Source organism: Andrographis paniculata, unplaced genomic scaffold (genome assembly GCF_009805555.1).
Source record: "Andrographis paniculata isolate CXL003 unplaced genomic scaffold, ASM980555v1 Contig66END, whole genome shotgun sequence".
NCBI lineage: Eukaryota > Viridiplantae > Streptophyta > Magnoliopsida > Lamiales > Acanthaceae > Andrographis > Andrographis paniculata.
The window spans coordinates 2,049,374-2,121,462 of record NW_026137602.1 but is presented as its reverse complement, the minus strand read 5'-3'; the positions used below and the strand labels follow the sequence as shown (position 1 = coordinate 2,121,462).

The window sequence follows — 72,089 nt, the reverse complement described above, 5'->3', positions numbered from 1 at the left end:
GTAATGCAAATATGAATATTTTGAAAAATATATGAATGAATTAATAAAGTGAATTTTTTTTAAAAGATTGAATTTATAAATAATTGTGACATTTTTGTAAATTAGTATAATATTAAAAAAATAAATTAAGGAGTGTGTAAAGTTAATTTTATAAATAGAAATGGTGTGTTTCTTAACGGGGGTTTGGAGAAATTTGAATTTGGGTTTGGTTTTAATTTGAATTTTGGGATGTGTTTAAATTTTGATTTTTTTTTTTTTTGTGTTTGGTTTTGGTTGGGGTTTTGGGAGTTTTGATGTGTATTGATTTGATGAATAATGAATAAAATAATATAAATGTGTATTAAATTTAATTGATAAAATTTATATTGTATAATTTGATTACAAATTTATATTATACCCAACATATATATATTTAAATTTTTATTTATTTTTATTATAGAAAATTTTATTCTCTATAAAATGACATATATATTGTATATATTTTTTTACTCTATAATTATAATAAATATTAAATTATATATTTTTTAAAAAAAAAAAAAAGATAAAAGCTGCACGTCAGAGACACTGGGGGACAGTGGACAACCCCAAAATTGGGGTTGAAGAAACAAGACCTTAATAATTCATTATAAAATATATATATATATATTATATTATCAAAAAATTATGCATAATATGAAAAATAATCACGTAAGGGATGGTCCGGTAGCGTTGAATTAGACTCATGACCGTGAGGTCATAGGTTCAAAACCCGACGCCTCTAAGTCTGCCGCACATGATTGAGTGCATTTAGTTTATATATAATACTCTCTCCATCCCAAATTAAAAGGACATTTTGAGGTCTTAGTAAATTAAGAAATAGTTAATGTGTAAAAGTTTTTAATAATTTTTTTTATTTGATTTTATGTATAAAGTAATTGTATATGTAATAGTATATTTGTAATTTAAGTAAAAGTTAATAGTATTTTAGTAAATTATTTTTTCTAAAATAGGAAATTGATATTTTGAAGTGGGACAAACGGACATAGTAAGATGATACTTTGAAATGGAACAGATAAAAATGATAAACATAATACTTTGAATTGAGACAAATGGAGTATTATACTTCATTCATCTGCTAAAATTATATCACTCCTTGTTGTTTGATCATCTGTTAAACTTATGCACAAATTATTTATAATAAATAATTTTTATCTGTCTATGCATAATTTTATTGGTAGTTGGTAAAAAGTATAGATAAAAGACTTTTTTGTCCTTGTAAGTGTATTAGTGTAAAAAGTAGTGGTAATTGTGTAATAAGAATGAAAAAATATGAGTAATTTTATGGTGATACAGTTATTTAAAAAATAAGACTATTGTTTTGAGACGAAAAAAAATGGTAAACAAGACTGTTGTATTGAGACGGAGGGAGTATCAATCTTTTTAATCTTCCTATTCAATCAAATCTACATAATTTTACTTAAAAAAGATAGAGTATTTAATAAGTGCATTATGTCGCCTTTTACCCTTAATAGTTTGAAAAGATCTAAAAAATAAATAAATAAATCATTTGTACGAAACATTAATGATATTTTTCTATATAATACTTTTTGTGAAATATTAGAGTTAAATATGATATTTTTAGAAAAATAACTTGAAAAAGTAATGAAAAATTGGTCTGGGTTTACATGAAAATAATATTTGATGGGATATTTTGCGAGAGGAAAAAATATAACTTTTTCAAAAAATACAGAATTCAAATAATAAAATCTGGGAAAACTCGATTAAAGAAACATACGCATGAAGTATGAGAATTCTTGGTTTTGAACGAAGTTCGTATAGGAGAATATTGGGTATGTTTTATACAAAATAACACACATTTTTCTAAAAAACCTAATATTATGATACATCTTTATTATTTTTATATTTTTTACACAATTCTATATACCTCAGCTCAAAAATGGTCATTCAAACAATTCACAAAACAAATATAGTACTATAATTTATAAAGATTGAATAGTCTATTAAAATTTATAAATATACGGTGTTTTTTTTATTTTGAATAATAAAATTTTAAATTAAAAAATTGTTTAATGTGATATAAATTAAAATTTTAATCTAATATATAAAAAACTTGAATATTCAATTTGATATTTTTAAATTAAAAAAAATTATGAATAATAATAATAATAAAAACTAAGCAAATAAATTAGGGTACGTAAACTGTTTTTTTCGTCCCGTAACTGAACCCCTTATCATTTTAGTACCGTAAGTGGAGCCTGTCGCAAACTAATCCATAAGTGGAAACTTTTTGTTGTTTTAGTCCTCTGCGCCAGGGACGCCCGCGTGGCTCGTCGGAAGCCACGTGTCCGCGAGGTGCCCGCCAGCAACACCTGACAGACACTTGAATTTTATTTTATTTTATTTTATTTTAATTTTTTTTCAATTGGAACAAATAAAAAATTTTAAAAAAATAAATTTAAAAAAAAATGAAAAAATTAAAATAAAATCCACGTATTCGCCGGGTGTTGCTGACTTGGCGGACACGTGGCCTCCGACGAGCCACGCGGACGTCTCCAACGTTGGAGAACTAAAACAGCAAAAAAATTCCACTTATAAAACTATATTGCGACAAACTCCACTTACAGAACTAAATATATAAGGTCTAATTAGGAACTAAAAAAATAATTTACCTAATAAATTAACATCTCAAAGTGGGACTGACAGCTTGCCAATGGTACCAATCATGGACAGATGTTAATGGGGCTTTGGAGGGGCAATTGCCCGGCCCCCAAAAATATATATATTTTATAGTTTAATATAAATAAAATTTATATAAATACATCATGTCCTTCTTAAAATTTAAGTTTATTATTTTATCCTCTCTAAAATTAAAATTAAAATATATATATATATTGTTATTATTTTTTATTATAATTTATATTAATATATAATAATTTTAATTATATGTTATATAAAGAAAATATAATTTGTTATAGTAAATATTATTACAAATGTCTTATTGAGCATTATTTTTTAGTTCTTTTATGTTTTTAATCATCCATTGTATCGAGAAAAATTGGAAAAAATATAATTAAAATAGTACATAAAAGAACTAAATCGACATATTTTTATAAATATTTAAAAAATTATAAAAAAAATGAATTGCCAATTTTAATAAAAAATATAAATAAATGATTCATAATTTAAAATATATTAAAATCAAAATTGAATCATAAAAATGAAAAGTATTGTAATATATAAATAGAATCATACTAATAAATTTGGTAATAAAATAAGTATCATAATTCATATCGAACAAGGAAAGAAATAGTATAAAAGTCTTGTCCATAAAAAGGCAAATAATCAATCTTTTTAAAAAGTACAATAATATCGAGCAAAAAAATATAAATTCTATTCAACCAACACGAGTGCGCTACATGGCATTATTCGACAAGGAGATCAGAATTACTTTTTTCCTATAAATAGATGTCTATGGCTAAACTATTCCACAACTAAAGTTATTTAGAAGAGTCAAGCAAATTAGTAAGTCTCAACTTTTTCTGTAATATTTTTCAAAATATTTTTTTCCAAAAGTCACTAATTTAAACAAATAATCCAACATATGAATTATATTAATATAATACAAATATAAAATATAAAACATAACATGATATAACCCACATATTACAATTAATTTTAGCATAAGATGCGCCTATATGCTTTTATAAAAGTATGTTGTTGTGAATTTGTACCACGAATCATTAAAATTTATCGAACAAATCTCGTACACAAAAATACGAAATGAATTTTTGAAGACAAATTCAATCAAACCTAAATCAATATTGAACTGAATCGAAATTAAAATAAACATATATTAATCAAAAGATACATCTGAAAATTAGAGAATCAAAACACAAACAAACTGAGTACTAGAGTAGAAGTAATCTTCCATGTTCACTACAAAAAAATAGCATATTTGTAACGGAATTCCGTTCCTAAAGTTCACGTAGCTAACGTAATTCCATCACTAATTCCGTCTCTAGTATCATTAGTAACGGAAAAAATGGATTTAAGAACGAAAAAATCTCGTTACAAAATTGATATTTTTTTGTTGTGGTTTGATATCTTTTCTCTTGGGGAGGACTAACTTAACAAACCTATTCTGCATTCAATTAACGACAAAATGACTTCCGTCGATGAAATCGGATGAGCGATTGACTCCAAACGAAGGCGGCTGTCGACGCCGGCTTCAGGCAGCACGAAAACAGTAGTATCAAAGTTTGACAATAAATTCTGTAATTGAAAGAATTCTTTTGTTTAGAGTTTGGTAAAACTCGATCTGTGGTAAAAAAATTAAATTTTTCCCTCTTTATTTTTTTCAGTATATTATTTTTTCTTGGCGAAAATGTGGTCGATAATATGCTAAAAGTTCTTGGTATTTAATTGGTTATGCATTTTCTAATGATTGATTAATAATCTTGGAATATGTTCTTATTTTTTGATTTTTTTTGGTGAATTTCTTGAAATTATGTCTTATTCCTTGATTGTTTGTCACTTGGTGTATTCTTTGGACTATTTTTAATAGCTATAGCTATTGTCGAGATGTATATTTAATCTTCTTTGTAAGTTAGATATGCATGATTTTTCGTTTGGAGTCAATCGCTCATAATTTCATCTACGGAAGTCATTTGGTCGTTAATAAAATGCAGAATTGTTTAGTTAATCCTCCCCGACTCCAAAGAAAGGACATCGAACCGGGAAGATTACTTTTACTCTAATGCTCTATTTTTATTTTTTATTTTTTTTAATGTTTTGATTCTCTAATTTTCAGATATATGCCTTTGATTAATATGTGTTTATTTTAATTTCGATTCTGTTTAATATTAATTTGAGTTTGTTCGAATTCGCTTTCGCCACTGCCAGGAAATTAGGCTAATGTTACGATTAAAAAAAAATCATAATTTTGATACAAATTAGTGATTTTTTATGGAAAAGTCATAAAATAATTTACGGAATCATTTCAGTAAAATTTTACTAGTGATTTTTTTCTAAATTTCTGACATTTATGTGACTCCGCGTGAATTTTTAAAAATTGTAATATTTTTATAACAATAAATTATAAAATAATATCATGAGATATTCGTCACTCTATATCAACTGAAGTTACAATAGTTTCATGACTTTATATTTTTGAAAAAAAAAATGATTATATTATAATTATTATTTAATGCAACCACATCATTATTTTTCGAATTACTTTGGAAGTTGTAAGCTAACCATTACTATACTGTTTTTTAATTTAATCTATAAGGTCACTACCAGTAACCTTATAGTTAGTAAAGATCTATCACGTCAACTTAGCTATCTTGTTAAAATATTAATTTTTGTTTGCAAACCCAAGTTCCACATCGGAAGTTGTGAAGAAAATTACACATTTTATAAGTCCCAAGTGAACTCCACTAGTACGAGGCCTTTTGGAGAATATCCAAAAACAAATCCGTGCGGACTCAGCCAAAAGCGGACAATATCATACTAGTATTGAGTTGACCCAGTCCCAACAGTGGTATCAGAGCTGTAGGGCTTGTTTTTCTATTCACTGGATTTTTGAAATCTTCGATATTTTGGGAACTCCTTGTTCTCGCCGTCCTGGTTCATGCCCTAGATTAGTGTTTGATCTAGTTGAAGAAGAAAACCTTCTTTTATTGGTTTCTCTCTTATACTAGATTGTGAGTAGCTCCTTGAAAAGAGCCAGAGTTGGTTTCGAAGGAGTTTTGATATTGAAATTCAACCATAGAGGCTGAATTTGTATAAGTTTCTTAATTGAAGCATCCAAACATTACTAATATGTGTTTTGAGTGTGCAGTGAACAAATTTTTACGGGAGGAGTTCTTTGGATTACAAAAAGAAAGCTAAAGAACTGTTGCGGAGCTTGGAGTTGGGTAAAATTTCGATCTATTATTCAAATCAGTGGGTTGTGCTTGCTTTGTGGGAGTTTCTGTGAATTGATTGTGGCTGTGAGTGATTTATAGTAACTGTAAATCTGTTTTGGGTTAAGTAACTGCCTGTAAGTTGGTTTTTCAAAGAAACTAACTCACTGTCAATTAGGCTTTGTGAAGTGTTTACTTAAAATTGCATTTGTTGGTGATTAATTGGGCTAGCAAACTACTACCTTGTTATTCCCAATTAAATCTGTCTGTGTTGGATGTTGGATTTTCTGGAAATTTTTCTGGTGGATAAGCTGAAAATCTGTTGTGTATAAATTGCACATTTGATTGGTGTCACTTTTGTGCTAGAAAGCAAAATCTTTTTCAATACACACCCGAACAACCAAAACATACCCGAATCAAGAAAGCAAACCGATGAAAAGCTTTAGAACTCGTCAAACGTCAAAGCGCACTATCGAAGCTCAAGATTCGCCAGACAGATCACCGGAAAACAGACCAGGAAGATCGATCGAAGAGCGCCGTCGCGAGGCTAGGGTTTTTAGAGAGAGAGACAGATCGCAATGAGAACAGAACGAACCCGGTTCAAGTGCAGAGCCAATTTATATATAAGGCTCAAGATCAGATCCAACGACCCAGATCAATTCCCTCAATCCAACAGCTGCCATCACATCTCAACATAGTCGGGTCGGGTCGCGGGTACTGGATCCAGGTTTCGGATGGGTGGGTCGGGTTGAGTGCTGTTGGGCCTCCAACAGTCATTGGCCCAAAACCATTACAAATCTCCACCTTTTTGGGCAGGAGAATGTATCAAAACTGGGCGTCATCACAGTCCGAGCATTCAATGATTTCAGTATTTTAACCTATGGACTTATTAACGTGATTAGTATCCATAAATTTTAATCACCAAAAAAAATTACAGCAGTAACAAAAAAAAAATTGAAAAACAGTGTGTTTGGCAACTTAAAACACATAATTTTAAGTTCTACAGTTTTTACAAAATTTTAGTCAAAATTATTGATATACACTGTTTTCTTACACAAATTGAATTTTGTTACGACAAAACCTTTGTTCCCATGTCTGCAGGGTTGTATTCGGAAGGAATTTTTTCAAGTTTTAAAAAACCTTTAGACACAACATCTCGAATAAAATGAAATCTAACATCTATGTGTTTGGTACGATAATGAAAAACTGGATTTTTACAAAATTGAATCCCCGATTGACTATCCGAAAATACTGTTACTTCATTGTTCAAGTATTTTAATTAATTTAAAAGTCCTTTTAGCCACGGTGCTTCTTTTAAAGCTTCGGTAATTGCAACATATTCCAACTCCATCGTAGAAAGAGCCACAATATGTTATAATTGCGACTTCCAACTAATGCAAGAACCACATAAAGTAAACAAGTAAGATGTAGTAGACTTCCTAATGTCCGTATCGTTCGCATAATTTGAACCAACATAGTCAATCAAGTTAATATCATGCACATGTCTACCAAACACCAAGCCTATGTCTAAAGTACCTGTTGAAATCGTGCTTTAATCTGCTGCGTCAATTTTATTTTATTTATTTTATTTATGTTCTAATTTTTTTTGAATTTGTGGACTATTTCAAATAACTTAGTTAGGGTTGTTCCTAGCTTTTAGGAAGTAGTTGGTAATTCAGTTTTTATTGCTATTTATATAGCCTCTCCTCAAGCGAATAAACAATAAGATCAAGTTTCAGTTTCTCAATTTTTTCTTCTTCTAATTCCTAAAATAAACCAACAATCTGGTTTCAGAGCTTACTTCTTAAGGACCTTTGATCGACTCGAAGTCACCATGGATTCAGAAGTTACCTTCACTGCGCTGGCACCGCCAGTGTTCAACGGGGAAGGATACCAAATTTGGGCTGCACGTATACAGGCTCATTTGGAGGCAAATGATTTATGAGAAGCAGTAGAAGAGGACTACGAAGTTCCTCAACTACCTGAAAATCCAACTATGGCGCAAATCCGGACTCACACCCAGAAGAAAACAAGAAAGTCAAAGGCAAAGGCAACACTCTTTTCCGCTGTCTCACAAGAAATTTTTGTCAAAATCATGATATTGAAATCAGCCTATGAAGTCTGGGAATTTTTTAAGAAGGAGTACAAATGAGATGAAAGGATCAAATGAATGAAAGTTATGAACCTTCTGAGAGAGTTTGAGCTTCAAAGGATGAAGGAATCTGAAACTGTGAAAGAGTACTCTGACCGATTGCTCGTAATTGCAAACAAAGTAAGACTTCTTGGTTCTCAACTTTCAAATTCCCGAATAGTTCAAAAAATTATAGTAACTGTTCCTGAAAGGTTTGAAGCCACTATATCTTCACTTGAAAATACTAAAGATATGTCAAGAATGAGCTTGACAGAATTGACGCAAGCATTGGAATCACAAGAGCAAAGAAGGTTGATGAGATCTGAAGAAACAGTTGAAGGGGCATTAGTTGCAAAAAATCAGAGTACTCAAGCTAAGAAAGGAAACTCAAATTTTGATTCTCACAATACACTAAAGGGTACAAAGCCTAATTTTCCTCCTTGCAAACATTGTGGAAGGAAGGGACATCCACCCTTCAAGTGTTGGAAACGGCCAGACCAGCTGTCTGAATTTCCTCCTTGCAATCATTGTGGAAAGAAAGGGCATCCACCTTTCAAGTGTTGGAAACGACCAGATCAAAAGTGTGAGAAGTGCAACAAAAAGGGTCATCATCAGAAAATCTGCAAAAGTGACACTCAACACATGAATGCCGCTCAAACTGCCGATCAAGAACAAGAGCAGCTCTTTGTTGCCTCTTGTTTCTAAACATGCCATTCGAGTGAGAAGTGGCTCATCGATAGTGGTTGTACCAACCACATGACATTTGATCGAGATCTCTTTAAGAAATTGGATACTACTGTAGTTTCGGTGGTGAAGGTTGGCAATGGAGAACATATTGCATCTGAAGGAAAAGGGACTGTGGCGATTGAAACCACCTCAGGTACAAGGTTTATACATGATGTATTGTATGTACCAAAGCTCAACCAAAATCTGTTGAGTGTTGCGCAGTTGATTCATAATGGTTTCAATGTGATATTTGAAAATAATTATTGCCTAATAAGGGATGCAAAAGGTAATGATGTCTTCAAAGTAAAAATGGATGGAAAAAGCTTTGCACTTGATCCTTTGGAGGAGGAGCAAAATGCCTTTTTTGCTAAAAAATCAAATGCAGAAGTTTGGCACAAAAGGCTTGGACATTTCAACCATAAAGCAGTGTTGAATTTGAAGGCAAAGGATTTGGCTCAAGGTCTTCCTAATCTTGAATCTGAAATTTCAGATTGCAAAACTTTTCAATTAGGAAAACAATCACGACTTCCTTTCAAGAAAGCCACTTGGAGAGCTACTAAGAAGCTAAAGTTGATACACACAAATTTAGCCGGACCTCACAGAAGTCCATCACTAAATGGAAGTAGGTATTTCTTGATCTTCATTGATGATTATTCTAGATTTTGTTGGATCTATTTCCTCAAATACAAGTCTGAAGTTGCTGGTGTGTTTCTAAAATTCAAACAATGGATTGAAACACAAAGTGGTTGCAAAATTCGGAGCTTGAGATCAGGTAATGGCAAAGAGTATACTTTCAATCAATTTAATATTTTCTGTGAAGAGACTGGAATTGAACACCAGCTCACTGCTCCATACACACCACAACAAAATGGAGTCAGTGAGAGAAAAAATCGTACCATAATGGAGATGGCTAGATGCTTAATGTTTGAGAAGAATTTGCCGAAGGAATATTGGCAGAAGCAGTCCATACTGCTGTATTTCTCCTTAACAGGCTGCCTGTCAAAGCTTTAGCCGACAAGACTCTACATGAAGTTTGGTATGGATTCAAACATTTCTTAAAAAATCTCAAAGTATTTGGTTGTCCCTATTTTGTTTATGTTCCACAAACAGAAGGGATAAGCTGGATAAAAGAGCAGAAGCAGGAATTTTCATCGGTTATAGCACAATCTCAAAGGCTTATAGAGTTTTCCAACCACATAGTAAGAAAATTCTAATAAGCAGAGATGTGCATTTCATGGAAGATGATTCATGGGATTGGAATGAAAAGCAACAAATTACCTTGGTTCTGATCCAGCTCCAACAATGGAACTCAAAGAAGATGAGTTAATTGATGACCCCCCTATTAGAGGTATGAGATCATTATCTACTATTTATGAAAGATGCAATGTAGCTGTTTTTGAACCTACAAATTTCTGAAAAGCAAAAAATGATCCAAAATGGACCTTTGCAATGGAAGATGAAATCATGATGATTAATAAAAACCAAACATGGATATTAGTGAAAAGGCCAGCTGATAGAAAAGTAATTGGAGTGAAATGGGTGTACCGTACAAAGTTGAATCCTGACGGCTCAATAAACAAGCATAAAGCTAGGCTTGTTGTGAAATGGTATGCTCAGATTGCTGGTGTTGATTTTTTTGACACTTTTGCTCATGTTGCAAGGCTGGACACTATCAGATTATTGCTTGCAATAGCTGCACATAAAGGCTGGAAAGTTTATCAACTCGATGTTAAATCAGCCTTCTTAAATGGTCTCTTGGAGGAGGAGATTTTTGTTGAACAACCCGAAGGGTTTATTGTGAAAGGGCAAGAAGATGATGTGTACTTGCTAAAGAAGGCTTTGTATGGCCTAAATCAGGCTCCAAGAGCTTGGTACAGCAGAATTGACGAGCACTTCTTGCAATTGGGGTTTAAGAAAAGTGTCAATGAAGCTACACTCTACATAAAAGGTGATGAAATCAATTTCATTATTGTTTCATTATATGTAGATGATCTGTTAGTAACAGGTAGCAATGAAGAACTTGTAAGGAAGTTCAAGGAAGATATGAATAAAGTATTTGAGATGACAGATTTTGGGAAAATGACTTACTTCCTAGGAATGGAAATAAAGCAAAACAATGGAGTGTTCATTTATCAAGAAAAATATGCAAAGGAGATTCTAAAGAAATTTAGAATGGATGAATGCAAAAGTGTATGCACTCCAATGCCTTAAAAGGAAAAGCTGAAGAAAGAAGAAGGAGCTGAAAAGGTTGATGAAACATTCTATAGAAGCTTGGTGGGTTGCTTGATGTATTTGACAGCTACAAGGCCTGATATTTTGTACACTGTGAGCCTTCTATCCAGATTTTTGAGCTATCCAACTGACACTCATCTTATGGTTGCTAAGCGTGTCCTTAGATATGTAAAAGGAACACTTAGTTATGGAATCAAGTTTTCTTGAAATCAAGAGTGTGTTCTACAGGGCTATTCTGATAGTGATTGGGGAGGTTCGCCGGATGATACGAAAAGTACTTCAGGCTATTGTTTTGAGCTTGGTTTAGGAGTATTCTCATGGTGCTCCAAAAAGCAGGATACGGTGGCTCAATCTACAGCAAAAGCAGAATTTATAGCCGCTAATGCAGCTGTAAATCAAGCACTTTGGCTAAAAAAGGTGTTGGAAGATCTGAATTTGAAACAAGACAAAAGCATCAACATTTTTATGGATAATCAGGTTGCAATTGCAATTTCTCATAATCCTATCTTTCATGGAAAAACCAAGCATTTCCAGATCAATTATTCTTTCTTAGGGAAGTTCAGAAAGAAGGCTTGGTTGGCTTAAAGTATTGCAAAACTGATCTGCAGTTAGCTGACATACTAACAAAGCCTTTATCAAGAAGCAAATTTGAGTTTCTTAGAGAGAGACTTAGAGTTTGCAGCATTCAAAGCAAGGAGGAGTGTTGAAATCGTACTTAATCTGGTGCGTCAACTTTATTTTATTTATGTTTCAGTTTTTTTGAATTTGTGGACTATTTCAAATAACTTAGTTAGGGTTGTTCCTAGCTTTTAGGAAGTAGTTGGTGATTCAGTTTTTATTGCTATTTATATAGTCTCTCCTCAAGCGAATAAACAATAAGATCAAGTTTCAGTTTCTCAATTTTTTCTCCTTCTAATTCCTAAAATAAACCAACAGTACCCACTAAATACCTAAAAGTACACTTAAGAGTATTTCAATGTTCTATACCCGGATTAGCCATGCATCAACTCAAACAACTAATAGCATATGCTAAATCAGGGCTAGTACAATGACTTCTTGACTTTCATCTATTGTCCGTTCCAAAATAAACCCGTAATCACACGTAAACACGCCGTAAATTCAAACCACTCCAAAAACACAAAAAATCAGCAGCCATTGCACTACATTAATTTAGCACAATTACACCAATTTTCTTTCAATAATAAATTAAATAAAACCGTAGAAAAAAAAAAAAAAAAACACAGAGAAATAAGATAGCTCCAAACTCCAGGCATTAATGGAGGCTTTACACACACCACAATAAACACCACCAACACTTTTAAATGCTCCAGTCCAGAACAGTCCAGATCCGACGGCTGAGATTCCTCCATCCATCAATCACGACGACTCCACCTTCCTGCTCAGCAAATAACGGAACGGCGGGCTGCAGTAGCTCCCGTTCAAAAACGACGTCGTCATCACTCTGTACGCCGCCTCCGTAAAATGCGCTCCGTCCCAGTTTATATACTCCGCCGGATTCGCGCACGCCGTCGCCGCCGCCGGCGACCCGCACGTGTTGAACACGTCGAAGTTGTACTCGCCGCCGCCGTAGCCGCAGCAGACTCTGTACGGTTCCTTGAATCCGTACCGGCCTGCGTTCTTCAGCACCGTTAAATGGGCGTTGTAGTAGTCGGCGTAGACGATCATCGCCGCCGGATTCTTCCGCCGGAGGGCCTCCAAGCTGGCCTGCAGGGCGGCGTTGTGGCGGTAGGTCTGGTAGTTCATGCTCGCCACGCAACCGGCGGCGTCGCGGTCCTCCGGCGCCGCCAGGGAGAAGGAGTACGGCGAGCACCCCGTCGGCGGGAGGCCTTGAACAACGATGTACTTTGCACCCTTGTCCACTATTGCCTAACAATGTATCACACAAATACATAATTTAATTCAATTATTAATAATATTAATAATAATAATATTATTACACTCTCCGTAGCCTAACAAGGTATGTATCTGTCCTATTTGTCTTTTGCGTTGTACTTAACATTAAAAATTGTATAATTTTTTGTACAAATATCATTATATTAGTATTATAAGACACTAATAGAAATATTTTTGTTATTTTCCCTTAATTTGTAATATATTTTGATATAATAATTAATATTCAAATATCAACGAACAAAAAGTAAATGGATATCTTGTTATGGAACGGAGGAAGTATTATTATTAAGCGTCTACTTTAGGGTGTGTTTGTTTGGAGGTTTGGATTTTTAGTTGAGATTTGAATAGTAAAAATTTTGAATTAGAATAGTTGTATGATATGATATAAATAGATGTTGACCAGATGTTTTAATTGTAAAATTGATTTTTAGAATAATATAGAAAATAAAAAATAAGTGTTTAATGTGATGTTTTTTGGGAAAAAAATTTGAATGAATAGTGGACTTTTTGGCAAAATCCCTCAAACAAACACACCCTTAAAACAATTTTAAAAGTTTTACACTCCCCCGGTCCCACTTATCTTGTCCACCTTTTTATTTTCTTTTGTCTCACTTATTTTGTCTTTTTTTCTTTTTTTTTTAAAAAAAACAATTATATACTTTAATTACACATTAAATTTTTTTAATTTTAATTTGACTAATTGGTTATCTTAATTTTAATCTAAAATTATTTTTATTATATAATAATTATTTTTACTAATACATTTTTAATTATTTTTGAATTAAATTCCTCCTAAATTCTCATATCTACAGTAAACATGACACGATAGCCGGGACAGATGGAGTATTATTTATCAATATTACTTTCTCCGTCCCATATCTATCTATCAATTTGCTTTTTGCATGAAGTTTTAGAAATATTAGTATTATATTGGAATGTAGTAGAAATAAAAGTAAAAAAAAAAAAACTAAATAACCTTATTAGTATTGTATGATATAAATGTAATGACAATTGTGTAATATATTGTAAATTGAAATGATATTTGTAATATTAGATAGACAGTACAATTACTAAAAAAGAAATTAGATAGATTGTTAAGATACCGACCAAAATAAAAAAAAAAAATTGATAGATGGTTAAGGGACGAGAGAGTAATATCTTTTAAAAATAGGTTTGTTTAGTTATTGTTTGAGTTTGATTATTTTTTATTTTAAATTTTAGTTTAAACAATACGTATTTTTTAGAAAAAAATAATACTCTTTCTGTTCCAAATATAATATTACATTTTTCATTTTCGTTCGTCCACATATTACGCCATTTTTTTTCTTAGAAAAAATTTATATTTTAATCATATTTTAAATTTTATAATTTTTTTAAATTTTTATTAGATTAATTAGTTATCTTAATTTTAATTTATAATTATTTGTATTATATTATAATTAATTTCATTCATATATTTTTAATTATTTACTAATCATACAGTAAGACTCGTAGTACCTACAAAGAAAGTATATTTTATTAAAAATTCTGTTAAGTTTTTATTTGAAACCAAAACTAAAGGACTTTGTATTAGATGTTTAATTATTTTTATCATTTTTAAAATAAAATTTAAAAATTTAAAATAAATGTCACCCTCAATATTATAAATTTCGAAATCATAAATCTTAAACCTGAATAAAGCCGGCGGAAGATCGGACCGCGATGTTCTGAATAGTACTTTTCGGGATGGAAGATCCGAGGGTGGATGTGTAGTCGTTGGCGCCGATTTCCCCGAGCCAAATAAGTGAATTACCGAAAATACCCCCGCACTCTTTTGGGGTACGTCTCAAGTCGATGCACCCATGGCTCGCCAAAATCTTGTTAAACCAAACAAGTTGAGTTTGCAAAGATTGTGGTACGAGATTAAAAGTCACATTATTTTTTAAAAAAAATCCGTGCCGGATCGCGGTGGCACCCCCGACGGCGAAGCTAATGCCGTGCGACCGATCGGCCGTCGCATCACGGTAGGGCGGGAGCAACGGTAGGGAAAGCGCCTCCGCGACGAAGTCTATGACGATGCGGCCGTCAGAGTATCGGTTGGTCGGGCGGTGGAAAAATGTGATGCCGTAAGGCGGGTTCGAGACATAGTTGAAGGCGGTGGGGCCGGTGGAGGTTTTGGTGTTTCCGGTGTCGGTGTAGGAGTCGCCGAAGGCGTAGATTTTGTCGAACGGCGGCGGCGGCGCGGCGGAGTGAAGAGAGAGGAGAGAGAAAATGAGAGTGAGAGTGAGAGTAAGGGCCATATGAGGAAGTGAGAGTAAGAATTGAGAAAAATGTGCGTGTAAGTTTGTGTAGATGAAGCTTATATATATATATATATATATATGTAGTGATCCTTGGTGGGACGTGGGTGTTAGCAATTAAGTTCGTTAGGTAAATAGTAAATTTATAAAATGAAACATAATATTTTTTTTTTTTTAGCAGCTAATTTATCTCGTGGATACAGAATTTTAGATATTGTGTAATTAGTAACTAATTAAAAAATATAGTAGTAAAAGTAATTATGATTTAATAAAAATAGTTATATATTAAAATTAAGACGACTAAATAGCTTAATTTAAATAAAAAAAATATTACTACCTCTGTCCGGCTCTGAGAGTCTCATTTACTTTTTTGCATGTTGAGATTTGAATATTAATTATTATATCAAAACGTAGTACAAATTAAAAAAATTTACAAAAATATTTTCATTAGTGTTTTATAATACTAATAGAATGATATTTGTACAAAAAAAAAATTATATATATGTAAGGATATTTTTATTGTAAAGTATAATGACTGCAAAATATAAATATGACCCTTAGAAGCGGACAAAGAGAGTATAAATTATGAATTTTAAAATGTAATTAAAATGTATAATTATATTTTCATAAAAAGAAATGACAAATTATGTGGGACGGACGAAAATAGAAAGAGTGGACAAATTAAGTGGGACAGAGGAGTAATATATTATTGGTTAGTAGGAATGCGTAAGAGATTTTGACATTTTAGTCCTTTTTCGTTTTTTTTTGTAAAGTAATTGTATGTGTAATAGTATGTTTGTAATTTAAGTAAAAAGTTAATGGTATTTTGGTATTAGCGTATGATTACTGTTTCTAAAATAGAAAACGATATTTTGAAATGAGACAGACGAAAATGGTACAAAGAATACTTTGAATTAGAAAAGGAGAAGTATATTGATAATCTGGGAATTTGGAATTGTTATTTTTTATTTTTGATAAATTTTCGATCGAATCTAATATAAATAAAACTTTTGCGGGTTTTTCTATTACATATGGTCTACTTAATGTGACTTATTTTACTGATCTAATCTGCCAAAAGTTTATATAAAATATACTCGAAGAATTGCGGCAACATGTTCTTTTATCGTAATTTTTTTTTTTATGTATATACTATATTTTTTATTAATATTATCAAAAAAATACAATAGGTACATATTTTTACAATATATATGGAATAAATATACTTTGTCTATTCACATACTTAATTCAATAAAAAAATATTATATTATTTTTATATTAGCAAAACATTTTTTCATATTTGAAATAAAAAGTATGTAACAAAAGATTCAAAGGAACATGATTTCATGTATTTTTTAATAAAAATATTAACATGATATTTTTAATAAAAATATATTTTGAAAGTTCTATTTATTTCCTCCATCCGATAAGAAATTATCTATTTTCTATTTTAGTCCTAGGGTTGTCAACGGGGCGGGTTCAGGACAGGTTCTGCAGGCCCCGAGACCCGCCCCGCTAGAAAATATTAGGCTCCGAAACCCGCCCCGTTCGGGGCCAATCCGACAAATCCGTTTTTTTTTTAAATATATAATAATAAATATTTTTTTAACAATCGAATACTAAAACAAATAGCATTAAAAGCACAAAAAAAAAATCTAAAAACAATCAAATATTGATCCATAAAAATAAGATAAATAAATAAATAATATATTTTTATTATATAAATATACATATATTAGGTATAATAATTTTAAAAAATTATTTGGAGCACACGACCAATTGAATTTTATATTTAAAATTATTTAAGTAAATAAATAATATATTTTTATTATATAATTGTACATATATATTAGTTATAATAATTTTAAAAAATATCCGGGTTCGGGTCCGGGTCCGGGTTGGGGCGGATTTTTAGTAAAACCCATAACCCGCCCCGAACCCGGCCAGGTTTAAAAATATACCTAATATTACAAATACTCTTACAATTTACAATATATTACACAAATATCAACGTACAAAAAACAAACGAATACTTAGTTATGGGACGGATGAAGTACTAAATTTGTGTCTTAAAATTTTATTTAAGTTTGTCCATCAAATTATTCTTATACTATACTATCGAGCAACAAATTTTTCTATCTGTTTAAATATTACATACTCCTTCCTGTACGAAACACATATAAGTTTGCTTGGACCATATAATTTAAAAAATAATACTCCCTCCGTCCCACATAATTTGTCCTTATTTTTTATTTTCGATCGTGCTACATAATTTGTCCTTTCTTTTTCTGGAAAATTAATTATACACTTTAATCATATTTTAAAATTTAAATTTTAAATTTTTTTTAATCTTAATTAAACTATTTAGTTATCTTAATCTTAATCTATAATTATTTTTACTAATACATTTCTTAATTACTTACTAATTATACTTTACCTAAATTTCCGTGTCTACAGTAATACACCCATATTATATGGGACGGAGGGAGTAATACTTTAATATATCTATCATCTTCTATCAATTATTTAATAAAGTTTTTATTATACCCTATTTTATTAAAATGAAATAGATTAAAAAGTAAAGTGAGATATTATAGAAAATTTATTAAATATAATTGATAAAAAATGATACATTAAATAAAAAAAAAATATTGACAAATTAATTATTATTCGATAAAATAGGAGTAATAAAATTTTAAATAAATAAAATTATTTATTATAAATAAATTTTATATAAATTTAAGTGTAAAACAAAAAATAGTAATTTTTTTTTTTTTTTAATTTTACCATTCACGAAAACAAACACATAACTGTAGACATTTATTTTTCGTTACAAATATCATATCTAATTTTCATAATTTTTGTGATTAATATTTATTGTGTCACATATAATTTTTAAAAAATAAAAAATGAATATAATACTCCCTCCGTCCCAGATACCATGTCCACGTTGCCGTTTCAGTCCGTCCCATGTACCATCTCATTTTCCTTTTTTTGAAAATGATTACACACTTTAATCTTATTTTAAATTTTTAAATTTTATTTTTTTAAATTTTAATTAAACTAATTAGTTATCTTAATCTTAATTTATAATTATTTATATTATAGAATAATTATATCACTAATACATTCTTAATTATTTATTAATTATATCCCTCCTAAAATACGGTGTCTACAGTGTAACAGACACGATATCTGGGACAGAGGAAGTAATAAGTTAAACAGAGCGAAAATAAAATTTCTTTAAAAAAATATCTAATCACCTATAGATGATGAATGTTTGGACAATATAAATTATTGTGAAAATAACAAGTCGAACCCTATGATATATTTGTCCGAATTTAAGGATAGTTGGTTAGATGAATGGTAGAAAAATATACATATTTATCAAAAAGTGTGTTCTTTTATCAAATTTTACAGAAGTTTTATTGTTTATCAAAAAAAAAAGAAAATGTAAAAAATATTAAATTAAACTTTTATTTTTTATTGTTTATATTACGCTAAAAACCAATTTTATATTCAAAATATCGCATCATATAATTTTCAAAATCAAAATTTTTGCTATTCAAATCTGAAACAAAAATTCAAATTCCCAAACAAACACACCTTAAGTAATTCCTAAAACAGTTTGATCATTGATGTCACTTTAGGGGATAACTTGTTTCGTCGTCCATTTTTCGATCCAAATTTTACTATTTATTAACTTTTTATAAAAAGGAAATATCAAATTAATTTTTTATTTTTAAAATTACAATATTGATATTATATTATATTATTTTTTTAAAAAAATAAATATTGAATACGGCATTGTTTAATTTTAGAGAAATAATCTTAAGTTTGATTGTGATTTCAATTTCAAAAAATTACTATTGACTCGGCACAATTCTTAATAATTTTTTTTTTTTTATGAAATATTATATCAAAATAATATTTATGTTGAATATTGCATTTTATAATATAAAAAATAATATTGTATATTGAAAAAATAATATTTATATTAAAAATAATATTTGTATTAAATATTGTATTTTGTAAGAAGATAAAATATATATTTGGAATTGTGTGTTGAAAAAAAAAAGAAAGTTGGACAAACAAACCTATTGTACTTTTAAAAATATTTTATACTTCTTCCGTTCCAATACAATAGTCATTCTTACCATTTTTATCTGTTTCAAAACAATAGTCTCATTTTCATAAATAATCATATCACTATAAAACTATTCTTATTTTTTTATTATTATTACACAATTGCCACTACTTTTTACACTGATACACTCACAAAGGGCAAAAAAGTCTTTTATCCGTACTTTTTATCCACTACTTATATAATATCAATATTCCTTAAATTTCGTGTCAAATACAATCCAAACTATAGTTTTGGGACAGAGAAAGTAGTGTATTTATTTGGAGGATAGGATTTTGAATATAGTGAAATTCTGAATTTTAATAATTATTTGATATGATATAATTATATAAATATTAAATAAATATTTGATTTAATATTTTTGAAAAAAAATATTTAATTAATACTAGAAAATCTAAAAACATATACAAACTAACACAGCTTTAATCAATATACTCCTATACAATATATTACATAATATTCTTTGATCTATGTGAAGGAAGCAAACAAAAATTAAAATACTCCCTCCGTCCCATCGGAATTGAATCATTTTATTAGAGACACGGTATTTAAGGTGAGAATATTTAATTAATAAATAATAATTAGTTATTATATTATTTTTTTGTATAATTAATAATATTTATAGTTTTAAAGTAAATTTAATATATAATTAAAAAAATTAAAAAATATATTTAAGTATTTAAAAAATTATATAGCAATTAAAAAATATATGCAATATGAATATCATTTTGTAGAGAATAAAATCTTCTATCATACAAGTGAATAAAAAAATATTTTTGTTTATTTATAATTAATATAAATCAATTTTATAAAAGATGTGTAGTTTTAAATATAGATAAAAAAATATTTATTTTTTGAGTAGAGAGGTAGAAATAAAAGAATTTTGAGTGGGTCATACGTCATTTATAATGTTGTATGTTATGTAGTTAATTAAGTTGATTTATGTTTGTTAAATATGTTTTGGTTTAATAATTTTTACCAGAAATACAAAAGTATCGATTGTTACAAAACAGATAAATAAAAATAGTGTTAATTGTGGAGGAACGGAGGGAGTACTATGATATTTCAAAAATTCTATCAAAATTACAAAATTTTATATGATATTTTTTAGATGTGTATTTAAATATGATATTTAATAAAAAAATATATGAAACTAAGGCCACGTTTATATTATATATCTAAAAACTATAAAAAATTGACATTATCTACTGTAATATTCTTAAAAAATATATATAATATTAAATCCATATTTTTTATAAAATATTAATCAAATATTTCAATTTTTTTTATTTTACATGTTCACTTTGTCTATTTTTGAATGTGTATTTTTTATATTAGGTGCCAAAAAAATATTAATAATATAAAAATAATAATATTTTATACCATCTCCGTCCGACTCCAATGGTCTCATTTACGTTTTGTTTGTTGATGTTTGAATATTAATTATTATATAAAAATATAGTACAAATCAAGGAAATATGGCAAAAATATTTCTATTAGTGTCTTATCATACTATTATAATGACATTTATGCAAAAAATTATATAAATATTTTTAATGATAAGTACAATGACAAATGAGACCCTTAGAATGAGACGAATATTAAATATTAATTTTTTGACAGAATAAAAAATATATATTATATTGTTGATAATATTTATGGGAACCAAAAAATGACTAGGTGATCACACTCATTAAAGACTCCCTCCGTCCATTTACAATATTTACATATTTCTATTTTGGGATGTCCAATTACAAAGTTAACATTTCATTAAATACCTTACTTTTTTCCACAAATACCCTTACTTTACATCACATTATTACTTTTAAACAAAAAAAAAAAAAAAAGTAAGGGCAAAAATGTCATTATATTACTTTTAATTACTCACTATAATTAAAATATTATTATTTCTTAAACACCGCGCCAAAAGTAAATGTAAACTTTGTAAGTGGACGGAGGGAGTATTATCTAAATTTAAAAAAATAAAATAAAATAAACTTTAAAATTATAGTCATATCTAAATGGATTTTAGATTGAACCTTACATGTGCAATATCGTGTGTACATTTATAATTAAGAATAAATTGATGAAAAATTGGACCTACGAAGAAGACTAATTTAGGGCATTGTATAATTGATTGTAATTAATTATTATTTATTTATTATTATAGGAATTAGTTCGATGTCTCGTCACACTATTAATTGAATTTGCAAGTTGGTCCTCTAGGTGGGTTAGGGTTTTCAGCTGCATTTTTGACCTTTCATGCATTCTGCATTAATTACATATAGTATATTATTTAACATATCTGCGGGCTGTCTTTCATGCATTCTGCATTAATTAAATACTCATTCCGGCCCACCTATCGTGTTCATGTTGGCGCTTCTCTCCGTCCTACATATCATATTATTTTTTTTTGAAAATAATTACACACTTTAATCTTATTTTAAACTTTTTAATTTTATTTTTTTTAAATTTTAATTAAACTAATTAGTTATTTTAATCTTAATTTATAATTATTTATAGTATAAGATAATTATTTTCACTAATAAATTCTTAATTATCTATTAATTATACCCCTCCTAAAATACAGTGTCTACAGTGTAGCACGGTATGTGGGACGGAGGTAGTATAATATATTTTCTCAATTAAATAATACTTTTGTGTCATTATTTATGTAGGCATTAAAAAATAATGTTTAAAGTAAATTAAATATTATATATTTTGGAAGAAAATAAAATTTTAATAAAATAAATATATGATATTTAATTATGCACATATGTTAATTTTTGTACAATAAATATCAACTATTAATGCAAAAATTCGCTTAAAATGGAAGATATCGTACAAATATTACGTGCATGAATAAAGTCATAATACATTTGGCAGCAAAATAAATAAATCTTGTCAATAAAAGAAGTATTATAATTAATATCTTCCAAAAAAAACAATAATATAAAGATTTTGGCGAAAAAGGAAGGCGCGCAATCAAATTCTTCAAAAATAGAAAACAACATCCGATGAAAAAGGAAAGATAATAAAATCTCTTTGTTGACCAATCAAGACGCGCCACGTGGAACCATCTGAAAAGGAAGCCAAGGCCAACCCTCCCCTATAAATAGGAGCCATGGCCAGTTCATTTGAAATGCCGAAGTTACATCGATGATTCAAACAAAGGGGTAAGTCTCTAAATTCTCTCTGTATTGTTTTTCGTGTCCTTCGAAGCGTTCTTCGTCGAAAGTCATTTGATTTGGACAAATGATCCAATATTAGTTGACAAATCAATGGAGTTAACGTTCTTCGTCGTATGTCCAAGCCGGAGGAAGGCTCAAAGCCCCCAAAGCCGTTGATGAATTCGTCAAAACCAATGGAAGGTCTTCAAAGTTTCTCTCAAAAGCTTCAAGATGTTCATCGCGTTAGATAGTTAGAGATCGCATGCGTTAAATGTTCATATTATATGCGAAATTGATTAATTTTGATTTGATTCTACCTAATTTATATGTGTACTGTTTATTTGCTGTATGCAGAGGACAAATATCAAATTTGGCGTAATTAGTAGAAAAAGTAAAGAAAAATTCAGATTTGCATAATGTAGTTAGTCATGGCCATGGATTAGGTGGAATATTTGATGAGTGTACCTTGATTTTCTAACAGTGATTGGAAATTTTGGACAGGTGCACTGTAATCGATTGATTTAAAAGAAAATAAAATATCACCTAGAGAGAAATGGGATAGTTTTCGTGAATATGATGGGAGTGAATGAAAGAGTTTAGAGATTTCAAAACCCTTCAGTGGTGATTTTGTAATATTAGAAAGTATAAGAGTTGAAGTGAAATTTTCAAAAAATTATAGCCTATTTGTTCGTGATCGCAAAAATAACCTTGCAAAATGCATCATTTGTGCTCAATAAGTCTAACCTAGAAACGTTTAATCTATCTAGAATGTTAATGCTAATGCGATTACAAAATAAAAGCAGTAGAAACAAAGTAAAAGATACTATAAATGATACAAATGTGTTTGGTTCTGTGTTCCCCTTCATTCCTCACACTGAATCCTTGTTTGTCCTCGAACAATCAACATTGGAATTTGAAAACTCATTGCTCGAATTAATGGATGTAAGTCTCTGAGAAATGTGAAGTATAGAGAATCCTTTAATATATTTCTTTAAATACATCCTACTAACAAAAAAAATTATCATGATCACCTGAGGAGTTCGGATATTATATTCGTATAGCACCAGTAGAATTAACGACTAGTGCATGTCAAAATGTACAAAGTCTGTGATAGGAATTTTTCAGAATTCCACAATTTTTGCTATTAATGTATTCCAAACCCAGTGAATCCAGGTAAATCAGTCTGTGTCAATTAATGGCACAAAAGATAAACTGAAATAAAGTTGATCTCAATTAGTCAAAATCAACACCTTAGGTAGAAATAAAAGCTGCGTTGCTTGGGCTATAGCATTCATGGTTGAGTCTTCACAGTCGGATATTGCCTTAGATCTCACTGTTTTGATACCATGAAGAATCAAATAGAGAGCAAGAGAAACGGATAGGCAAAACCTTAGAATTCTCATAGACCATTATGCGTATGTGCAAGTATGCAATTTTGTATTGAGTTTTACACTTGTATTGATAGCTATATTATTACTATTATATGCCGATGGTAGGGTTTTGACACCTGAATTACCTATTTTTTCTTTTGTCCAAATTTCCTTTCAACCACTCATTAGTTCCTCCTCCATTGACACGTGTTTGAATTACCTATTTTGCCATTTGTCCAAATTTCCTTTCAACCGCCCACTAATTCCTCCTCCATTGACACGGGTTTTAACTGTTTTACCAACCGCCCCCACCAGTTAGAGAACCCAACTGGCTCGACCAACCGCCTCCTGGCACCTTACCTCCTTAAATGGACTTACCGAGTAACCCAACGATTGACCAACCGACCAATCCAGATACTAACTGGTCGCTAGACCAAACGGCTAATCAGTCGCCCACTCGAGCCACCACCATTCAGTCCCTTCAAACAGCTGAACAACCATTCGTCCAGATGATTCATCGATCGCCCAATCAAGCGACCACCATCCAATCCCTTCAACCCGCTGAAAAATCATCCGTCCAGACGATTTAATTGATCGCCCAATCAAGCGAACAACTGACTGCCCAATCAAGCGACCACCATCCAATCCCTTCAAACGGTTGAACACCCGTCCGTCCAAACGACCGACCAATCAGTCGACCAAACGATTCATTTAATCGCCCCATCAAACGACCAACCAACCGATCTTTCAAACGATTGAATCACTGTCTGACCGAACGACCGACCATTCACTCACATGATTAACATGTCGCCTAATCAGGCGACCGATTACCTGGCCTTTCCTTCAAATGAGCCTTTAGAAATCCACTTCCTTTTTGACCAACCTCCGTATCGGCCGTTTCATCTTTTTACCTCCGACTTCCTTTTGTCCGCCCTCCGTGTCTGCCATCTTATCTTTCTTCCCCCGACTTCCTTTTGTCCGACCTCCGTAGCGGTCATCTCATCTTTCTTCGTCCGACTTTCTTTTGCCCGAATCCGTATCGGTCCTCATCTTTCTTCACCCGTCTTCATTTTGACCGACCTCCGTATCGGCCGTCTCATCTTAATCACAAGTTTCTCCTGAAAAAACCCATTTCTTAATAACACTTGGACCGTTTGGCTTATATTCATACCCATTTAGGATCTCACTGCCATTAACAGGCCATTGAACCATACACCAGTCCACAGCCCTAGGCCCTTTCTCGAAAACCCTGCACATTAATTTAATAAAAATAAACTATAAAATATATCAAAATCAAGAGTTATCACTAACCGACTTTCCCCTGGACGGTTGTCTTCAATCCTTCCCATGTCAGGCCAACCGACTCCCTAGTGTTGGCTCTCTAAAATATATTTTTATAATTCATTCTATTTATTTCTCTTATCATTTTATCCGATCAATTCGGTCTCCCACTTTTTTCATTATTTTACTGTTGAGTAAAAAAAAATCATTGTATAGGGTTTCTTGAGAATAGGCTTATAAATTGGATTAATGTATAGTCCAATAGGCCTGATAATGGTAGTAGGGTCTTAAATAAAATCGGGCGAAGAAGGATGAGACGGCCGATCACCCCATTCGTCCAGACGATTCACTGGTCGCACAATCAAGCGACCACCATCCAGTCCCTTCAAAAGATTCATTGGTCGCCCAATCAAGCGACCACCATCTGGTCCCTTCAAACGGCCGAACAACTATTCGTCCAGACGATTCATTAGTCACTCAATCAAGTGACCAACTGACCTCCCTTTTAAGCGACTGAACTATTGTTTGATCAAGTGACCGGCCAATCGATTAGGCGACTAACAGGTCGCTTAATTAAGCGACCAATTAACAGACCTTTCTTTCAAATAGGCCCCTAGAGGCCCACTTTTCTCTTGTCCGACCTCCGTATCTGCCATCTCAACTTTCTTCGCCCGACCTTATCTTGTCCAACCTTCTTATCGGCCGTCTCATCCTTCTTCGCCCGACTTCTTTTTTTTGGACCTCTGTATCACCCATCAGTTACAGAACCCAACTGTTTTGACCGACCGCCTCCTGGCAACTTACCTCCTTAAATGGACGGCTGGTCCCGAACGACCACTCAACCGCCCAGCAAACTTTAGACGGACTGCAGACCGACCGACCAATCCAGATACTAATTGGTCGCTACACCAAACGACTAATCAATTGCCAAATCAAGCGACCACCATCCAGTCCATTCAAACGGTTGAATAACCATTCGTCCAGACGATTCATTGGTTGCCCAATCAAGCGACCAACTGACCGCCCTTTTAAGCGACTGAACTACTGTCTGACCAACTAACCGGCCAATCGATCAGGCGATTAACAGGTCGCTTAATTAAGCGACCAATTAACAGACCTTTCCTTTAAATGGGCCCCTAGAAGCCCACTTTCCTCTTGCCCAACCTCCGTATCGGTTCTCTCACCCTTCTTCGCCCGACTTCATTTTGTCCGACCTTCATATCGGCCGTCTAATCCTTCTGTGCCCAACTTTTTTCGTCCGACCTCCTTAATCGGCTGTCTCATCCTTCTTCGCCTGACTTTATTTTGTCCGACCTCCGTATAGGCCGTCTCATCCTCCTTTGCCCGACTTCATCTTGTCCGACCTCCTTATCGGCCGTCTCATCCTTCTTCGCCCGACTTCATTTTGTCCGACCTCCGTATCGGCCGTCTCATCCTCCTTTGCCCGACTTCATCTTGTCCGACCTCCTTATCGGTCGTCTCATCCTTCTTCGACTGACTTCGTCTTTTGACCGACCTCCGTATCGGCCGTCTCATCCTTCTTCGACCGACTTCGTCTTTTGACCGACCTCCGTATCGGCCGTCTCATCCTTCTTCGCCCAACTTCCTCTTTCGACCGACCTCCGTATCGGCTGTCTCATCCTTCTTCGCCCGACTTCCTCTTTCGATCGACCTCCGTATCGGCCGTCTCATCCTTTTTCGCCCGACTTCCTCTTTTGACCGACCTCCGTTATCAGACCCATTGGACGATACATCAATCCAATTTATAAGCCCTATACATTATTATTATTTTTTACTCAACAATATCATAGATTTAAAATATTATAACTAAATTATTGTATTAAAGTAAATTTGACGATCTACAAAATGATATCCATATCAATATATTTTATACAACTAAATCACTACAAATTAACTAATGAAATTGTAAAAACACAAACCTCAACAACACCCAATATCCCCAGTATAACTTACAACAGTGGGGTTAATTGACGAATTTACACATACTCCACTACAATATTACCAGTAAGTAGAACCGCCTAAAATAACAAATATTACAGTAATAAGGACATTTACGTAATAACAGGTAGTCATCTGTACCACTTCTCATATATATGTGACCATCCACCGACTGAACCTACCGAATAATCCAACGATTGACCAACCGACCAATCCAGATACTAACTGGTTGCTAGACCAAACGACTAATCAGTCGCCCACTCGAGCGACCACCATTTAGTCCCTTAAAACGGCTGAACAACCATTCGTCAAGACGATTCATCGATCGCCCAATCAAGTGACCACCATCCAGTCCCTTTAAACGGCTGAATAACCATTCGTCCAGACGATTCATTGGTCACCCAATCAAGCGACACTTCGACACTTCAATTTTGCATATACAACCTCATTATATTATATCGCACCTGCGCGGCGTAGCGCGCTGCTGGTGCTAGTATATATATATATATATAAGGAACTTAACATTTGGGTGTGTTTCTTCAACCCTGTTTGGATAGTAAAAACCCCAAATTGGGATTGTCCACCGTCCCGCCGGCAACCCGCATGTTTTACCTTTTTTTTTTAATTAGAAAATAATTTAATATTTATTATAATTATAGGGTAAAATATATATATACAATATATATGTTATTTTGTAGAGAATAAAATGTGTTATAATACAAATAAATAAAAATGTAAATATATATACATAGATGATGGGTATAATATAAATTCATAATCAAATCATACAATATAAATTTTAACAATTAAATTTAATACACATTTATGCTATTTTATTCATTATCCATCAAATCAATACACATTAAAACTCCCCAAATTCCAACCAAACCTAAACACAAAAGAAACAATAAAATTCAAACTCATCACAAAATTTAAATAAAAATCAAACCCAAACTCAAATTTTTCCAAAGCCCCCTGATACACCTTTTCCAAACTTAGACACCATTAATACAACACAATAATATGATTTAATTTAAAATAATATGTTGTTATGACTCATTATATTTTATTATAGGTTCCAAGTCATCAAATGAGATGACTAATGACATTTCAAATATCTATAAATATGTTGCTTATTGTATTAATTTGAAATAGAATATATAATATAAGACTATCATTCCCCCCTCTCTCTATCTCTCTCTCCCTCTCTCATTATATATCACTATTATCTCTCTCAATCTTCCATCCTCTCTCTAAAATTTAATACTCACAACACACTATACACATATACTTTATTACATGTCCTTATATATATATATATATCTATTTATATTATATATTCTATATCATATATATTGTATTAAATAAAATTATGTTTTATTTGATTGTTTTATATAAGTTGATTCAGTCAATATTATAATCGTGGTGTAATATTTGAATTTGATCTTTGATTACTCAACTTCTTTTTTTTTTTTTTCTCAAAATATTAAATTAAATACTTATTTTTTATTTAATATATTACCAAAGCTAATTTTTAATTCAATATACCAAATTCTAATTTTTACTATTTTTGAATTAAAAAATTAAATATAGATCCCAAATTTTCCTTGCACATATATTGGGTGGTGAGATAATTAAATAATGCCCATCCTTTTCATTTTTGGGATATCACAATAATATATATATATATATATATTAAGTAATTTGCCAGTTGTGATTGTTGTGGTATTCAAATCAAAATTCATTCACTTATTTGATCTAAAACAATATATATATATATATATATATGTATATTTATTTTTTATAATATACTACAAATTATTTATATATATAAAATATGATATCAATACTTATTTATATCATATTAAATAAATATTTTTATTTAAAAATTTATTTCTCAGAACTCTAAAATAATAAAAGATATACTCCCTTCGTTCCTTATCTATGTATCCGTTTGCTTTTTCATGTAGTTTTATATATATTAGTTTATATTGAAGTGTGGTATGAATAAAGTAGAAAAAACTAAAATAACTTTATTACTATTATGTGATATAAATGTAATGACATTTGTGTAATATATTGTAAGTTGTAAGGGTATTATTACAAAAAAATGGATTTTTTTTATAGGACATACAAAAAAAAAATATAGATTGTTAAGAGACGGAGGGAGTATCATTTATAAAACTATATGTTACAATAAAATAGTAAAAGATATACTATCTCCAGTCACCGCTAATCTATCAATTTACTTTTTGAATGTTACTATTTCAATATTAATTATTATATCAAAACATAGTACAAATCAAGAAAAAATGACAAAAATACTTTTATCAGTGTCTTATAATACTAATATAATAATATTTGTATAAAAAATTATATAAATTGAATAATAGTTTTAATATTAAAAACCATCACGTCAAATATAAGTGGATAAATTGGCGGTGGAATGAGATAATATCAAAATTATTTTATTTAAGTACCGCAGTGAAAGTAAAAGTTGCAATGAAAATGAGGCTGACCGAGTTGTTAATTATGACCGGTCAACATTTATTAGCATTTTTTTCAATCACCAAATAAAGGGACAGAGCATTAAATCACATTTTGGCAAGTGTTGTGTATATATGTATATATATATATATATATAACTAGAGTTGACAAATGGGTCGATTCGTGTCGAGTTTGTGTCGGGTTGAATATTTTAAACGGGTTAAATTACTCAACTCTAACTCAATCCGTTTATTATTATGTTGGGTTCGTATTAATTCGTTTATTATTGTGTCGGGTTCGGGTTGACTCGTATTGACCCGTATACATAATTAAGTCGAATTTCTTAATTCAAATTAAATAATTTTTTGTTATGTTGTCGTGTTAGGTTAGTTTTTATTGATTTGAGTGTAAATTAGGTTGAATTTTTTAAAATTGAACTTAGTTTAAATTAATTTATAAGAAAATTATCAAATTATGATTATTTTATATATATAATAAATATATTAATCAATACTAATATATTATAATCGGGTTATCGTGTCGGGTTTGAGTTGAGAGCCTCAACCCAAACCCGATTCGTTTACTATCGTGTCAGGTTCGTGTCAACTCGTATACATAATCGAGCTGAAATTTTTGACTTAAATCCAATTATTTTATGTCTAGTTGTGTCGAATTGTCGTGTCGGATAAGTTTTTATCCGCTCTACCTGTGACTGGGGATAAACCCCAAATGACAAACAAGCCTCTAATTATTTTTTGTATTTTGCTGGTTACTATATTTTGAAAATAAATATTGATGTAATTTTTAAATAAAAATAAAATTTTAAATATAATATATTAAATAAAAATAAATATATGATCTGATATTGTTTGTGAAAAGAAAGTATTTATTCATCAATTTTAAAAATAATATTTACTTTTAACGTAAAATTTAATTATAATTTAATATTTATTGATAATACTTTATATATATATATAAAGACAATTTTAGTTTCTTTTGACGTGATATTAAATATAAAATTGAACATATTTATAATATATTCTCACCGTACAGTGGAATTAGTTCACTTTTTTTTTGTTACTCAGTTTAAAAAATATTGTGTTACGTAGTTAATTAGTTTGATTGGGTAATGAAATAAAATTTATTTTAAATATTTTTTATTTAATGAATATATTAAATTAAAAGTTTAAATACTTTTTATTTTAATTTTTAAATATTGGATTTTTTATTTACTTAACTTATTTAACAATAATAATAATAATTGTATCTATTGTAAATCAATACATGCAATTAGATAAAAAAATAAAAAAAAAATAATTTAAATGTAGTTAATAAAATAAAAAATGTAGTAATAAAAAATAAATAAAATTTTTCGAAATTGATTGTTGTTAGAAACCATTTGTTATGACACATAAAATTTAATGCCACATTGTATACGGTATCAAAAATTTTTGTATGATATTTTACCGTACTAATTCCATACAAATATGTTGGTATACCGAATTTACAAATAAAAAAATATTGAATTTATAGAAATAACATGCATATTCATACAAAAAAAAATATCGAAAAAATTTTAAATTTTTGGCACAATATGTTTTTTTTTTTGTATAACAACAATATACCAGATATTTTCAATATATATAGATGATAAAAAAAAATCAATATTTTTGTTTATACCGAGTATTCGATACAATATCGATATTTTTTAAAATAAACTATAAAATTTGGTACAATGTATAATATAGTTCGATATTTTCGATATATTTTTCAAATCATCTCTAACTGAATTGTATACATGGTATTATAATATAATATTTTTACGTTTAAAATATCGAAATTTAAAATAATTTTATAATTTTGCATAATAAATAAGTTTTTTTTTTAATAAAGAAAAAAATTAAAATAAAATCATATTTTTAATTAATTTTTCGGTCATAAATTTTCACATCAAACATCAATGTTTTTATATTACATTAAAAATTAATTTAAAAAAAAAATAAAATTAGATAAATACATATTTATATAATATTAAATATTTATTTTATTTTTATTATTCAAAATTTTAGCACAACTTCTAAGTTTACAACTAAACAAATAGTAAAACTAAATACTCCCTCCGTCCCATTGAAATATTATTATTTTTCATTTTCGTCTATCACAAAACAAAGTTACCATTTTCTAATTTAATAATTGTATTACCTATCTACCATAATAAATATTCTTCTAACTTACACTGTATTACACAAAGGTCATTACTTTCCTATTACACAGTACTGATAAGGATATTTTTGTCTTTTTCTGTACAATATAATATAATACTAACATTCAAAATTCTACGTGTAAAAAATAAACGACAATTTTTCTACGGGACGAAGGGAGTATATTAGTAAGTTAATAGAATATAGTTTAATTTTTTTAATTATAAGTACTAGTGATTAATTATTACTATAATAGGAGAGAGGGAATATATAAAAATTCACATCGATTTAAAAGAAAATAAATTTTGTATCTAAATGATCAAAAATAGCAAAATAATTATATTTTGAATGGACAAGTGAAATGGATTATTGAAGAAAATAATTACCTTTAATTATATTATTTTTAATGTTTGAAAACATGTTTTTTTTTTTTTAAGCTGATGTGTATGTACATGCTTATGTACATGAGGTCATGATGCTGAAGTTTAAAAATTAGAGAAGCCAAATAAAAAATAAAAGATATGAACGTGAGGATTAATTTTATTTTTTTTTTTATGACGTGGGAATTCGCATGCGTTACTTGGATTGAACTCGACGAATTGCATTTTGCCAGAGATACAAATCAGGCCCGACGGAAAAACGTGAGGATCAATTCAGTTGAGAACGAATTGGTATTGTTATATTAGCAAATAATTACAAAGAAAGTTATATATTTTAGTTGTCAGCTTTTACATTTAATTTTATTATTTCAACTTTTTTTTTCCTCCAAAAATATCAAATTGAACACCCAAATTTTATTTATTTTATTACACTAAAATCTAATTTTACATTCAAAACATCACATCAACGCATATTTATATCACATTAAACAATTATTTCAATTTAAAATTTTACTATTCAAAATCAAAATCCAAAACTAAAACCTCATAAGTAAACACAGACAAACAATTAAAGTTGTTAAGCTAAACAACTAGTTTGTAGTTATTATCGTCACTTTCAAATATATAGGGTAAACTGTTTTCTTAGTCTCGTAACTGGACCCCTTTATCATTTTAGTCCTGTAAGTGGAGCCTATCGCAAACTAGTCCCATAAGTAAAAATTTTTCGCTGTTTTAGTCCTCCGGCGCCGGAGACGCCCGCGTGGCTCGTCGGATGTGACGTATCCGCCAGGTGTCCCGCACCTGAAGAAGAATTGAGGAAGAAAAAAAATTGAAAAAAAGAAATAGAAAAAACGTGGTGGACCTGAAGAAGAATTGAGGAAGAACAAGAAGGAAAAAAAAATTGCACAAAAAAAAAAAGAAAAAGAACCTGTGAGACTGAACAAGAATTGGAGAAGAAGAAGAAAAAAAAAAGGGCAAAAAACATATTGGAAAAAATAAAACAAATAAAAAATAATCTTGTTCGCCTGAAGAAAAATTTGGCAAGAAGAAGGAAAAAGAAAAATATTGGGAAAAGAAAAGAAAAATATAACGTGTTCTCTTGAAGAAAAATTAGGGAAGAAGAAGAATGAAGAAAAAAATTGAGGAAAAAAAAGAAAATAACATGTTCGTCTGAAGAAGAATTGAGGAATAAGAAGGAATAAAAAAAATTGGAAAAAATAAAGAAAAGAAAAAACCATTCGCCCTGAAAAAGAATTGGGAAAGAAGAAGAAGTAAGAAAAAAAAATGGGAAAAAAAATAAAAAAATAACATATTCCTCTGAAGCAGAATTGGGAAAGAAGAAGAAAGAAGAAAAAAAAAAAGGGGGAATAGAAGAAAAGAAAGACCGGTGAACAACTCAAGCCCATTCCGACTACCAGCAATGGTGGCTGTTCTCAGCGGCTGCTCCTTCCGGCGCATCGGCGGCTTTGACTCCGAACAACAACTGTATCTAGTGCTACGATTTTTTCACCGATCTTCTAAAAAAAAAATGGAAAAGAACAAGAGAAAAGAAGAAGATGATGATGGAAGTGAATGCCTCAGAGAATAAGGAAGAAGAAGAAGGTGAGAGTTTATGTCTAGGAGAATAGGGAAGAAAGAACAAGAGAGAAAACTAAATTAGAAAAAATATAAATAAGGGCATAACGATCAAATATGATAAAATTTAATGTATGTTAGTATAATTTAGAGGGGAGGGGCGAGTGTGCAACATTTTGGAACCAGAAGTAGGTTTTTTAGAATTTTAGAACCGCGAAGGGTTTTCAGCGAATTCGGGAAATCACAAGGATTTTTTTTGCTATTTTGCCTATTTTGAAATAAGAATCGCCCTAAATCATGAAAATCTGATATATTAAATTTTAATCGTAATATTTACGTCCACAATAATATAATATTGACAATACAAACATATGCTCCCTGCAAGCATTAAGATGGTGTATAATTTAAAATTACACATGAACGATTTAATGTGAAAAATATCAAAAAATGATGTAACTAGTGCGACACAATTACCCGATATCTGAGGAGTTTCAACCTGCGCAACAACAGCCCGAGGTGGCCGGCCATGCAATTTAAAACATTTATCACGAGTATGACCCCACCTGTTGCAATAAGTGCACCGTGGACGAGAGGTCCCACGAGAGCTCCCATGAGGACTAGGATCACCTCGCATATGTGAAGAAGGTGAAGCTAGTAGAACAGACTTGTCTCCAGAAATCAATAATCGGATGTGCCACAGAGGAGACACGTAATAAGCGAGAATAAACATCATCAAGAGTCGGAACTGTTGTGTTGGAAATGAGTTGATCACGAACCGGACTCAAATCTGGACCAAGACCAACTAGTGCACACACTATATAGAATGTATCACGCTGAACAAGCTCCTCTGCAGCCGTTTTCCCTGGAGGTAAAATTGAATTGAGTTCAGCTTTGATGGATGAATGTTTACCGAGATACTCTGGAATTGTCAATCCGGGTTGACGAAGATTGACCAAATTAGATACCACACTGTAGAGGCTCTGAATATCATTGGTATATAAATTCTTCACATGTCTCCAGAGATCATAACAGTTTGTAAAATTGGTAAAAATTGGATGAAGGCTTGGATCAATAGATTACCAAAACAAACTTCATAATAAAGCATAAGCCATAAGCCATGCAGCTTTCTCACTGTCAGCAATCTGAGCGGACGAAATAACAAGGTGATTTGCCAAACCTCACTGTCAGCAATCTGAGCGGACGAAATAACAAGGTGATTTGCCAAACCTTAACCATACACCACATTTAGACAGCTTTAGACCAAGAGCCATAGTTAGAACCCCCAACCAATCGTTCTGTAGCAATAGCCAGGGTTGGAGAAAGAATACCCGTAAAAGAAGCAGACATGGTTGGGCAATATTTGAATTGAAGAGAAATCTAAGCCACAACTTAATAACAATCCAACTTAAGAGGAGAAATTAGAACAACCTTGACAGACAACAGACGGAAGGAAAGAAGAGAAGACAGCGCATCAGGTGGTGCGGCGGTCAGCGGTCAGCGTGGCGGTGGGCGGCACGGCAGCGGGCGGCGCGGCAGGATTAGGGTGGATGACGGGATCACGGTGGCTCTGATACCATGAAGAATATCGCTGTATATTTTTATTATATTCATCAAAAGAAAAAATGATTTTACAATATATAAAATCCTAATATATTAAAACTATACAAAATACCTAAACCGCCCTCATACTATTATAAATACAAAAATACCCCTATACATAATATATCTAACAAGTTTTAGTAAAATAAATCATAATTATTTACAAAAATATTTGTTATATAATACATATAATATAATATTTCTTACCACATTTTGTTAAAATATTCTATATTATATTTTATTCTTTTTATATAACACAATTAATTTACAAAATTGAGTACCTTCAATAATTAAAAAAATAAAAAAATCAAAATAAGAAAAATCAAACAATAATTAACGGCGGCGACTACAATGCCGAATGTAATATTCAGCACTGTGCTGAATAACACACCATGTGACAGCACATGGGGTTACTATAAACAACACACAGTATATTTTAATATAATACAAATACAACACATGACCTAATAACACATAATATAGTATCACACAGTACATACAATACTTGATTTAGCATATAACATACTCTCATACAACACACGTTATATTATAAACTAACAACACATATTTTAATTACAAACAGTATATGTTGTATATAATAAATGTGTGTGTTGTTTCTATATCTTACGTGTGCTGATTTTTCCAAATTCAGCATCGTAATCTTCCCCATAATTAACATAATTTAATTTTCCCTCCTTCCCCACCGACTTATAGCCCCAAAATCCTATCGCTTGTCTCGCGCCCAAAAAACCTTCAGTCGTCCCGTCGCAAAAAAATCGCCGAAGTTCAACCACCCCCACCTCTCATATCCTTCGACACCGCGAATCGAGATCCCTCACCTTCTGATTCCGTCGCTATCAGTATCGTCTATGATGTTATCCACCGCCGCTGTGTTTCCTCACCATCCGGATTCAATTTTCCACTACGTGCAAATTTTCAATTTCTTTGTCTTAATCGATCTCTTAGACAATTTCAATGGCTGAAATATAGAGAGATATTGAAAATTCGATGAAGTCCACGATCACGAGAACCGTATTCACAGAATTTCCATGTGTGTCCAATAAGGTGATCGACATAAACAATCAGGAGATTTTTCATTCAAATGGTGATTTCTTGAAGTAATTCATTAGGAAAACATGTTTTAAGGGGTTATTGTTTGTGGATCCAATGAGTATGAGTGTAGAACATATTTTTAAAATATCGAGTTACTAAGATGTCAATCGAGATGGTTTTATATTTTTTAATGGGAAAGATTAATTGGTACTGACCAACAACAAATTTGCTACGGTGTATGGACTGTCACATGTGTATAAAAAATTATGCTAAGAATTTATCTATATTTAACGAGATGATGTCTTTATTTGTCCAAAATTATGTACAACGTGTGGTACCATAAACGACACACAATATACTTTAATATAATACAAATACAACACATGACATAACAACACAGCACATACAATATTTGATTTAACACATGACATACTTTAATACCTTATTGAACTAATAACATATGTTTTTATTACAAACAACACATACTACATATAATAAAGATCTGTACCGATTTGGAGAGATTTTCCAAATTTAGCACCCTAATCTTCCCCCATATTAATATATATGCCGCATATTTTTCATGTTTTAATATAATAAATTAATACATACTTTTATCTATAATTAAAATAATTATTTTAAAAAAATAAATTGTGAGAATATATATATTGATCATAGAATATATAGTATATATTTTTATATAATTTTTTAATAAAATATAGTATTATATTTTTAATGCTTTTGACAATATATGCATATCATATATCAAATTAATTTATACTATCTTCGTCCGCCTCCGAGGGTCACGTTTACAGTTTGTGTTATTGTATTTAATATTAAAAATATCCTTATATTTGTATAATTTTGTGTACAAATGTCCTTCTATTAGTATTATAAGACACTAATGGAAGTATTTTTGCAATTTTTTCTTAGTTTGTACTACGTTTTGATATAATAATTAATATTCAAATATTAACACGTAAAAAGTAAATGAAACCATTAGAGTCGGACGGAGGTAGTATATCATTACAATTTAATAATAGGCTACAAAATACATAAATACAAAAAAATATTAATACTAACTTTTCTATTATAACAATTATGACCATTAATTTATGTAATTATAATTTAGCTAATTAGGACCCATAATTCATGATATTTAATTTATATAATATTATTTAACTTTTTATATAAGACATATTATATTATGCTAATTGAAAGATAAAAAGATGACAATAAATATTTGGATATATTGTACATCGAATTATAAAATGTTGAATTATAAAATCATACACAAATATTGCAGTATATCACGTACATGTCTTGTACATTTTTTTTATCATTTTATCATATAATGGAGCATCAATGTTCTCCGAACAATGCATTGTATTATTATGTTAAATTTACTATTTTTTCCTCCTTATTATAGCAACACTGGATATATTGCAAACATTCAGGATTATTTTTCGATCTTTTCTGCATTTGATTCGAACATAAAACCCCCGCATATGAGCATATTCAGTGGCGTAATTACATGGGGCAAGGGGCTCCAAACCCCCTTCCTCATCCCACCCCTTAATTATTTATATGATTTTTAAATTATATATAATAAAAAAAATATAAAATTTCTTGTATATAAGAATTTTTTGAACCAAAAATTTTTATTACTTGTTTATTATAAAAAAATACCTAATTTTAGTATATCAAAATTTTCGGTATGATTTAATGTCATGTTGAATTTTTTTTAGTACAAGCAACAAATATAATTTGATATTTTCAGTATATATTAAAATAATTTTGATATTTTAATATTCGGTATATACAAATAATTCAATATATTGATACCAAAATTATTATTTTAAATTTAGTATTTGGGTATGAAATAGTATATATCGATATTGTATTAAAATTTTGATACGATATCAATATATATTATCATACCGATTTTTCGATATATCGAATTTTCTAAAAAAAAAATTATCCCCCTCTTTATTCGAGTTCTGGTTTCGCCGCTAAGCATACTCACAATATAATTTGTATACTACGTCGGGACTTGAAAAAGTTGCGGTTGTCTAATCATAGTAGTCTACAGGAGTAGATGATAATTGTTATACAATATGATGTATTCAACAATGTAAAATACTTTTAGAAATATCGAAATATATTATATTACCAGTATGAAAATAATGTTATTCCCTAAGACTATATTACAATTTATCAATTTTATTTACAAACAATATTTATAATAATAAGCTTATTCGAGTTTCCGGGCAAAATTTTTTTCTGAAAATATATATTTATATATATTAGTTTCTTCAATTAATATAAATAAAATAAACTATAATTCTAAACCATAGGCGTCTATAGTATATTAATTAATAAGTTTAATATTTTTCTAACTTATGATGATAAATTGATTGATTTATTTATTTATGATGATCATAGATTTTCAAAGAATTTTTGTGAAATTCCATTTGAAGGTCAAGTTTTATGAAAATTTTGAAAATAAAAAATATAAAAAAGTTTTAAAAATGCTAATAAATGATTTTTTAAAATATTTTTTAATATGATAGTTGTGAAGTTTGTAAGAATGACAAACAAAGATAGTATAGAATCTCGGTAATTTTTTTTATGTGTTTTGAAAATTATTATAACTGACAAACTAACATATTTGCTAATATCTCAAAATAAAATAGATGATAAGCTGAACATCTATTACCGAAATGATCGCTTATGTTGTTTAAGATGATATTTTTATAATACACAAAAAACAATTTTTAAAAATTTATTTTCGAAATCAAAATTTATAGGGATTCAATGTTCTCTGAATGTAATATTCATTCATATCATTTTGAAATATGTCGGTTTTTTTTTTTTTTTTTTCAATTCAATCTACAGTGTTGAACAATGCTGATTTGTTTGGACGATTATATACTTCGATTAAACGAAATCAAGAGAAAAAAACAAATTTTTATTATTTATAATGATTTATCCTACAAAATAAAAGATGATCTATATATTTATATATTTTCCTTAATTATAGTAGTTTAATTTTATGTCTTTTTAAATTTGGTGACAAAATAATAATTTTATCCAGTAAATTAATAGGAATAGTTATCTATTTATAATTAAATTGTCATAATTAATTTAACATTATGCTGAATTTATAGTTCAGCACCGTATTGGAGCCGTATAGGAACGCATATATAATATATATATATATATATATATAATAAAACAAACGTTCACATTATTCTTAATTTGGAATGGGTTTATTAATTAATGCTTAAGTTACAATTCCTTAGCCCACCCTATAATGTGTTTGTTTGGGGGAATTTTTCCCAAATTTTATTATTCATTCAATTTCTTTTTATTATATTTTTTTTTAAATATCAAATCAAATACTTATTTTTTATTTTTTATATTATACTAAAAAAAATTATTTTACATTCATAACACATCAAACACCTGTTTATATCAGTATTATATGCTTCAAAATTTTTATTATTTATATTTCAATCCGAACACCCAAACAAACACATGATTTATTCAAATTGTGGAGTTGAAAAGTTAAAATACACACACGGCAGCGAAGAATTTGGACTCCGTTTCGGTTCAGCAAGGAATCTTGCCGCTTTTTCTTCCTTTTGTGGGCGCCACTATAAAAAGTCCTACTCTTATCTGCCCGCATAAGCACACACCCAGACCCAGACCCAGACCCAGACCCAGCTCCAATCTAAGCAGCAAGAATTCGAATTCTGCATCTTCGTTCCAGCTAGCGCGTTGGACTCACTCCACGACGCGTCTGACGAGAAAAATCTCAGATGCGGAGCTTGCACGCACTGCTTTGCTTCAAGTTCGGTTGAGCCTGCCCACTTCGGTTTCCAGTTAGTTGGGTGCACTGCAGAAGAATCATGGCTAGGGTTTCCAGCAATTGGGAGAGGTTGGTGCGCGCGGTGCTGCGGGGGGGACATGGCCGGACCGGCAGCGGGATCGCCGGCGCTGTTCCGGATTCGCTCCAGCGGAGCACCAATATTAATGCGATTCTGCAGGCGGCGGATGAGATTCAGCTGGAGGATCCGAATGTTGCTAGGATATGTAAGTGAAATGATGTTTGTGTGCTTGTTTCCTTTTTATTTTTTGTTTCATGGATTTACTTCTGATTGAAGAATCATGGTACTTTGGTTGTATTTAGGCATATGATATTTCGTTAGTATTTTGGAGCTTTGGAGAAGTATGTGACTGTAAAAAGTTATAAAAAATGGGGTATATGATGTCGAAAATATTGTTGTATATGATTTTCTTTTTAATATAGAAAATAGGTTTTGATGTAACATTTTAAATAAATAAAAAAAATTGAGATTTGAAAATGTGTTGAAACAAGCTTTTGTTTTTGAATATCCTTTGCCTTTTCCTGTGAGGTGGATAGGGCTGATTATTGAGTTTAATGTTATGTAGTGGCACTTTCCTTATATGCTTACTTGGATTTTGTTTAAGTTGTGGTGTTTTGGAAAAATTGAAATTTGGAACTAATAATTTGGTTTGAATTAAAAACATGTGTAGGGGTGGCCAAATGTTATGAGTTGAATGAAAAAAATAGCTTTGCTGTAGAAAATTTGTTACTAGATAAGAATAGTGATGAAAATGAACTAATCGTAGAACCAAACAGGCCTAATTTATTATTTTTGTTGTTGTGTGTAATTTGGGTAATTACTCTGGTTCAAGGAAGCATTTGGAATATTATTTGTGGTAAATTCGCCGGTAGAGGTCTAGTCTAGTTGTTTCAATGAGGTGAAGGTGTGATGCAAGATGGTTGGATCGATAAAATTTGATCTTGTTGTCGTTGATCGATCTGGAACTGGAATTGCATCATCCATGTAGCTATTTTTAGAATCTGCGAGGCAAATTGCCTATAGTCATTAATGTAGCATGCTGTGTCATGGGACATAGGATTTCTCGGAGTTATGGTGCTTGACGTAAAGTTTCATTATGAAATATGCTTTTGTGTCCAGATAGTTTATATGAAAATATAATATATAAACAAATTTTACATGATAATAGTCAGTACAATTTATTTTAAACTTATATTCAAGAACACTTACATTGGTGTTGAAGTTGCAATTTGCTAGCGCGAGTTAGTAAAGTTAAGAATAATAGTATAAGAGAAGCGGTAGACACATTTTAAGATTCTAAACTAGCTTGCTCTATGCACAAGGGTGCATGCCATAGACAATGGGGATGTTTTGGTAAAATGTATGGTTATCTGGATCTGTGGTGTGATTTTGACTGGAAATTCTGCACCATTAGCAGTTGAACTTAAGTTGAAACTAACAAGCATATGGATGGACTTTCTTGAAGCAAAAGTCACATGAGATCTCAAAGTGCAGAAATCTTCGACTGAGCAAGTCTAAACTGTTTGAAGAATAAAGGATTCGACTGCAAACCTCTGACTAGCAGTTAGCGGGGAGCATGGTTTCTTCCAAAAGTGCTCTATTTTAGGTTGACATTTGCAGTAGTATTCTTATACACTCCACATAGGACTAGACAAACATGTAGCGTACATTTGGGAAGCCGTAGAAACTGCAGTTCTAACTGTCAGAAGAAAATTCTTATATGAGGAAATTTAAATGGGGATGTGAGATGGCGTAAGTAAAGGATTAGGCCACATTTCATTTCTCAAGTGGTGAGTGGGGAGCATGAGCCTCTTAAGAAAACACTCAATATTTTGGTTGAAAGTTGCTAAACTAGATATACACCAAATAGAACTACACAAATATGCAAAAAGCAAAATTTGGGAAGCTGTAGAATAGTTGTCCAAACCATTGAATTAAGAAAATTATTATATGAGGAGATTAAATGGACATGTGGGTAGGGTAACGAAAGCATAATAAGGTTGGTTGATTTCGCGTTGCAGCATAATGTAGTAGATGGATCTTATATTTTGTTTAACTATTAAACAAAGTTGCCAACATACCTAAGTTCAAGCTGGGAACATAAAAATTGAAGCCAATATAATTTTATAAAACTTTTGTTAGAAACTGTTAGTTGGAAAATGGAAAAAGCAATATAGATCACCTGAAATCCTGTAACTAATCATTTAAATAATCCATAAAAGGGTTTTGGGAGATAGAAAGGGCGATAAATAGATCAAAGAGCTGTCATTGTAAAACCAAAAAACTTTAAGAAAATATAAAATCAAAATGCTTAAAGTAAATAGAACTGTCATGGAGGTAAAGCTAAATAATTAAAATCTAAGTCTTTTCAAATATCTTTATTAAGGGCTGAGTACTAAAAAACTTCAAATAGCTATATATTAAATAAAATAGTTACTTACGAGAAATAGAATTATTAGAGATTTAACACATTATGAATGTACATGATAAAAATGAAATGGTTTAGTTGATGTCAAAGGACTGAAAACCAGCAGAACTGATTCTTTTATGACCTCTTTAAGGGTTTCAGTTTAATCAAGTCATGTAAGTGAGATGCAAAATTGTATAGATTTGCAAAACACTAATAAAGTTCATCTAATTTTGTTAATAGTTGATTTAGTCTATACCTGTTTGTTTTAATCATTGACGATACTAAACATTTGCGAAAACACTATCCCATAATTTATGTTGTTTGCAGAAGTATAATTTTGATCAATAATATGAGGAAGAGAAGATTGTAGTTTTAGAACTTTGTAAGAAGGTATTTGACTCAAAAGTTAAGTAGGCGAAGTGCCACTATATTGAATACAGGGGTGATGCTGGGATAAATGTGTGAATTGTCGAGTGGGACCCAGATATTAAAAAGTTTGTTATAATAAGATCAATCAAAGAAGACTGGGGCAACTAATCAATATATACACATACATATATGCGCGCACACACACATATATATATAACAATGTTTTATTAGTTAAGGTGTATGTGTAGATTTGGAGGTCCTAAATTGAACTGAAAATTTCATACAATATCTATAAGATTGGAATATTGGGAAATGAGGTGTGAACACAAACAAAAATAAGGGTAGTTGAAAGGAGGATGAGCATGTTGCTATGAATGTGTGGGGATGTTAAATTAAATATAAGGAAAGAAGTGTTACTCCTCCGTATGTAATGAAAATGAAAGAAGTGCGGTCAGAATGATGTGAATGTGTGCCTAGGAGATCACTAGCTGCTGCGCGAACTATTTGTGATGAAAATGAAAGAAGTGCGGTCTGAATGATGTGAATGTGGGCCTAGGAGATCACGAGCTGCTGGGCTAACTATTTGGGTGTGTTAGAAGTGGAAAGCAAACACCTAGAGTACATCAGGAGAAAACTAGTAAAAGAGATGTTATATTTTTATCTAGACAAGAATATGATCCTTGATCAAATTTAATGGTAACTGTCTATGTTGTTGGATACACTCAGACTATGATGATGATGATGATGGTATTGGCAGTTTCTTTCTTGCCTCCGGACATATAGATTATCATCCTCATGATAATTAGATGTACCGTTATACCCTCAAAGTTTCTTTGCCAGTTCCTTACAATCGACTGAATCAGTGAAGCTGCTGCTTTTAAAAACTTATTCTTCGAGATCCTTGTGATCTGACCCTGGTGTAGGTGAATGAGGTTTGTATTAATGTTTGCATCAATTCCACCCCAAAGATATTGAAAACTGGCATAGAGTGGAACGTACTTTCTGATACTAATTTGATAAGAAAGAGCAAAGTAAGTAGATTAACTTTAACAATGTAGAAGCTAAAACATGAGAGGTCGAAGTGGGGATGAATGATAATAGGTGCTGTTAATTTTGTGGAAGGTTTATATCTTTTACTTATAAAATTCTTATGGCTGTCCACCTTTGTTGTAAAAGGTTGAACTGCCAAGATGGAAGAAATAGTCTTGAACCATTTCTTATAAGAAGTCAAAACTGTGAAATGTTTTTATCCTTAAACAGTGAAACCAGTTATTTAAGGAAGCAAACCCCTCTTTTTGTTATTTGAAGAGTGTAACTATGTATTCATGCCAGAATATAAGTTTATGTAGTTCTTTTACATATGTTTCTTTTCTCTCCTTTAAGTGTGTGAGCAGGCATATGGAATGGCTCAGAATTTGGACCCCAACAGCGATGGAAGAGGTGTTCTGCAGTTTAAGACTGGGTTAATGTCTGTGATCAAGGTACAGTGGTTTAGAATTTGGTTGATTATTTAAATCCTGCTCCAAAGAACCTCCAAAACCCTGGAAAGTCTCACAAGAGAGATTGAATTCCAAAATTTAAGTTGGGCATAAAGTAATTGTCAATATGGCTGTATATTTCCTGTTGCAAAACTGAAGGTTAGTGATGTTGAACATTAAGTATGTGTTTGTTTGAGGGTTTAGATTTTAAGTTGGGATTTAAATGGTAAAAATTTTGAATTTGAATAGTTGTATGACGTGATATAAACAGGAATTGATGTGATGTTTTGAATATAAAATCGAGTTCTAATATAATATAGAAAATAAAAAATAGGTGTTTAATTTAATGTTTTGGGGGATATTTTTTTGGTGAATTGTAGAAATCCGGTATAATTTTATAAACGAACACACCATAACTGAAACACAACTAGAACAATAATGATTCTACATTTCTTTCCTACACCGGATGCTTGCTGCCAAATTGGTCGTTTTCCACCAGTTACCAGTTTATTTGATTTATTGCCTTGGCATTTTGATTTGAAACCTTTTTTAGGCTGTTCTAATATGTAATCCCATTTTAATGATCTATCATTTTCACTGTCTGCTGCAGCAAAAGCTTGCAAAGAAGGGTGGTGCTGAAATAGACCGTAGTCGTGATATTGAGCGGTTGTGGGAATTTTATCTGCAATATAAAAGACAACATAGAGTGGATGATATCCAGAGAGAGGAGCGTAAATGGCGTGAATCTGGTCCTCTCAGTGCCAATATGGGAGAGTGCGTTATTTTTAGCTTAATCTTTTATTTATAATTATTATTTATTTGTTCTTGCTGATGCCACTAGTGATTTCATAATGATTTTAAACCATGCGTAGTAATGATTAGAAATAAAACCAAGGATGCAAATTAAACCAATTTAGCATAACAAGGCTTTTCATATGGAGATGAACAACCTGTCACATTAAGTAATAATTATTAGTTATTATTATTAGCTGTAATCTATTAAGCTGTCCTCTCATTATGTGCCCTGGCATGATTCAATCTTGCTGTTACTCTCTCTTCAGCCACAGCTTAGTTTCCTAGGAAACGAAAGAAAAAAGAAAAAACTGTGTGCCGAGGTTCTGTATGCTCTCCTTCTATCTGGTCATTCCTTTCTAAAGAGTGTATACTACCTTCCTTTATTTTTCACTTATTTAATAGCATACTTGAATGGCCTTTACGTTATCCATATCATTTCTTCTGACATCATTTTCTTAAGTCTTAATATTTTGTAATTGTACTTGTACACCAATGGTTCCTTCTTATTTCTGATCCAGCTGATATTAGTTATCCTACCAATACAAAATGGCTACCTTACTAGTTTTGCTTTTGCACCTGTTTCAGCTTTCAACATAGGATTGGAGAAATGAAGAAAGTATTTGCCACATTGAGGGCATTGGTTGAGGTGATGGAGGCACTTAGCAAAGATGCACCTCCAGATGGGGTTGGGAGGCTAATTAAGGAAGAGGTATCCTCTCTGCCTTCTTCCTAATTGTGTTCTTAGTTATTTTCTGACTTTTCTCTTACGTGGGATTGTCAGTGCTGCTCATTTTTTTCTTTTGTGAACCATTAGTGAGAATATGTCCCTTAATGATTGATACTGTTGTTGGTTTTTCCAGTTAAGGAGGATAAAAAAGTCTGATGCAACTCTATCGGCTGAGCTCATGCCGTACAACATTGTCCCTCTAGAAGCACCATCTTTTACCAATGCTATTGGATACTTTCCAGAAGTAAGTGGATGTTAATCATATTATAGATGCTTATTCCTTTTTTTTAGGTTTAACTATCTATGAATCCTTTATAGGGTTTTGTTTGCTCATCAGAGAAGTGCGTTTTATATGTATTCTTTTGTTTCTTTTATTGTTTTCTTTTTTTGTATATATTTTCTATTTTTTTTTTACTATTTAATATTTATTCTTCATTGAAAAAATCACATCCAACACCCATTTTTCATGCAAAACACCAATCACAATCACAAAGGCTCTCTGTGTTTGTGGTATTCCGACCTGCCTTTACTATTCACTAATTCGCCCCTCTCCCTCCCAAAAAAATCAAATCAAGCTCTTTTATTTTTATTTTTTTTATTTTTAAATATATTACATTAAAAATTAATTCTACATTCAAATAATCACATCAACATCTATTTATATCAAATCGGAAAACTATTTCAATTTAAAATTTTACTATTAAAAACCTCAAACCCAAATCTAGAACTCCCAAACAAACACACTTAGTGATATTTTCTAAAGAAAGAAAATGGTGCTTTATATCATGATGAAAGTAGGCATATCAAATGTGAGATAACCAATATGTAGTAATTATTAGTTGACGATAACAATGACTATTAAGATTTTTTATTTTATTATATGTATTATTGTACCTTTAAATGACAACTGTTATTTACTTCTAAGTTTACCATACTCAATAACTTGTGCAGATCAGGGCTGCAGTGTCATCAATAAGATACTCTGAACAGTTTCCACGTCTTCCAGCTGATTTTGAAAAGCCTGAACGTCGGGATATGGACATGTTTGACCTTTTGGAATATGTGTTTGGCTTTCAGGTTATTATTCATTCTCGTGATCCTTTATTTTTGTTGATTATAGAAACCTACTTCATTCTTCTAGGTTCAGTGAAGTTGGAGTTTGGTTATCAGTTCTAGTAAATTTTTTATTTTCCCATTAGTAGTACAAAATGATAGAACTTGGAGACCAGGCCATTGGTTATTTTTAAAATTATTTTCTATTAGATTTAGCAAATGGAAAGTGTTCAGTAGAAATGCAGCTTGTGTTGGTGGTTAATATGGTTTGCAATAATAGTTTGTTTCTGTCCCTTTCAATTTTTCTGATGTAATTTTCTATTTTTACTTGTTACAGAAAGATAATGTAAGGAACCAACGTGAGCATGTTATTCTGGCCTTGGCCAATGCACAATCACGACTTGGCACCCTAGAAGAGGCTAATCCAGTGAGTGGCACATTTAGGTTTACTTGGATGATGCGAGTCATAGCTATTGGACTTCAATAGCATATGAATCTTAATGGGTTTTAATATACTTTTTCACAGAAACTAGATGAAAAGGCTGTACGAGAGGTCTTCTTGAAGGTCTTGGATAATTATATAAAATGGTGTAGATACTTGAGGAAACGCGTTGTGTGGAATAGGTTCTCTCTACAACTCCTGCTATCTGTTAAATACAACTAAATGACTAACTCTGTTTCAATTTGTCCAATTAGCCTGGAAGCTATTAACAGGGACAGGAAGCTTTTCCTTGTTTCACTGTACTTATGCATATGGGGCGAAGCGGCGAACGTTCGGTTTCTTCCTGAATGTATCTGCTACATATTTCACCATGTATGTTTTTGATGTATGTGTATATGTTTCTTTGTTTGTCAACTACTAGGTCATCTTTGAATCTTGTGTTCAGAATTTCTTCTGTCATTTGGAGGCATCTTTCTGATACTTACCATTTTCTGTTAGTAAATAGTTCATTAGTCTTTCTTTTGGTTTGGTCTGAATTTCAATAATCTTTAACTTATTCAGTATTTTTTGGATACCAGTTAATCCATTCCTCTCCACTAACCTGATTTGCATATCTACTTTTCAGTTTTGTTGGCGATATTTAATTGCTTTTCACATAAAATGAACAATTGTTTCTTAATGGATAAAAATCTTCTGTAGTTTTAAGTTATCTACACACCCACTGCATGATCAGTTTCTATTTAGATTTCCTTGGTCTTTGTTTGTTGCTTTGTCCCTTCAACTCTTTTGGTATTCTTTCTATCCCAGTTGACCCATTCCTCTCCTCTGACCTGATTGCCTACCTATCTTTCGGTGTTATAGGTGAAATATGATTGATTTTTGGATACAGTGAAAAAGTATATTACTTTAGATAAAATCTTATGAAGTAATTTAGGTCCTCTACACACCCCATGCACAATATTTTCTTTACTTAGATAAAACATATTATATAGTCTAGTAGATAACTTCTACGCTGTTTATTTTCATCTTCATTTTTTGTTTGTTTAAATGTATACTTAGATGGCGAGAGATTTAGATGCTATCCTGGATCGTGGTGAGGCAACTCATGCTGCCAGTTGTACAAGTGAAAATGGTTCCGTGTCATTCTTAGACGAAATCATAAGCCCCATATATAAGGCCATGGCAGCGGTGAGTGCATTTTTTTGGTTTTTCAGTGTTTCCCATTTATAATTTTCTCTCTTCTGGTTGCAATATGAAATGAACGATATTAAATTACCTACAGTTTGCTTGACAGTTGACCGTGTTTCTACTTTCAAATTGAACTGCAAATTTAATTTTCAAATCCTGAATTTTCTTGACCATGTTTGGGTGTCTGTCCTTTTTTTCTGCATCTTAAGGAAGCTGCAAATAACAACAATGGGAAAGCTGCACACTCAAAATGGCGGAATTATGATGACTTCAATGAATATTTCTGGTTTGTTTTCCATTAGAAATTACCCTACTATTTTCATATTTCTTTATCTAGGATTTATTTTCAATTCACTTGTAGGACACCATCTTGCTTTGAGTTGAGTTGGCCCATGAAAAAGAATTCGCCATTTCTATTGATTCCTAAAGGGGGAAAACGGGTTTGTTTTGATTTATCACTATTGCTTTTATTTCTCATATTTGGATTTAAATTAAAATGACTGTGCTTTCTATACTTGTTTGGTGCATGTATTTTACTTTGTCCTTTGGTTCCAAACACAGACCGGTAAAAGCTCATTTGTTGAGCATCGAACTTTCCTTCATCTATATCGAAGTTTTCATAGGCTGTGGATCTTTTTGATTGTAATGTTTCAGGTATTTGATTACACACTTTCAAATGTCTTGTGCTCTCTTTAAAGTCCGCTGTGTAATATGACTTTCATGAACTATTACTTCTACAGGCTCTTACTATTATTGCTTTCAAAGATGGACATCTTAATCTTGACACCTTTAAATTACTTATCAGCATTGGACCAACAGTTGCTATTATGAATTTTTTAGAGAGTAAGCATTTATATCATGTGGCATTATTCTCTTTCATCCGCTAATTATTGTTTCTCTACTCCTGTGGTTTAAGTTGTCATCTTATTTTCTTAATTGGCGCCTTTATGAAGGTTTTATGGATGTTGTACTGATGTTTGGGGCCTATACTACTGCTCGAGGGATGGCTGTATCCAGGCTTGTTATTAGGTTCTTTTGGTGGGGCTTGAGCTCTGTGTTTGTAGTTTATGTCTACATGTGAGTATGCGGCTACATCTCACTTAAGTTCTTTGATTATTTTTCATCCTTATGTTAGTCTCTCACTTAAAAGTGCTACTGGTTTAGTAAGCTTATGGAAGAAAGGAGCGATCCCACCTCAAATTCATTTTATTTCCGGATTTATATCATAGTAGTTGGTGTATACGCTGCTCTTCGCATCCTCTTCGCTTTGCTCGTCAAATTCCCCGCATGTCACAGACTTTCAGAAATGTCCGACCAATCATTTTTTCAATTTTTCAAGTGGATTTATCAGGTATTCAATCTTAGGCATTATTAGCATGTGCTTTCTTTGTTGGGCATAACTAGCTGAATAATATGTTCTATAATCATGCAATAGATGGAATTCAAAAATTCTTTTGATAGCATTATATGCTTTGCTTTTTTTCATAGAATAAATCTACCGTGCTATATTTTCACCATCAGTCTGGGTGGGTTTATGATGAAACACTATACTTTCTTTTGGAGATTTGTTCAAAATGATGTCTTTTATGCTTTTCTACTTGGAATGGATTTTCACTTTGGGATTAGGGAATCTAAAACAAGTACATTGGAGCTGCCTCTTATGGCATATTTATATATGTAACTTTGAATTTTGTTTGCTTTCAGGAACGGTATTTTGTTGGTAGAGGACTTGTTGAAAAGCCTACAGACTACATGAGGTCTGTCTTATTTTTTTGACACTGTTACAACTCACAATAACTTTATACTATAGGCTTTTATCATCCATAACCTTTAATTTTAATTATTTATATGGTCATGTTTGAAGTATAGGGGTGGATTGCGAACATGTAACAGGCACTCTGTTTAAAATAACGTATTATAGGATCCTTAGTTATATTATGCAAGAAGAATTGATAGCTGTTGAAAAACAATTCATTTCATAGTTATGAAATTAGGGCGTGTTTGTTTGGGGGATTCTTTTCCAAATACACTGTTCATTCCCATTTTTTCCCCCCAAAATCATCAAATCAAACACATTTTTTATTTTTTATATTATACTAAAAATCAAATTTACATTCAAAACATCACATCAACACCTATTTATATCACATCATACAATTATTCAAATTTAAAATTTTTACTATTCAAATCTCAACTCAAAATCCAAGCCTCCAAAGTCAGCTTATTGTGCCCATTGGGTTGTCTTCAACGCCCATAGATGCCCCGAGATTTTAACCCTGAAAACTTTTCTGATTCAATGACACATTTATACCTTCAGTAACCAATACACCATATGCCTAACATTTATACCTTCAGAAATCAGTACCATATGCTTCACATCCAACACTCATAATAACATTGAATCAAATACTTATTTTCTATTAAAATCCATCACGCGAACACCTATTGTCCATTCGAAGTTTTACTATTCCTAAAACAATCCGAAACACTTTAAAACATAAGTAAACAAACCCAAAATAATATTTTAAGATGCCCCACAAGTTTTGAAATGCATGTTGCATGTAGGTGCACTAACTGTTGAATATTGTCCCATGTTGCTAAATATGTGAAACTCCCCTACTATATAAGGGTGAAGGACCACTCCACCTATCACCAATTGATTTTAGGTTGGAAGCCCGGATCCCTTTTTAACATGGTATCAGAGCCATGTTGCCCGTATTGGGTTTGGATCCTGTATGGATTTTCGAGATTACCATGTCGAGGGGGAGTGTTGAATATTGTCCCACATTGCTAAATATGTGGGAACTCCCCTGCTATATAAAGGTGAAGGGCCACTCCACCTATCACCAATTGGTTTTAGGTTGGAAGCCCAGATCCCTTCTTAATTCTAACCAATGGAACAAGTGATTGGATGCAGTGGAGTTGTTGAAAATTTTAATAATGCAGTTAGCATGATTGCTGCTACCCTGTTAGTTCAATGGTTCATGTTTTATTTATATGTACTGGATGATACAGTTTTGAAGTAGGATTCACCATGCTACCAAGGTGTAACAGTTTTATCATGGCGCTCTCAACTGTGGTGTTGTTACTATATATATATATAATATAAAGTAAAAGTTGATTTATTTAATATAAGGATTTACTATATTATTGTAGATTTTTGTTGTTTGTTATACTGAATGCATATTGATTGATGCAGCTATGTTTTTTACTGGTTGGTGATCTTTGGTGGCAAATTCACATTTGCTTACTTTCTTCAGGTAAGTCATAGTATTTTCCTGGACTTATTATTATTATTATTATATTTTAAACTAATATGTATACTGTTTTTCTTTATGTATCTAATTAAAGTATTTGTCATGTCAGATTAAACCACTTGTCTCTCCGACTAGAATTATTGTACGTCTACGGCAACTTCAGTACTCATGGCATGATTTGGTATCAAAGGGTATGTTTCACCTCTTCATGCTGCTTACTGTTGGCCCAGCCATTTTATTTTCTCATTTGTTTTGATGGTATAAATGATAGATATTTTAAAGTTTTCCTTACTATGTATTATTGGGAGGGTATGTTTTCGAAAAATAATATGTGCAATCTTGGTAGTGAAGAAGAGAACATTGACGGATTAATTGCAACTTAGATTGGGTGATTTTGTTCTCTTAGCATAGTTTTAGGTTCTCTTTTTTGACGAACCGGAGTTGCGTTTTGGTCTTGATGGCCCCTGTGAAGATTACTTGCATAGGAAATTTGAGATGATTTGATATGTAGGAAAGTCAGGCCAAGCCAGCCGTTGCTCTTTGTTCCGCTGATGATATTATTAAACTTTGTTCCTCTCTCTCTTTCATGGATAATAAAGGATTTATACTGTGATGAAATGAGGAGCACAACTGAAAGGAGATGAGCCTCTTAGCAACAAGCAAAAACCAGAAATATAACTGTTAAAATATTTTGCGGAAACTCTAAAGCTTTCATTCTTGATAATCAAAATAAGGAGCCTATATATAGGCAACTTAAAACAAACTCGATAGACTCAAATCTAAATAATGTAATCTAATGGATATGACCAAATTTAAATCTAAATCTAACAAATCTAAAACTAAATATTTAAAATATCTAAAATATCTCAATAACATTATAGTTTGGATCTATTGGAGTAGAAATCGGCTTACACTCAATCTTTCCTGTTTCTGCCAATAAATCAAGCACGTACTTTTGTTGAAATATGAAGATCCCCTTGTCTGGAATATGCCACCTCAATACCGAGGAAATACTTCAATTTCCGTAGTTCTTTTATTTCAAATTCTTTCATTAGTTTCAGCTTTAATTCGTGCTTCTCTTTCTCATCATTTCCAGTCATTATGATGTCGTCCACATAGACTAAAAGAGCAGTCACTCCCCCTACAGCTGAATGCTTAATGAAAAGCGTGTGGTCACCTTGGCTTTGTTTGTACCCAAATTCCTTCATGACTTTTGCAAACCTGCCAAACCATGCTCTAGGAGATTGTTTTAACCCATAAAGGGCTTTTTTCAGTTTGCATACCTTATTACCAGTGTCCCCTTCAAATCCTGGTGGAATGTTCATGTAGATTTCCTCATTTAAGTCACCATGGAGGAATGCGTTCTTAACATCATATTGTAGCAGTTGCCAATTAAAGTGAGCAGCCAATGATAACAAAATTCTTACTGTGTTCATTTTTGCAACTGGAGCAAATGTTTCTTGATAATCCACCCCATAAGTTTGAGTGTATCCTTTGGCTACTAACCTTGCTTTATATCTTTCAAGGGATCCATCAGCCTTGTACTTCAATGTAAATATCCATTTGCAATCAACAATGTTTTTCCCCTTTGGTTTATCAACGATCTCCCATGTTTTATTCTTCTCTAATGCATTCATCTCTTCTCTCGTAGCATCCCTCCATTCCCTTTTTGACAATGCCTCAAGACACGTTGTGAGGGATGGCAATGGTGTTCAAACTCATAATGAATCCCTTTTGGGCTGACGATAGACGTTTAAAAGAGACATAGTGAGATATAGGATAGAGTGGTCGTTTAGTGCATTCTCTGGTTTCTTTTTTAACAGCAATGGGAAGATCTAGAACAGTAGTTGAATCAATGGACTGTTCAACAGATTGTGTGTGTAAAGGTGGATCTGATCTTACCGTGATTTCTTTCTCAGAATTTGGATTGGATTCTTGGACTTGTGTCAGTTCAGGAACGGTCTTTCTCCTTGAATACACCTGAGGAAACTTTGGAAAATTGTGAGTGATGCTGGTTGGAGAAGGAGATGATACGGGTTCAGTGACAGGATTGGGTGACTCATATGTGACTGGTTCAGAGGACTCAGGTTCAACCGGAACATGAGGAGGGTTTTGTTCTGAGTGACTGCGGGGTGGCACATGCGGAAGGTCAAGGGTTTTAAGTGGTTCGAAAGACTCACAAGTACTATCTTCCATCATTGAAATCTCCCTCTGAAGAGAGGACTTGAAAAAAGGTCTATTTTCTGGGAAAGTGACATCCGCAGAGATGTAAATTTTTTTGGTCAAGGGGTTGTGACATTTGTATCCCTTTTGAGTGGATGAGTAACCGAGGAACACACATTTGATGGCTCTAGGGTCTAGCTTCCCTCTATGTTGTTTGTGGACATGAACAAAGACGGTACACCCAAATACCCTAGGAGTGAGGCCATTTGAGGTTCTGAAGTGAGGGTAAAAGCTATGAAGGGCCTCTATGGGGCTTTTGTTTTCTAACACATGGGAGGGAAGTCTATTTATCATATATGTGGCAGTAAGAACGGCTTCTCCCCAATAGGACTTAGGAACATTTCCTTGAAACAGTAAGGCTCGGGTGGTGTTGAGTAAATGCATATTCTTTCTTTCAGCTACCCCATTTTGTTGGGGTGTCTCAACACATGATGAATCATGGATAATCCCTGTGATTGAAAGTAAGGTGACAGAATATGATTGAAATAATCTCTAGCATTGTCTGTCCTAAAGCTTTTTATTTTGACCCCAAATTGATTTTGAACCATTGAATGAAAATTAGGTATAACAATGCTAACATCAGATTTTTGTTTAAGAAGAAAGAGCCATGTAACCTGAGTGCAATCATCAATTAAGGACATAAACCAACGAGCCCCAGAAACATTAGGTATAGTGGAAGGACCCCATATGTCATTATGAGATGAGAACTTCTCTTATTGCTAATAGGAAAAGGTGCACAGATATGTTTTGCCAATTCACAGATGTCACAATGAAATTCAGAAATATCTAATCCTTGGAACAAATGAGGAAACATTATTTTAAAATCCTAAACGAAGGATGACATATAGCCAAATGGCATCTTTATTTGAGGAACTAAGGAAAGAAGAAGGCAAGTTACTCTTAGGTTTTTTAATGGTTCAAGGTGGTAAAGACCGTTCTTTTCCTTAGCAAGTCCAATCTTCTTCCTCGAGTCCTGGTCTTGAAAAACACAATAAGAAGAGCAAAAAACAGCATAGCATTTAAGATCATGAGTCAACTTTTGAATGGAAACAAGGCTTGTTGACAGTTTGGGCACATAGAGGACATTTTTAAGGATAAGGCTAGGTGTGATATGTATATCTCCAATCCCTGCAACAGTGGCTAAGGAACCATTGGCCACAACAATTTTTCTATTACTTGGACATGGGGTATAGGTGTGGAAGAGTTGAGATGTGGGGGTCATATGGTCTGTAGCACCAGAGTCCATGATCCAAGAGTTGGTACATAATTTGTCTAAGACATTCGTGCACACAGATTTACCTGAAAGAGCCATTGAACATGTTCCAAAAGGCTTCTCAAGAGACCCCAACAAACTTCTCAATCTCTCAAATTCTTCACTATTGAACCCCCCTATTGCTGGATTTTCCTCAATATTGGGCTGCTCTGCCATATGTGCTTGAGGCCTTTGCTGCTGCCCCTCACGGTAACCCCACTCTCGGCTTGGAGGTTTACCATTCAGCTTCCAACACTTATTCCTTGTATGCCTAGGTTTCTTGCAATAAGTACACCAAAGATTGTCTTTATTTTCTTTCCCATGGTTATCTCTACCAAAGTGTTTAGGCATATCATTCTTTCCCGTAAAGATGGTTTCAGACATGACTTAGTGAAGAAGAAAAATTCACAGCAATTAAGGCCAGAACAAAACACAGCGATGAAGGCTGCTTGAAGAAGACTACAAAACTCTAGAAAAATTCATAGAGCTCTGATACCATGTTAAAATATTTTGCGGAAACTCTAAAGCTTTTATTCTTGATAATCAAAATAAAGAGCCTATATAGAGGCAACCTAAAACAAACTCGATAGACTCAAATATAAATAATGTAATCTAATGGATATGACCAAATCTAAATCTAAATCTAACAAATCTAAAACTAAATATCTAAAATATCTCAACAACATTATAACTCACCATTCTTTGACAATAACTATAGAAAGCTCTGGATAGTGAAAAACCTATAGCCAAAAAGAAAGCTTATCACCACTTAGAGTGCCAAGCCTAATCTAGTACTTATGTCTAAATAATGACAAAACTAATTTACTAGATATGCCTAAATAATAAACTATCTAATCTAAATAATACTCCATCTATTTGGGATACTTATGACACTTTTTTTTATTTTTGTTGTCCGGTAAACCTATGTATAGTCTATTTTCTAGTAAATAATTTTATTCAATGCAATTTAATTATGTTTACTATAACAAATAATAATCAATTATTCACCAGCTTTTCAATATATCCGATTATATATATATTTTTTTATCAATTCTTTAATAAATTTATCATAATATTGCTGTCTTAATTTTTACTTATCCCATTTTATATTAAAATCTCTTAGTCTCCATGCCTAGACAAAATAGCATAAGAAGCCCGAATAGGAGTATTAATTTATTTAAAATATATCTAAAAAATAATAAAAACTTGATTTAAACTATAAATCAAATATTTAGGGTGTGTTTGTTTGGGGGTTTGGATTTTGAGTTGGGATTTGAATAGTAAAAATTTTGAATTTAAATAGTTGTATGATGTGATATAAATAGGGTTTGATGTGATGTTTTGAATGTAAAATTGATTTTTAGTATAATATAAAAAATAAAAAATAGGTGTTTAATTTGATGTTTTTGGGGGAAAAAAATTGGATGAATAGTGGAAGTCCACCAAAATCCTTCAAACAAACACACCCTTAAAATATTTAAGGCTCTTAGCATCCCCTCTTAAATTCAAGTAGTGATTTGCCAAGAGAGATTGGAGGTGTTGCACCTTGTTCATTGAATCAGAGTTAGAAGTAGAAGCAGGGCTTGGAACGCATTTAGAGTTGGAATCAGAAGCAAGACTTTGAAAGTTGGAGTCATTGTCGGAAAGATCAAAGTTGGAGTAGAAGCAGGACTCTAAAGACAGTCAAGACTCAAGAGTCCTAAGCCTGAATTAGAATTGGGGCTCTGAATGGAGTTAGAGTTGGAACCGAGGCTTATAATGGAATTAGAGTTATAAGCTTTAGTAGGGCTCTAAACATAACCAGAGTCGAAAATAGGACTTTGAGAGATTTGAAAAGAGGGATTTAAACAATATCAAGATAGGCCCTGCTGAACATAAACTTTATTGAAATCGAAACAAATTTGATAGACAGTTGGAAAAATAAGCAACAAAATTCAAATGCGCTCGGACGTTCCACCATCGAGAATCTCAAATTCATAAGGCCTTTGGGTACATTCCCAGTTGGATGTAGACTGGATAAATGTGACTTTGATACCATGTTACATTTTGCAGAATTTATTTTATTAATAAGAAACCAGAGTTTGTATTATAGGCATGATACAAACCGGATAGATTAAAATCATAATAACCTAATATAAGATAATAGAAACTTAGAGTTTGTTCACCCTACTAATTTTTCAACAAGCTTTCCAATTAATATTATAAAACATACAATATATACATATATCCACAATCCACATAATGTATATATATAGTATTCACTTACAAAAGTCAATAATTCAACATAAAATATTATTTTTTATATTACCGACACTTTTTCTCATGCCTCACATAAAAAGCACCTCAAACTAAAAACACAAATAAACACACCCTTGATCTAAAACATAAATCAAATATCTGAAATAGCTTTATGGTCCATACAAGGCTTGTCTAATAATCCATGCAGTAAACGTACCTTTTTTGCTTAAAACATTCTGTAATCGAAGTGATTCAGTCCTTTCTGGTCTAACCCATTAATTTTATTTTTTTTCCCTCTTTATTTTAAAATCATTGCTATTTTATGATGGTTTTGCCTTCTAGGTTTGTAGACGAAGCTGATCTGATGTTTAATTTTTTTTTCCTAAATGATTCTTGGATAAAAATAATTCTAGAACCAGGGTAATATCTTTTTGAATAATGTGATAGCTTGTTCTCACAAGAATCTGATGGTTTTCATTGGATTTTGCTGCAGACAATAGTAATGCTTTGACTGTAGCAAGTCTGTGGGCACCTGTGGTGGCTGTGAGTATATGCATTGCTTTCTCCATTAACCTGTAGTTTCTTATTAATATCTTATTAAAACAATAGATAAAAAAATAATGTCACATTGTATGGAATAAGGACACTTGACAAAGCTACTGCTATCTGGAAAGAGTATATGATCACCCCGTTCTCTCTTTCTACAGATATATCTTATGGATATTCATATTTGGTACACACTATTGTCTGCAATTTATGGTGCTGTGATGGGAGCAAGAGCTCGACTAGGAGAGGTATTCACTCCTTGCTATCCTATCATATTCTTCTTTAGCATATTAAATATGCTCGGTACATGTTAATACTTCACTAATGTACCCATCCTTTTTTGTTATAAATAGTATGTGGTATAATGTGTCAATTTTCATTTGCAGATTCGTTCTATTGAAATGGTTCACAAGCGTTTTGAAAGTTTTCCCGAGGCTTTTGTGAAGAATCTTGTGTCTCCACGAATCAAAAGGTACTGTAAATCCCAACTTGTTGATATGCAGAAGTTCTTGTGATTGTATTATCTCTTAAATTGATTTTTCATTTGTGATATTTAGGGTGCCTTTTGATAGAGACTCATCTGAGGTAAGACTGCAAAACCATTGCCTAATTCCTTTTCCATTGATTTTATATGTAGTTTGCAGTTTATTTGCACAAAATCTCAAATATGGGGAAATATATAGTTGATGTGAGAATAACACTAATATAACAGAAATGGGTAGCTTGAGCGACCAAAAAACAGGAGTTAATCATATTGTCATTGGACCTCTTACTCTAAATTCATTTTGAGGGATCATGTCAAGTTGAAAAAAAATAGAAAAAAAAAGTTTAAGATAATTTGTAGGTTTATTGTGCTGCATCCTCAATTTATCACTGCTACTATTCACCTATGGAGTAGCTATGCACATGTCCCTCTATTTTTTCTATAGATTCTACTGCTTCTGTGCTGAGTGCTGATTATTGGTTCCAGACTTCTCATGTGAATAACAAGGCCTATGCAGCTATGTTTTCCCCATTTTGGAATGAAATAATCAAAAGCTTGAGGGAAGAAGATTATATCAGCAATCGGTATGTGGTTAATGACATACCTGAATACCTTAAATTAGTTATAAATTATAATACAAAGTTTACTTGTCTACTGAGGTGAACTACATTTTCGTTCTAATTTGTGTGAACACACATATGGACACGCTCCTATCTGTATTTTGATTCAGGGAGACAGACTTACTTTCGATGCCAAGCAACACTGGAAGTCTGAACTTGGTTCAATGGCCACTTTTCCTTCTCAGCAGTAAGGTGCTGCTTTTCTATAACTGGTCCTGTGTTTAAATACCATACATGCTGAAAGTTTGGTTTTAAGTTAGTGTAGCCTTAGTTGCTTCTGTTTATTCACTTTCAGATCTTATTGGCCATCGATTTGGCTGTTGATTGTAAAGACACACAATTTGATCTTTGGAATAGAATATGCAAGGATGAGTACATGGCATATGCAGTTCGGGAGTGCTATTCAAGTATTGAGAAAATTTTGCATTCCCTGGTTGATGGAGAAGGAAGGCTTTGGTAAAGTGTCCTTACTTTGATAAGCATGGAACAAGTTTATCCCCTTTTTTGATCACGTGTCTGTCCTTATTCCTCTCATGTCAGGGTTGAAAGGATATTTCGTGAGACTAACAACAGTATAGGGGAAGGTTCACTAGTCATTACAATGTCCCTTAAGAAGCTGTCTGTGGTGCTTTCAAGATTTACAGCGTTGACTGGCCTACTGGTAGTTTCTTTCACTTTTCCATAGTCTAATGGCGTTAGAAGAAATATGAATATGTCAATAGGCAAGTGAAAAGAGAGCAACAAAAGACTGAAAATAATATGCCATGCAAAACCAAAGTTGCTAGTGGTAAATTTTATGGATTGTGCATGCTGGCATTTTTTGTATGCAGTTAAGGTTTTTATGTTGGGTGTGTTTGTTTTGTGAAATAGTTTGAAGGGATATTTTTCTTTATGTGAACTATAGGAAATTGTGTATGTTTTATAAAAACAATGAGTGTGTAATATATTAATTCTTTTGGAAAAATTTGTTGGTTTGTTTTGACAAAAAGAACACACCATTAGTTTACCTTTTCATTATTTTTTCTCTGTTTTATTACTTAGATGAGTTATGCTTTCTTCATATCTCTCTCTCTCTCTCTCTCTCAATAAAATATAATTGTAAATGGTATTATTTCTAGGTTTGAACTGTTATTGGTATATTTTTTATTGAGCCCTCTTTTACCACCATATGGTGATTGCTGAAGCATTACAACATGAAATGCATCTAACTACTTTATTTATGAATATTCTTTCCCTTTATCTTTCCATGATTATAACATTTTTTGTCTCCCCAGATCCGTGACCGTACTCCTGCACTTGAAAGAGGTGCAGCTAATGCTGTGTTTGATTTCTATGATGTTGTTACACATGAACTAGTGTCACCTGATTTAAGGTACGGTGGAAGAAAGTTTCTTACTGATGGATTAGGCATTACTTCTAAGTTTTGATGCATTAAAACAAGCCCTCTTCTCCAGGGAACAGCTTGATACATGGAATATACTGTTGAGGGCTAGAAATGAAGGGCGCCTCTTTTCAAGGATAAAATGGCCAGAGGATCCTGATATTGTAGGTTTTGTGACTTTCTGCTGTCACTTTATTCAACTTTTATCCATTAAGATTATTATTGACTGTTTTCCTTGGTAACAGATAGAGCAGGTGAAAAGGTTACACCTACTTCTGACTGTAAAGGATAGTGCTGCTAATATACCAAAGAATCTTGAAGCAAGAAGAAGACTGCAATTTTTCTCGAACTCATTGTTCATGGATATGCCACCAGCTAAACCAGTTAGTGAGATGGTGCCATTCTGGTATGTTATTTCCTTTAATTTATTGTTTTAATTGTTTAGAAACATTTGGATGCAATATTGTTTTATAATAGCATATATGTTGTTGTTATTATTATTATATTTTTTTACATTCATTGATCTGGTTTCAAGCAGTGTCTCTCTAACTAATGTGCTTTCTGTTGTCTTGGAATAGTGTCTTCACTCCCTACTACAGTGAAACAGTGCTTTATAGCAACTCTGACTTGCGGGATGAAAATGAAGATGGAATCTCAACTCTCTTCTATCTTCAGAAAATATTTCCAGGTATATTTGATGGTTGCTGTTCTCTCAGGATGCTATGCATGACGCATTGCCACATAATAAATGCCTCGTGAATGAATCATATCTTTCTTGTAATAACACTATTTAACCTGCTCACTCTTGTATATTCATTGCCCATAATACCAGACTTTTTGCTTTTCGCCTTTGGCATTGACAATATTTTTCTATACACTCTAGATATCTTTCAAAATTTGCCACAGTTATGCTAGGTCAGGGACTCTTGCTCAGTGATTCTTACATTGCGTATACAATTGTGGATAGTGAAGTTAGAAAATGAGCTATGCAGTGTTTCGATTGTCCAAATCTTTTGCTAGCCCAGCTCATTTTCTGTTAATATATCCTACTTTTTACATTTCCACTGTTATTTTGACTATAGATGAATGGGAGAACTTTTTGGAACGTCTCGACCAAACTGATGCTGATGAATTTGAAGAAAATTCAGATGCTGCTTTGGAACTTCGATTTTGGGCATCTTACAGGGGGCAGACTTTGGCTAGGACAGGTTTAATGAGCTCTTTTTCATTGATCACAGTTATCTTGTATAGATATAGAATGGATGAATTTGGAGTTCTTTCCCATTAATTTTCAACTTCTGTTTTTCTTTTTCTTTTTGGTCATGGTTAACATTCAGTGCGTGGTATGATGTACTATAGAAGGGCCTTGATGCTTCAGAGTCACTTGGAAAGAAGATCTCTAGGAGGTTAGTGTTATGTCACCAGAATATCTTTGTATGCATGAGAATCACTTTAATACTTAATTGATTGCCATTCTGTGCAGAGGATGATTCTTTTCTGTCGAGTTTGTCCAGTCAAGGTTTTCAGCTATCACGTGAATCACGGGCTCAAGCTGATATCAAGTTCACTTATGTTGTATCTTGCCAAATTTATGGGCAACAAAAGCAGCAAAAAAAACCGGAGGCTACTGATATTGCTTTACTACTACAAAGGTGTGTTTTTTGTGTTGACTTCTATCTAAATAATGTTCTCACTGCATGTTGGACTAAGTGTTGTGTGGATTATTGTTTTCATAATTTGTGGAGCATAATGTCATTAGTTTGAATGCTGCATTCTTTCCATATGGTCGAGAGGCGTTTTGAAGCAATATAATATTCTGGTCATGGTTTAAATTATGACCAACACTCTGGTGATATTGGAAACTACTAAATGGTATTTGAAAAATGTAGTTTTCTGTTGCATTGTAAATATGATCTATAAAAACTTGTCTTCTGTTAATCTCCATTCTACAGAACTTACTCTTGTTTGATATTATTAAAGTGGAAAATATTTTTGAAGGCAATGATTCTTTTAGACAAAGTTGAGTATTTAGTTTTGATATGCGATCCATGGGGAGCAGCGGTAGTAACATGCGCACATTCACCACACCATCTTGGGTTCAGCTCGTCAATCATACCTCAAATTCCAAGTCAAAATAGGAGCATGTATTCAAATTCATTGAATTTCATAATAAGTATCTCCCTGTGGAAGAACTGACACATGTTTTATTGTTTGCTATTAGGAATGAGGCACTTCGTGTTGCTTTCATACATACAGAAGAGAAGGATGGAGGTGATGGGGTTGTTACGAAGGAATTTTATTCAAAGCTTGTTAAAGCTGATGCAAACGGAAAGGATCAGGTATGTTATTGAATAGTTATTATTCCAAGTCTGGTGATGTTCTTGTGGCTTCATTATCATCTAAAATTTATTATTCTTCTGTTGAGATGAACTTAAAAATTTATGTTAGATACATGCTCATTGGTGTATCCTGTGAATGTACATTATTCATGTCCAAGTTCTATTATGTATCCATGCATTTCTTTGTATGTGTGTAACCTATCATGTCAGGCTCTCATCGTTTACTGAAACAGATGAAAGCACGCAAAGAAGACAGATTATTTAGTAATTATAATGTTATGCCCTCTGTTAGATGGATATGATTTATTAGGATCTTTTTATAACATCATATCTATATGTAAATTATAGATATAGATAATATTTAACACCCTCGAAAACTTTATAATACTTTCATGTGTTTTATTTGTTAGATACGATATTAGATAGAGGATGGTCGATTTTATTTTAACTAATTTCAATTCTCAAATGACTAATTATGTGAAATGTGTTTATTGTTTGAAAATTATAATTAATTAGTTTCAAATGGAGGTAGCATTAACTTTTCTTAGCTCTTGTCATGATTTTTTTTTTTTTTTTTTGGTATAAAATTGGTTAAATCTAAGGTGTTTGAAGTTGCTGGTTTTAAGATGTAGACATTTAGTACCTTTGCAATAAAAAAAATCTCATATTGATGGACATATCTGCCCTTGTTTTCTAGAGGTATTTTCTTACAAACAATAGAACATGACCAATTCTGCTGATGTATGGTTATCCTTGTGCAATCAAGTCAAGTGTTCTAAAACACCCGGCTTGAGCTGGTTTAAATTATTTGAAGCAGATTAAATAATATATATATATATATACATATTTAGTTTTGGAGGAAAAGAGAACTACTTTATTATTTTAGGGATAGGGAAAACTTTACACAGGGAGGACCCAGTCCTGAAAAGATCAATAAACAATGTCAGACAAAAAAACCTACCAGAAAGGGAAGACAAGCCCCTTCATTTTACACCCGTGCCAAAATATAGACAGTTGCTCTTGTGCCCAACTGTACGAAAAAAGTTGTCTGGCTGAAATATATGTTATTGTTATGTTTGACGTGTCATATTTTGTGTTGGAGCTTTCCTCTCTTATAATTACTGATTACCAGAAAAAGAAATTATGAATAATATGAGCTTAAAAAACTTCTAACTTTTTCTTTGGTCTTTTGTATGATCTTGAAATCATTTGCCTGTTCAACTGAAGCTTCCCTTAGTTTCAGCTAACTGATACTACATATTTTTATTTCCAGGTTGTTTATAATTTTCCTGTCTTATCATATCTTTATCTGCTTATGTTGAAATATAACTATGTTGGGGTGGTTTCAATATAGTCAACTATTAAGTCTCTGTGTAACAGCACATTTATTATGGAGAGTGGCACATCTGCTTATTCCTTTATTTTTCTCCCTTTTCTGCCTTAATCTGGAATCTGGATTCTACTCAGGAAATATATTCCATTAAACTTCCTGGCGATCCCAAGCTCGGTGAAGGGAAACCTGAAAATCAAAATCATGCTATAGTCTTTACACGAGGAAGTGCTGTTCAAACGATTGACATGAATCAGGTTGCTTGTGATTTTCTTTGGAATAAAATCTTAATCTTGACACGTTATGAGGAAATTTAATCAATAGCTTATTCACTATTGCACAGCCTAGATGTTCTGTTCCTTACTGTGGTGAAACTTGTCTTAAAAAAGGTATCGGGTGGGTAGTTATCATGCTTTGATTATGCAATTTGTGAAACTGGAAATGAAAGGCATGAGTGGAAGAAGGAATCAAAGACAGAAGCTGAAGGCTGTTACTCTTTTCTTTTAAGAATAGAAATGAGCTGTAGTGGAGGTGGTGATGCAGGTAGTTTAAGGAGATGGTCTTGTGATTACGGTGGGTTAATGAATCAATGTGTACAAGTTAATCAAAAGTTGGGTTTTGCTAGATTCGATTAAATGAATGTCTGAAAGACAGGATGATGCATGTTTGGGAGAAGATAAGTTAAGAGTATAAAGAATGTGAACTATGAGTGCATAGGTTTTAGGTTTCATCTTCTTTCTATATCATGGTATGATTCATTCTCGGTCAAAGTAGATGTGCTGAGTGGATGATAAAATGGCTAAACTCATAGATGCGCCACAACTATAAATCTCTTAGGGTTCAAGACCATGAGTGCATGAGACGCTATATTTCTAAATGGTCTATAAGTTGCATTCCACTGTGCTTAGCCTCTTGTAGTTACGAACATTTACATCAGCATTCTTTGTTTTGTATGTGTGTGATAGCTTAGACCTTGGAAAAACTTACACTCAATTTAATTAGGTCACATTAGATTTGTGCCCATAATATGGGATACCAATAGTTGATGAGAACTCTTAAATTGATGAAACTATGAAAACATATCTAACTCAACTATCGATGATCTTGCGTCTCGCTCGCCAATTCAGTTTTGTGGTGAGATAAAACATTGTTGAAAATTGTGTTTTTAGGACAACTACCTTGAGGAGGCAATGAAAATGAGAAATCTCCTTGAAGAATTTAACTCAAATCACGGGCTTAGACCTCCCACAATCCTTGGTGTAAGGGAGCACGTCTTCACTGGAAGGTTTATTTTCTCTCTCACCCTCAACACATATACGTGCTCATGCTATATTTTATATTACAAGTGATTTTTATTGTTTTATTTTTTTTAATCATGTAGTGTTTCTTCCTTGGCCTGGTTCATGTCCAACCAAGAGACTAGTTTTGTGACGTTGGGACAGCGTGTCTTAGCAACGCCTCTTAAGTGAGTTCTTTTATGGATTTTTTTGGTGATTTTAACAAAGTTATTTGTTTTTCAACATTCTTTTACTTCTCTTTTTCACGATGCACTTGAAGGGTTTGCTACAGAGTACAGATGTTTATATATATCATGAAGTTACAATCTATGTAACTATTATTCATTGAACTAAAACCCTGTTTTTGGATGCTTTAACCTTAGCATGAGCATCCCTGTCTAAGTGTACATGTGAAATCTTGCAGAGTTCGTATGCACTATGGGCATCCAGATGTCTTTGACCGGATTTTTCATGTTACTCGCGGTGGTGTTAGTAAAGCATCACGGGTTATTAATATCAGCGAAGATATCTATGCAGGTGCGTTTGGACAGTGTTTCAACTTAAGAGTCAAAAAATTCATTTCGTTCATGCCTTGATAAAAATATAGGAGTGTGAGCTATTCCTGACAGTGATTGCTTGCTCTAGTTGTTGGAGACATTGTCTGCAATACTAAGTTGAATCCTAGTACATTTGATATATAGGAGTACTCTCAATATAAGTGGAAATGTTGTTAGATCTTGTTTCATCTTTTATACATTTTTGTTTTCACCTTGTCCTTTCTGTGTTATTTCTTGGGCTTTATTTGAAATTTATTGTTGTGGATCTTTGACTGAACTGTCTGCCTGAGTTATGCAAGGAGTTCAAGACATCTAACTTATTATTTCCTGTCTAGATGTGGCCCTCACATTATATGATGCCTCTAATAACGTAATTATGTTACACTTTACAATGAACTTATGGGCATATCACCTTGGAATCTGGCCTATGAAGTATGGCCTCTGATACCTCTACTTATTGTTCTGACTTTGTAGGGTTCAATTCTACGCTGAGGCAGGGAAACATCACACACCATGAATATATTCAGGTTGCATCAATTTATTTAATGCATCAAGTGAAAGAACGTTTTCTAATATCTTTACGACCTTGAACAGGTTGGAAAGGGAAGAGATGTAGGCTTGAACCAAATTGCTCTGTTTGAAGGTAAAGTTGCTGGGGGGAATGGAGAGCAAGTACTGAGCAGGGATGTGTACAGACTTGGGCAACTCTTTGATTTCTTCAGAATGTTATCCTTCTTTTTCACCACCGTTGGCTACTATGTTTGCACCATGGTATGGATGCTAATGTATTCTAGGATTGGCGACTATCATCAATGTATTGTTATATTTTTTTCTAACTATCTTGTTAATTTTCTCTGGCTATGCAGATGACTGTTCTTACACTATACGTTTTTCTCTATGGAAGAGTTTATCTAGTAAGTTTTCATTCACTTGCCAGTTTCTTCTATTTGCTTGTTAACGAATCATCCTTATCAGTAGTATGCTTTGATGAAATAAGACTCCTATTTAATTACCCCTGTAAACATTACTGTTATTTCTACTGAAACTACTCATGGAAGCACATCATTAAATATGTCCAACTGACTTTCTGATCTGACTCCAATAGCATAAAGAATTTCCGTAACATGTGGTTCAATGTGGATAATATATTAAATTTAGAAGCACAAGGACAATATATATTTGATACTGCAGCTGAAATCTGACATAGCTACTAGATCTTTTATTATGGAGAGCAAAATATTATTGAATTAAAAATAAAAAATAAAAAACTGAGGGGATACAGAGGAAACAAAGATAGGAGCTAAATGTGAACACAAAAGCCCGAAAACTAGAGAGAACAATTACCTTCAGAGTAATGTTGGACTATAGATATGAAAAAAGCATCCAAGAATTATTGAATAAGAGGCTGTCAAATCTTAGTTTTTTGAATTTTTTTATGTGTCCAATATATCATGCAATTACTTTCTTTTAAGTTATCTATTTTAGATCCATGTGAATAAATGGAAACATCATTTCTATACCTAAAAATTTCTGGGCATTCAATGGGGATCAAGGTTTTCATTAAACAATAACCTTACTGTCATTTTACACTTTGAATCTCAGGCATTGTCAGGACTCGATAAGGCAATTTCACGGGAAGCCAAATTAATGGGGAATACGGCATTAGATGCTGTTCTGAATGCTCAGTTTTTTGTCCAGATTGGGATATTCACTGCAGTTCCCATGATTGTGGGTTTTATACTTGAGCAGGGATTGTTGCAGGTATCTGATAATTCTATCATTTTTTTAAACATTATTATGTAATCATTGGAGCTGCAAGGATATATTTTATGTTGAATGATGCTTTAGGATGATAACTCAACATCTTTTTTTTTTTTTTCTTTTTTTATTAAATGAATGGTGACTGTACTTTATGCAATGCAGGCTGTTTTCAGTTTTATCACAATGCAGCTTCAGCTCTGTTCTGTCTTTTTCACATTTTCATTAGGAACCAGAACTCATTATTTTGGTCGCACTATTCTACATGGAGGTGCAAAGGTACCCAGATTCCTTGTTTTTTCATTGAACAAACTTTATATTGTTATCATGTGTTGAATATACTTTGACAGTACCGAGCAACTGGAAGAGGTTTTGTTGTCCGCCACATAAAGTTTGCAGAGAATTATCGGCTTTACTCAAGAAGTCATTTTGTAAAAGCGTGAGTTTCAATTCAGCATGCTATACTGAAAATACTGTGTGTGGGACTGCAAGTGCATAATTTGTACCTTGCATACCTTTTTATTTTATTTTTACATACCCTAAAACTAATGAGCACATGCACACATTTTCATATGATTGAGACCATACAAATATTTACCAGAGGCATTGTTTTATATTTTTTCAGGTTGGAAGTAGCATTGCTCCTTATTGTTTTCATTGCCTATGGATACTCAGATAAAGGCGCTGTGACATTTATTTTATTAACTATAAGCAGTTGGATACTTGTGATCTCTTGGCTCTTTGCTCCTTATCTATTCAATCCATCTGGATTTGAATGGCAAAAGTAAGTTCTTTTAGCCTGTAGATATATGTGTTTTTTTATTATTCTGCTCTAGTTTTCTTGGCATTCTTTATAGATTATTTTCTCGTGCCTGTCTTCCAGTTTCCAAATAAAAAATAATTTCATATGCTTATTGTGATTCCCCTCTTTTTCACTACATTTATGAAATATATACCTCTAATGTACAGGACTGTAGAGGATTTTGATGATTGGACCAATTGGCTTATGTATAAAGGAGGAGTTGGAGTAAAAGGGGACAATAGCTGGGAGTCTTGGTGGGAAGAGGAACAGGTTTGTACCTATGATCTCATTTATTTGATCTGTTGTTTCGAACTTCTAAGTTAAGTTCTTTAATGAGGAATTGGTAAATGCATATTAAAGCCCACGAATCATTCTTTACTTGTGAACATTTGACCACAGGTATATATCCGGTAGTGTGATTTCAAATTGTCTTCTCTGTCATACATTTTTCAAATTTGCTCAATTTCTACAAATATGTTTAAGCTTTTATATATCTGTTTTTATGCCTTTTTAAACCACTCTTCTTACCATAAGTTTGTCTTTTCTGCAGATGCATATACAGACGATGAGAGGACGCATACTTGAAACAATTTTAAGCTTGAGATTTATTATTTTTCAGTACGGCGTTGTCTACAAACTTCATCTTACAGGAAACCATACATCTATTGGGGTATACTTTCTCCATTTCCTTTATATTACTTAATTGTTAAACCCGTGTGCTAATAAAATGCCTTTATGGAGTTATGAAAAAGGAAAAATGAAAAAATAAAAAATACATTACTATGATTAAGAATTGACTTTGAAAATCAAGATAACAATACTGTTGGAGTAAGAAACATTCAAAGAGGCTTGCATGCAAATATGAAATTATCCCCTTCTGAACTCCAACAGCTATCACTTTGTTCAAAAGGTTCTTATTTGAAAGGGGAAATTCCGCAAGACTATAACCAGACGTCCATCTTAAATTTCTTGAATATGGGCATATGAGTAGATAATGTCTGCATGAAAAGGATTTAGTGGAGAAACTATATCTTGAAGCCTTGGAGTTTGAAACAAGCTTGCAGAGAGATTTAGCAAGAATAAGAAATTGCTCGTTGCTATGTACAACCTGATCTGATAATATTGGTACAGAATACTGCAAGTACCTCAAATGTGTAGTTTGATAATGTGTGCTTTGAGAATAGCATTACTATAGAATCTATTACCTTAATTTTCAGCCATTGATATATATATATATATGTGTGTATATATATATTGGTGTCGTCAATGAAACTGCTGATGCTTTAACTTGATCTCCATTTACAGCCTGTCATTTTCGTTACGCCACCAATTTCTGTTGGAACCCCATCTGTTTTTTTATATTTGTGATGGAATGTTATTTCAATCAAGTCTATTAATTTCCCCTTCCCAACTTCCTGATATTTTTAATCTGCTTATACTGCAATACCTTAGGTCTACGGGTTCTCTTGGGTTGCATTGGTTTTCATCGTTATAATATTCAAGGTTTGTCATTTTCATGTCTTTTTTTTTTTTTAAATAATTTTAATTCAATATTTGTGTAATATAATGACACTACCATCATGGTGATTGCTTCATATCTGTCTCTCTTTCTCTGTCAGATCTTCACCTTTAGCCCCAAAAAGTCGACTAAGTTCCAGCTAATGATGCGGTTTATACAAGGACTGACAGCAATTATGGTTATTACAGCCATTTGCCTGGTTGTGCTGTTTACAGAACTATCTGTACCAGATTTGTTTGCCTGCATCCTTGCATTTCTTCCCACCGGATGGCTCATCCTTTGTGTAAGTAACCATCACGTGTACTTTAGTTTTCCATTCGATTTTGGATAATAATGAGCTGGTCAATTTCTTCAAAACCCCTCAATTGAATATATTCAGTTTAAGGTATGTGTTGTTCAAGATTTAATCGTGTCCTCCCTACTGTTACTCCACCTGTCTTTTTCTGCTTTCATCAATATTAATGTTCCTGCAGCTGGCAATCACTTGGAGACGGGTAGTGAAGAGTTTAGGCCTCTGGGATTCTGTAAAAGAGTTTGCTCGTATGTATGATGCTGGAATGGGTATGCTCATCTTTGCCCCAATTGCCGTGCTATCGTGGTTCCCATTTGTTTCCACTTTCCAGTCGCGCCTGCTCTTCAATCAGGCCTTCAGTCGTGGTCTCGAGATCTCCCTTATCCTTGCTGGTAACAAAGCTAATGTTCAGGCCGACTCTTATTAAACTAGACAACAATCTGTGTACTTTGTTTGGTTTGTATGTGTAATAGACCTAAAAATATCGATTTTTTGAAGACTTGAGTCTGTAAGCTTTTGTTTGTAGCTCACCTAAGGCTAAGGTAGATTGATTTTTTGTATGTAATCTAAACTTTGTAGTGGTGAGATTGGGTTGGTTTGGGTTTGGGTGTTGATGATACTTGAAACCTTTAGCTTGTACAAATTCAAATTCCTATAGTGACTCACTTTATTCATTTCTTTAGTAGAACAAACCTAAGTGATGATTGTTATGGTAGTTTGATTTTGTTTCACTTTATAAGTTTCTAAAATTCTTAGAATAAATATTTATTTTTTATTTAAATATTATATAAATATATGTATATATTTCAATTATCATAGTACTAAATATTTATTTATATAGTGAGTGCTAGGGCTGTAAAAAATTAACCCGACCTGATAACCCGATCCGAACCTGACCTGAAATAGTTGGGTTTATGTTGAGATTTTCGACCCCATTAATAATTTGGTCAAATTTGTTTAACTCATTTAATTAAATGGGTCAGGTTAAGGTCTATATTTTCGATTTGAAAATAACATGTCTAACCCATTTAATTAATATTATTTTAAATTTAAATATATTTTCAATTCAATATTTATGGCCAATTTTATAAAAATAAACAATAAAAAATAAAGGATTGTGTTGTGTACTATTAAGTAGTGATTGTTAATTCAATTCTTGAATATCGGTTTCATGAATAAATAATTTCTTGCTTTAATATGTATATATATTATGCATTTAAAATTTTTAGATTAAACGGGTTATACGAGTTAGATTCAGGTTGACCGATTAATAAAATGTCAGGTTAAAGTTGCACATATCAACCCATTTAATTAAACGGGTCAGGTTCAGGTCAAGAGTTTTGTAACCTGTTTAAGCTGACCCGAACCCGACATAACCTGGTCTGTTTGCCAGCCCTAGTGAGTGCATTGTAGTATTATTATTCTCAAAATTTAATATCTCAACCAAATCCTACATTT

At 32.0% G+C, this 72,089-nt stretch overlaps 2 protein-coding genes across 2 annotated transcripts; one reads left to right on the top strand and one right to left on the bottom strand.

Annotated features, from left to right (window-relative positions):
• Positions 1 to 12,080: 12,080 nt before the first annotated feature.
• Positions 12,081 to 15,228, bottom strand: LOC127263181 (GDSL esterase/lipase At3g48460). The gene is made up of 2 exons (XM_051292197.1): positions 14,580 to 15,228; positions 12,081 to 12,882 (listed from the first exon to the last, which is right to left on the bottom strand). Exons 1-2 carry the CDS (start codon positions 15,186 to 15,188, stop codon positions 12,373 to 12,375), a joined length of 1,119 nt encoding a protein of 372 aa, XP_051148154.1. The 5' UTR covers positions 15,189 to 15,228; the 3' UTR covers positions 12,081 to 12,372.
• A 24,858-nt stretch (positions 15,229 to 40,086) lies between these two features.
• Positions 40,087 to 71,305, top strand: LOC127262798 (callose synthase 10). The gene is made up of 51 exons (XM_051291628.1): positions 40,087 to 40,499; positions 44,457 to 44,554; positions 45,162 to 45,325; positions 45,932 to 46,055; positions 46,207 to 46,317; positions 47,025 to 47,150; positions 47,464 to 47,553; positions 47,653 to 47,750; positions 47,823 to 47,940; positions 48,628 to 48,756; positions 48,966 to 49,042; positions 49,118 to 49,196; positions 49,318 to 49,410; positions 49,497 to 49,599; positions 49,710 to 49,833; positions 49,921 to 50,107; positions 50,461 to 50,513; positions 51,956 to 52,016; positions 52,123 to 52,204; positions 58,220 to 58,269; positions 58,434 to 58,520; positions 58,659 to 58,744; positions 58,830 to 58,857; positions 59,243 to 59,340; positions 59,487 to 59,568; positions 59,672 to 59,832; positions 59,917 to 60,037; positions 60,651 to 60,748; positions 60,831 to 60,921; positions 61,003 to 61,163; positions 61,336 to 61,445; positions 61,840 to 61,965; positions 62,095 to 62,163; positions 62,241 to 62,409; positions 62,979 to 63,096; positions 64,564 to 64,683; positions 65,596 to 65,711; positions 65,808 to 65,891; positions 66,128 to 66,240; positions 66,735 to 66,787; positions 66,855 to 67,031; positions 67,127 to 67,174; positions 67,863 to 68,021; positions 68,184 to 68,297; positions 68,369 to 68,457; positions 68,644 to 68,802; positions 68,988 to 69,090; positions 69,371 to 69,490; positions 70,273 to 70,323; positions 70,440 to 70,622; positions 70,813 to 71,305. Exons 1-51 carry the CDS (start codon positions 40,316 to 40,318, stop codon positions 71,056 to 71,058), a joined length of 5,691 nt encoding a protein of 1,896 aa, XP_051147585.1. The 5' UTR covers positions 40,087 to 40,315; the 3' UTR covers positions 71,059 to 71,305.
• The last annotated feature ends 784 nt before the right edge of the window (positions 71,306 to 72,089 follow it).

Excerpts from the sequence above, each read along its gene's own strand:
- LOC127263181 (XM_051292197.1), bottom strand. The coding sequence starts at position 15,188 with ATGGCCCTTACTCTCACTCTCACTCTCATTTTCTCTCTCCTCTCTCTT. Across the intron at positions 12,883-14,579 it reads CTTCCGCCGGCTTTATTCAG|GCAATAGTGGACAAGGGTGC; the intron begins GTTTAAGATTTA and ends ATACATTGTTAG.
- LOC127262798 (XM_051291628.1), top strand. The coding sequence starts at position 40,316 with ATGGCTAGGGTTTCCAGCAATTGGGAGAGGTTGGTGCGCGCGGTGCTG. Across the intron at positions 58,270-58,433 it reads TGTGGGCACCTGTGGTGGCT|ATATATCTTATGGATATTCA; the intron begins GTGAGTATATGC and ends CTCTTTCTACAG. Across the intron at positions 65,712-65,807 it reads GAGCACGTCTTCACTGGAAG|TGTTTCTTCCTTGGCCTGGT; the intron begins GTTTATTTTCTC and ends TTAATCATGTAG.